Genomic DNA, 72,089 nt, shown 5'->3' on the forward strand with positions numbered 1-72,089 from the left:
TCCCAATGCAGTCTCCTCTACATTGGAGAGACCAAACGTAAACTGGGCGACCGCTTTGCAGAACACCTGCGGTCTGTCCACAAGAATGACCCAAACCTCCCTGTCGCTTGCCATTTTAACACTCCACCCTGCTCTCTTGCCCACATGTCTGTCCTTGGCTTGCTGCATTGTTCCAGTGAAGCCCGACACAAACTGGAGGAACAGCACTCATCTTCCGACCAGGCACTTTACAGTCTTCCGGACTGAATATTGAATTCAACAACTTTAGGTCTTGAGCTCTCTGCTCCATCCCCACCCTCTTTCTGTTTCTTCCCCCTTCCTTTTGTTTTTTCCAATAATTTATATAGATTTTTCTTTTCCCACCTATTTCCATTATTTTTAAATCTTTTATGCCCTCCCATCCCCACTCGATCTATATCTTGAGTGCCCTACCATCCATTCTTAATTAGCACATACGTTTAGATAATATCACCAACTTCAACACCTCTGTGTTCTTTTGTCTGTGACATCTTTTGATTATCTGCTCCTATCACTACTTGCATGTCCCTACACCCACACCCCCCCTCCACTTCTCTCCCCCCACCCAACCCCCCACCCTCCACCTTAAACCAGCTTATATTTCACCCCTTTCCTTGGATTCACCTAGTTCTGTTGAAGGGTCATGAGGACTCGAAACGTCAACTCTTTTCTTGTCCACCGATGCTGCCAGATCTGCTGAGTTTTTCCAGGTAATTCTGTTTTTGTTTTGGATTTCCAGCATCCGCAGTTTTTTGTAAATTTCTTACCCAACGTAAATATCACGTCTTGCAAAATATGTTCTTGTAAATATAACATGTATAGCCAAGTTAAAGGGGGAGGAATGTAGTAATTATGGTTTTATCTAGTGTGCAATTAACCATCAGGAATAATACTTGTTAAGGAAGATGACATGATTTGTAGGAACCAATAGGAGAATAGCGTGGGCTATCCCAGCAGCAGTGCAGAGATAAAATTGGAGCTCAAAGCACACGTATAGTTGCTGCTGTGCATTGTAAATAAACTTAATGTTTCCACCCAAGAAGTGTCTGCATATCAACTCTATCATTAATAGCATAACTCAGCCACAACAATCTGTCATTGCTGATATGGAATTATCTGCAGAGCTATTCAATGGCAGAAAACATAAGATAACTTCGCCAAGTAAGTCACACCATCCAAATGACTAAGTAAGACAACAACTCACTGATGCACAGGAGGTCAACACTTCAACAAGCACACCAAATCTCTGCCTGAATTATTGAAAGGACAAACTGTATATGTACAGGATCCAATCATGGAAACCTGGACCCTAGCAAAAGTTGATGGTGAAGCTGAGACTTCAAGTTCATACTTCATTGAGATTGAAATGAGAAGTAACAGAATCCATATTCAACCTACACCAGAGCTGGAAAATCAGAAAAAGTCAACGGCAACATCATTAATAAGCGAGACATCAACAGCATCACCAACATGCAATACAACATCAATAACAAGTGACACAGCATCAACGATAACACACAAAGCTCCCACAACACCAGGTACAGTGTACCAACTCATCTCTGAGAGAGTTGAATGCCAAATCCACGCGATGGAGGCACAATATCCTAGCATCTAAGTGATACTGTTAATAATGTTTTTGAGAAAAGAAAACAATCTATAAATGACTATCGATGTGTTTGGTTTAATTCTAAACCTAAGATGGTTAATCTTCTTTAGTGTAGACATAATATAAAATGTTAATGATTGGAACAGTCATGTTGATATATAGAGGCATTTGTTGTAAAAGAAAGAGGGATGTTTCAATGTTATGTTAGGAATTATATTGTTATGCACATGTATATCCAGAATGCTACATCACTGTTACATTGCAGACAGGTGCTGAGCAACAATGTACACATGGTGTGATCTGTAAAATACATTTGAAGAAAACTCCAGAATTTTATTTCTAAAAATGTGATTATTTCTAACTTCTGGCAATCACATGACATAACAGGATGTTAGTTTCATATCTCATCCAGAAAACATTACTTCTGACACTGCAGCAGTCCCTTAGTACTGTACTGAAATGTAGCCTGGATTATGTGCTCAAATCATTGGCTTGAGGCTTCTGACTCAGAGGAGAGGATGTTATCAATGAATCAAGGTTGACACATAACAGTGAATATAGAAGTGGAGCTACAACAACATACATCCAACCATCTACAGTTGTCCTGGAGTGTCCACTATTTAAAAATTAATCTTCTAGACACTGCTGTAAGCAGCCCAAGAGAAAAATCATAGGGGCATTAAAAGAATGGCCTAGATCTTCAAGTCAGTGTCAATCCTGCATGCATTGACGCTGCCTGTGAAGATTTCTGCAATTTATCCTTTTTTGCGATTTTTCAACTAGGACTTCTGATCCCAGGTCAGAGTCACAGAGCCTGCTGGGGATGGAGGTTCTAGGAGCACTACTGTAAGTCTGGGAGAGAGATCCTGGTATCTAGGAGCATTGGACATGTTATGGTCTGGATGGATTGAGGAATTTTTGAGACCTGGGAACATCCGGAACACAATTCAAGGCAGATGAGTGATGAGAGGGGGTCTTTGAATCTGTGCAGGTGGATTTCTGGGGTCTGACAGGACTAAGAAGCATGAGGTTCATAGCTTTGGCAGAAGGCTTGTTGGGACCTGGTAGAAGCAAGCGTTGATCCTCACAGCCCAGTGGAAAGGTCAGGAAATAAGTGTAGTGGGATCCAAACTGCTAATGATCCCTTTCCAACCATCAGACTCTAACTTCCTCCATGTTCCTGGCCTTCAGCCTCCTTCCCCAAACTGTCTATAACCATTTATTCATATTTTGGTGGTCCCTCCACTTTTTTGTCCACTGTCAGCCAACTTGTCCCATCTTTACATCACTGATGTAAAGGATTTAAGTGCTTATTTTCTGCTTCTTAAAATGAATGGCAGGAAAATTTTGATTTAGGAATGGATAATTTCCTGACACATACTCCTGCCAGACAGCAGAATATTAGTGCATTAGTTTTATCAATTTGAACAGTATTTACAAATCATGCATTTCTGTAAGCAGATACAAATTATCTCATAAAATGTTCAGCAGTTTATTTATTCAGTTTCCACATTATTTAAAAATCCTCTGAAAAATTTCAAACAATATGTTTTTTAACTGAACTTCCAACAGTAATCTAGTCTCCATAACAATCTACATAAATTTTTGATATACTCTGAATAAGGATGAAAATATAAGTTCCAAGAGGAACTTCAAATGGGTTGGGAGATCAAAATCAGTTGGGATCAACAACTTCATTGATAATTCTTCCCTCAGAGAGTTTTCCTAATGGAACCTCTCCTGAGGTTATCCCTTGTACTTTGTTATCTTTTCACAGTAAAAACCATTAGAAAAGTTAAGCCTTGTTCAATCAGGAGTAACTTCTCTTAATGGCGCACCTGGTCATAATTACTGCTGAACAATTTCTGTCTGGTCCTGAAAATCTAATTTTACAAGCATGGAGGCTCATTTTCTCAGAAGAAAATTTAGGGCAGAATTTTCACCTCAGTGGGCAGGCACGTGCCCAACCCGCTCTGGCATGAAATGACACACAATGACATTGGGCGAGCATTCTGACGTCAACACACAGTCGTGCGATAGTTCGGTCAGCGGGCGCGCAAGGGAATCGGCAGCGTGCCTGCCAATAATTAGAAGGCCTGTTAAGACATTAAAGTATTAATTAACTTAAATTTTTCACTGCCTAACATACCTTATGGTTGATGGGCAGGCAAAAAGGCCAAGTGGCCTTCGCATTTTTTTGGAAACCTCATCCATGGGCAGAATGAGATTTCCAACATCAAGTAAAGATTTTTAAATTTCATTTATAACACGTCCTTACTTGTGTGACAGAGTCGCATGAGGGGACATGTTTTATAATATTTTTAAATTCTTTATTTCTAATTTTTAAAACACTTCATTTCCCTGGGGCAGCTCTGTGACTCAGGGAGATTTTCAAGTCCTCACTCATGTGCATGTGTGAAGTTCCCCACTTGTCCTCCTCCCTTGCCCGCACAGGCAGCGCTGAGCGCGGCTGCTTATGTTTCACGCTGGACGGGCGTTAATTGGCTTACCAGCGTGAAATCACGGTCCGGCCATGATTGCAGGCAGCGGTCAGCTTCCCGACTGCCCCCGCTGAGCCTTCCCGACAAGGGTAAAATTCTGCTCTTAAAATTGCTTGATTTTTAAAAAATTTTTTTTAATTTTTCAAAGTTTGTTCATAATATTTTCGTTTCTCCCTTAACCTCAAGGGTATGTCCCAATCTTTATTTTATTTTCTATGCAATGAGTAAAATGTGAAGTAAATTTCATGTTGTTTTTTACTTCGTGTTTTGCTTTCTGTGAGAATACCCCAATCTGATTGACTGCCTGCTATTTTCCCTGTTGCCTGATGCCTCAGATTTCCGTCAAATTAAAAGTGATGAAAGAGTGGATGACATTTATGTTTTAGCATTGGGTAAATGTTTGTTGGCAGTTTTTTCAAGGAGACACAGTGACACAGTATCAAGGAGACTTTGGCACTGGCCATAAAATCTGGACCATTGTCTTTTATACAAGGAGAATGAGCCAACAAACAGCAATACTTTTTACAGTAGAAATGCTTCTATGTGGCTTCTTGAAAGGAAAACAATAAAAAATCTACAATTAAAATTCTAAACTAAAGTATAATACAGCAAATGCCGGAAACATGCAATGAAAACTGAAAATGTTGGAAATACTCATTTGATCAGGCAGCATCTATTGAGAGAGAAACCACAGTCATGCTGTGACAGTGGCCAGGGCTTTCTGTCCCATTTCATGGCAAGCAGGAGTGGAAAATATGGCAAGAGGGCCAAAAATAGGTTATACGTTGCCTTGAAATCAGTTTGCGATCGTCCACTCCTCCTGTCAATGGCGGGCTGTGTCCCCCACTATGGCACACTGGGGACATCATTTGAATATATTTGCATCTCATTATAAGCCCTGCTTGATAGCATCATTCCCCCAAGCTGGATCATCAGGCCATGTCAATATGCAATTAGATCAACGTGTTTCACAACAGTATATAAGCACCTGACGACCTGCTCTTCGCTCTTCACTTCAAGGTTAGTTCACCTTGCATTGCATGGCGCTCAGAGGAATCAATGCCAGGCTTTGCAGGCAGCATCACATTGCTTTCAGGAGCAGGCACAGGCAACTCTCCACCTACCAGAGCAGCAGTAAGGCTTTTAATGGGCTGAAGGGTTAGGGCTGCACTGGGAAAGGGGGTCAAGTAGCCTCAGACAGGAGAAGGGGCTGCAGGGCTAGGCCTGTACTGGGGATGAGTGGGGCTAGTTTCACTCAGAATATGACTGGGGGGAGGGCGAGTGGGGGATATATGTTGAGCAGTGTAAGTGGTCTCATGATGGGGATGAGCGAAGTCCACACGGGACACAGGCACATCACTTCAAAGTGTGCAGGGGCTAACAAACGAACATGCAACAGAAGTGTGACAGGATCGAGGAATACAGGGGGTGGATGGAGAGGTGTGTCAGGGAGAGAAACCTGAACACGAAGCTCCACTGGGATGATGGGAGGGGTTTCCATACTCACACAGAGAAGTTCCAAGCTGGTCCAGCAGTGAGAGCTCTGCTCCACCATCTTCCAACCTGCAGCAACAGCACAGTGCAAAATTAAAATGAGGAGAAGCTCTGCTGGTGAGGGCTCTTCTGGCAGGCTGGGTGGGAGGGGGCAGGTGCATGCACTGTGGGGGCTGATTACTTTGGCGCACAACTGAACTGTGCATTTCCAAATAAGGAGAGGCACAGCTGAGACATATTGGCAACTATTTAATGACAATGCAGAGGATCAGGAAAGTAAGCAATAATGCCCATTCATGCGAGACTAATCCCGCAAAACTAATCGATCTCCTTGTTTTAGCCCCTTGTTCTCAGCGTGGAAATTCCCAAGACTAATAACAAACTCCAGAGCATTTGGGTGAATGGACAAGCTCCAGAAGCCTGTTAGAAAGTTGGCGCTTGATGATTCACTGAAGAGAAGCCTCAGGCCCTCCTCATATAATCTCAATTCCTGACTAAACATTCACCCTCATGTTTTTTCCCAAGAATGTAGGATTAGAGTGCAGTGAATGAGGATCCCAGTGCCTCGGCTGAAAGCACCATATCCAAGCAGCTGGCCAAAGCAATGTCACAGCAGTTAGTCATGTTGGTTGGAGATGGGGGCGGGTGGTGGTGGGGGCACCTTGATACACTCACTGCACTGGCCATTATTTCAGGGGCTCAAAGACACGGGAACAAAGCCCTTGAACTCACATTCACAGATGAGTCATTGACTAAGAGAGGACTCTTGGAAACTAATGCTGACACTTGTCTCTTTATTATTGATGCTGCAGAGAGGAGACCATCAGGAAGGCAGAGGCTGGATTTATCGCAGGCTGCATTATCGCTTACAGGCAGGAGGGAAGAAAGAGAAAATTGCAACGGAGGCGCCTGGATAGCCAAAGAGAGGGGCAAAACCATTAAGACCAAGGGTCAGTAGAGCTTCCTCCAGACGCAGGGGATGGGGCTCGCAGACATGCGTAGGTGGCTCACAAGACCAAGGGTGTTCAGAACTCGCATGTCTTATCTGCAAATGAGCATGAACCAGTGTCGCCAACGGCTCTGCCTGTCTAGGGATCTGGAGGCTCACATTTGCCACATTTTCCATGATTGGTGCCAAAGGGACTGGGAGGACATCCATTGCTGATGACTCTGAACGTCTATGCCAGTGGCTCCTTCCAGTGTTCCACTGGAGGCCACTTTGGGATCCCTCAAGCGTCCACACAAAAATACATACAAGAGGTCACAGATGCCCTTTTTGCCAAGGCCCGCATTTACGCCAATTTCAACAGAGATCAAGCAAGCCAGGATGCCAAAGCACTGGGCTTTGCTGAGATTTCCAGATTCCTCCAAGTGCAGGATGTCAGCAACTGCACTCATGTGGCTTTAAAAGCTCCCTGGCAACGGGCACTCCAACGCATAAAAAGGAAAGGCTACCACTTGCTCAATGCAAGCTGATCTGCTTGATCTAAGAAACTAATCATACAGGTTTGCACCAGCCACCCCAGAAGGTGTAGTAGATTGCAGATCCAGGACATCTTCGAGAGGCCAAACAAGATCCAGGGCTGGCTCCTCAGTGACAAGAGGTACTCACAAAGGACGTGCCTGATGACATCTGTGTGGCAGTCTCAAATTCCTGTAGAGAGAAGGTACAAAAAGGCTCATGGCACTAGCCGAGCATTGGTGGAGCACGTCATAGTGATCCTAAAGATGCGATTCTGATGCCTGGACAGATCTGGTGGAGCACTCCAGTATAATCCCCAGAGGGTCTCACAGATAAATGTGGCTTGCTGCATGCTGCAGAACCTTGCACTGGGGAAGGTCTTGCCAGATGATGAGATGGAGGAGCTGCACGTCTGAACTGATAAGGAGGACCTCAGGGGGGGATGAGGGGGATGAATTCGGGGAAGATGAGGCTGCAGGGGAAGAGGCCATAACACAGGCCAGATGCAGCAGGAGTGCATGAGGCCCTGATAGCCACCAGATTCCACCAGGAGGATGATGAGTTGTAGTGAGTCCCCTACTGGTCATGAGCCCTCCTTCATGGGCCAACATGAGCACCAGCATTGCAATTCCTCTCATTTCTCCCATGTATTTCAATATGAGAGTGAATAGTTACACATCAGGTTCACATTGTCCTGATCCTTTGAAGCATGATCAACTCTCGGCAGCATGTGTCCTTGCTGAGGTGAGGTGGAAACTGGAGGAGGGTGTCCCTGCATCAGACTTCAAAAGGTGCTGCCTCTTCAAGCATCTCTGCAGCATCCCAGTTGCAATGGCATCCAAAAGGAGCCAGGAGTTGTCGATCGATCCTCAGTGGTCTCGTAGCTGTATGCCTTCAATGTGTCAAGGCTCTCAAGGAGATCCATCTGAAGCAATGGAACTATGCACTCTGTGTAACATTGATTGTGAATCACATAATCTACATTTGGGCAAGACAGCCAATGATATTCCATTGCTGTGGATCCATTTATAGATGACTTAGTTGTCTGTGGTTCATTCTTCCTGTAAAGGAAATATTATCTTTTTCTAACAATACTGCGGGATACTTTAAAGCAGGCTTGTGTGGGCTGTGTTGTATGTGTATGTTTGTGTGTGTGACTAATTTAATTAAACTAAAGACAGTCAGACTGCAAGGTTTGAATCATCAAAGGGAACGTGTAAAAGACAGGCATTTTGAAATGGAGATGGATAGGCTAAGATGAGGTCTCAGCAAATACAATGTGAATGGAATTTGCATTTGCAGATAAGTTGAAAGGTTGTTTGGTTTTCAAAGTGCCATGATAGGTTGTTTTACAACTGGAATGATAAAGAAGACAAGATGCACTGTAGGAATTCACGAACATCCTTAGCACCTTCCAAACCCACGACCACTACCATCTAGAAGGACAAGGGCAGCAGTTGGATTGGAATACCACCAACTGGAAGCTCCTTTCCAAGTTACTCGCCATTCTGACTTGCAAATATATCGCCATTCCTTCACTGTCGCTGGGTCAAAATTCTGGAACTCCCTCCCTAACAGCACTGTGGGTGTACCTACACCACATGGACTGCAGCAGTTCAAGAAAAGGCAGCTCACCACCACCTACTCAAGGGCAACTAGGAATGGGTAATAAATGCTGGCCCAGCCAGCGAAGCTCACATCCCATGAATGAATAAAAAAAAATAAGTTTCTTTTTCCTGAAAGACCTGGCCAAAAGGATAACATGAAAGGTTTTTATATCCTGGGAAAAGTAACTTCCAAAGTAGGGATGAAACAATGGCATTTACAGATCAAAAGTAGGAAATATATTTAAAGAAAGATGGAAAGCTGTATGGGAGTGGTCCTGTGAGATCTTGAGAAGTGGACTGTGTGAAATAGACGTGTGAGGAAGCAGCCTCTAGCCACCCCAAAGTGCTGGCTTGGTCCAGAGGCAGGGTTTTGCTAAAAGCCTTGGAGTTCCATTTTAGAGTGAGAGGGAGAGAGAAGCTGTGAAATACCTCCCTCATAGCAACAGTGAGTGCTCGTGGTAATATTGCTGGATGTTTTTATAGATTAAGAATCTATTCGGACGGTTGCCTGAAAGGAGTGTGTAGTTGGGAGTCTAGTTAAGTAGAAATCTTTTTGGAACTGTTATAAGACTAAGTTTAACTATAATCTTGTGTGTTTAACTTTTTTCTTTTGTTAGTAAGTGTTTTAATTTAATCTTTAAAATATCCAATGGTGGTAATGGACTCTTTACTTCTGACTTCAGCATATGTACCTTTTCATAATAAATACAAGTTGCAAAATCATTGTGATAACTTATCAAGTTTCCCTTTGGGATTTGGTCAACCTGGAAATTACCACCTGTCATATCATAACATTCCAAATCACACTGACATCTGGCACTCTCAGTTAGGGATCCTGGGCTGCATTTATATGCTTGATATGGATGCAGACAATCTGAGCATGACGGTGTCAAACACCGCCAGACATTAAAATGCCTCCTCTTTAACATAGACAGTGTGACCTCATGACCAGCCTTGCCAAGTCCAAAATGCGCACACACCATGAAGCCCTCAAGGGTACACTTCATTGTGAATAAAGAGCACACTTCAGCTTCAGTACATTCTCACTCCTATCCCATTGCTCCCCTACACATCGTTTAAAGCAACAATGTGTGCTTCCAGAGCCTGCTCAAAGTTTCAGTTGCCTGCCAGAAATGACCATTTGGAATTAGCATCAGTGACCTTGTTGAGTGCTCAGGTGAGGTGACACACAATGCTGCATCCCTAGTTTGTGGCAAGAGCCTTGTCCCCACATGTCTTCAGGGTGAGAGATGCACAAGGTTGGGCGTTCGAGTGCCAGGACAATAATGTGGCTGAGAACAGCCGAGCTTCGTCATCTTGAGGTGGCCCCACTTATTGGTGAGCTTGGCAGATGTACACCCTGAAAGTCAAAAACATGGTTGACTAACAGCAGCACACATGAGTTCTGAGTATGGGCTGATTGCATGAAAACCCTGTCAAGTGACAGCACATTGAGTTAACGATATTTGACCCTTCTCCATGCATGAACACACTTCTTGCACACTACGCCTTCACCTTTCAAGAATGCAGAGGAGATAGGATAACACATCTGCCTCAATCTTACACAGACAAGAATAAACCCTACAAGGCATATGAGCGAGGTTAGTTCCACAAGCACACTTAATATTAAGGTTGAGACATCACTAATGTCAACATTGATGTGCAAAAGGAGCACACACTTATGTGTTGACATTGGTGATATGGAAGCACACTACTTTGAGAAGAGGCCCATGATAGTGACATGGGCGACAAGTGGGGGGAGGGACCATGGTGTGTCACCTGAGTGACTGCAACACAGTTCACCATAACAAGGAGGCATACACAAGGGATGTGGGATGGGTAAGATTCTATTTACATGTGTGAACATGACATACATGTTGTGATCACCCATGCCACTCTTGTGCTCCTATTATTTTATTGATTTCCTAATCCTACTGCTACGTCTGCATGCATCCCTAACATCCATAGTGGAGGTGGAGGCAGCCTGCTGACTCCTATGCCTGTTGTCTGTGATGATTTTGGTGGGTGTTCTCTGGGGGGCTGAGACCTGGAGGGCGCCGGCCTGCTTCGGCTCTCCTGCTGTGGGACAGGTGCACTCTCCTCAACCTGTGGAGTTAGAGCTAATGGGGTCACAGGAAGAGAGGATTGAGATTGTCCGGATGCTCCTGGGCCTGGATTTTCTGGTCCCGTCGTGGGAAAGACCTGCCGCGGGCGAGGCATCGCCCAAGCCAGACGTCTAATGACTTGCGGCAGGACCAGACAATCCCGGCAGCGGGCGGGTGTGGAAAATCCTGCCTGTGCAGTCATCTAAGTAGATGGCCCCAGGGTGTCCAGCTGCTGGTCTTCTTCCCTATGGGTGCCCAAGGAGAAGAGGCAGCTGGAGTGGGATCAAGGTGCTCTGCACCCCTCTCATGTTGACACTGATGGATGTCAACAAGATCTACACCAATGAAGTGCAGCTTCTGCAGCAGTGCAGGACATCCATAATAGCTGCCATCCTACCAGTGTTGACCTCGGTGCGTTGGCATAATGGTGCAATCACCTCAGACAGAAGGCAGACTCCTCCATCGTCCATTGCAATCTGAGGATTTCAGCTGACATCCCTTCCTGATATCCCCGCGCTTGTATTTGCAGCTCCAGAACTGATTTAGGACTGGGTTCATCAACTGACTCGGACTCAGCTGAATCGTGGACTCCACCATTCCTCTGAGCGCTGGCTACCTTGGACGTCCTTGCCTCCGCCTGCTGCAAATCAGATTGTGTGCTGCGCTCACCAGATCATGACCCCGAGCATGCTCTAGATCGGGACCCCACCGAAGTTTGTGTCTCTACGCTGATGGAGGTTGTGGGTGAGCGCTGTGATGGGTCTTCAAGGCTGCTGTAATCTGGCTCCTTGTCCGAGCTATCCTCAGGGCTGGAGCTGAGGGCCTGACTGGCTGACAATGCCGGGCACTTGGCGGAGGTGCCAATGAAAGAAAGTAAAGATAATTAGTGCATGGGATCTGAGTAAAAACAGGAGATTGCACTTACTGTAGGACTGATGGATGATCTGGAGCAGGATCCTCACGCGGGTGTTTGCCTCCGACCTCACCATCACTTCAGGCACAGTCCACATCCTCTCCAGCCAGCTCGATGGCTCTGTTCTTGAACTCAGTTAGGACCTTTATTTCTAGCACTTCATCCTCAGTCTGGGACCTCTCCTAGATCCTCACAATCCTCTCCTGCATAAAGACAGGTGGAGAGAGGGTGAACAAGACACATTGCCAGGGCAGATAAGAAGGATGTCTGGCATGTGTCGGTAGTGAGCAGTGCCATGGGCAGGATGAGGACACGATCTACAGAGAAGATGAAGGTGTGTGTGAGAGAATGAGTGGTGATGTCCATTGAGTTCTCAGTGAGTGAGATTCCTATGAGTATTTGATGGACTTGTGAGTGTATGAGTTTAGAGTGATGAGATGGTTCTCTTACCCTGGTCACATGGATGAGATCATTCATCCTCATTCTACACTGAGTGGCTGACCTGTTTTGTGAAGTGTTGGCACTGACTACTGCCGCTACCATCTCCCAAGCCTTTGTGGTGGGGTTGGTGGATCTCCTGCCGCCTGAATGGGTTAGAGGACATTGCGGCGGGCCTCCACAGTACAAAAGGCATATCAGTGAGGCATCACTGAACTTTGGTGCTGCAGGCCTTTCAGGGCAATGGCTTGAGTAAAGCACTCGTGTGCTGTAGTTATTGAGAACTGTGTCAGTGGCTGCAGTTTAAATATGGCGCCCAGAATGAGGAAGAGGTAAGGTCATGGTGTGGCGGCTAAATCAAAGCCCACCCACCAGCGAAATGGTGTGTTTCCCATTCCTGCATAATTAATGAGGCAGAAAGTGGATGATACGGCCTGAAAATCTGCCATCGCAGTGGGCAGGAGAAACTCCAATTTTTACACCCGGTACCACACTTAGTGTAATTCAGGGAAAATCCTACCCAGTATCTCCAGCATTTTATACTTTTACTTGAATTACTAAGCTATTGGTTTTGGTGATATCTTTTACAAAGAGCAATATTTCTTTTTTTCTTATAATATTATGTATTTGTACAATAGGTGAATGTTCATTCACAGTAAATATAGGTATATAGTCTACAGAACAGAAGTAGAAGAATGTACAACTTCAACACAACAACCCATTAAATTATTTTTTTCAAAAATCTGAGCTATGACATTTGCTCAGTTCTGATATACAATGGATGCATGGATCTTTTGTGACCAAGCTTGACTCCTTAGGGAGCATACAGAATATATGGAATAGTGCAGCACAGAAGGACACTATTCAGACAATTGTGTTTGTGCCAGTTCTTTTGAAGAACAATCCAGTTAGTTCACCCCACCACTCTTCCAATATATCTGCAATTGTTTCCGCTTCAAGTATTTATCCAGTTCTCTGTTGAAAGTTACTATTGGGGCTGTTTCTACCACCCCATTATACAGTGCTTTTGAAATCCTAGCCACTCATTGTATGAAAAAGTGATATTCCCTATCCTGACTTTGGGTCTGGCAGCACACCGCTCAGGACTGAGGAACCTCTTCAATCTCTTCTATGTTGTTGCCACCTGACTCCTTAACATTCACACTTCCCCTTCCTGATCTCATGCTTTCTTTGGAAGTGCGATTGTGTTCTGACCGAAACAATCCATAAATTTCTCCCCTCCTTTATAGGGAGAATTTTCTCTCCATTGGGGGGCTTGGGCGGGAGTGGGCATGGAGCCGATCGCCACCTGTTATTGGCTGCACACTGCCATTTTACGTGGGCAGGCCAATTAAGGCCCGCCCAGCGTGACGCACCTCAAAGAGTGCAGAAATCTCCCTGAGGCACAGAGCTGCCTCAGAGAGATTAGTTTGACTTTTTAAAATTTTAAGAAAGAAAAGAAAATTTAAGACATGTCCCCTCATGTGAGAATGTCACACGAGCTGGGACCTGTTAATAAATTTTATTAAAAGTTTTTATTAAACTTTAAAAACCTTCATGGAACCTCATCCCGCCCGCGGATGAGGTTTCATGATAAATGCGAAGGCCGCCTGAGCTCTTTGCCTGCCCATCAACCTTATGGTTGGACAGGAAACTCAGTTAATTACTTTAATTGGAATTTAAATGGCCTTAATAGGCCTTCAACAGTTTGGCGGACACACAGCCGACTCCGGTGCATGCCCGCCGAACTGAGGACCTGAATGATGCGCGGTGATGTCGGGACGCATGCCCGATGTCACCATGTGTCATTTTATGCGTTGGCAAGCGGGGTGGGCCCGAAGATTCTGGCCCACGTTTCTGTGCCTCAAGCTTGCATTATAGCTCAATGACTTTGAACCAGAGTGATTCAAAGTAGGAACATTTTGTGTGTAGTTGTGGAAATCTGAGACATTCTCGCTGACCACAAACCCCACATACTACAGCTGCAACACTGTCTGTGCTGTCATCTCTGATTTTTTTATTTATTTGTCTATTGATAGCAAGAATTAAAATTAAGTAGACGGCTTTTGTTATTAAAAAAAACAACTTACTGATGTTTCCTCACTCTATTTACTCAACCTCAGAACACTTTTTCCATGTTCACTATGCTATCACTTGGTTTTCACAGGCTCCTCCACTCCAACGACCATGATTTTACTTCTGCGGATTTACTCAAGAGTATGTTATCCCTTTTCTCCCGAGGCTCTGCTACTGCCCCACTATGCTACTGTCTAAATGTTTTGGACCTCTCTCATGGGGAACAATTTTCCCCCCATAGGTGGGGAAGTGCAGGAGCGGGCGTGGGCAGGCGCGCCTCTATTCGGCACCGCTGGTCGGGGGCGGTCTGCCATTTTATGTGGGTGGGCCAATTAAGGCCCGCCCAGCATGATATCCGCCAGGAAGCGCTATGCACTCCCTGTGTGGGCAGGAGGGGGATTCCCTCAACCGAGAGTGCGCTCTTGCGTGCATGCACATGAAAGAGCACACTGATCTCCCTGAGGCTAAGAGCTGCCTTAGGAAGATTGGCTCCAAATTTAAAAATGTTAAAGAGAGGAAAACAAAATTTCCCTGACATGTCCCCGCATGTGACACTGTCACATGAACTGGGACATGTCCATCACTTTTATTGAAACATTTATTAAATATTTAAAAACCCTCATGAAACATCATCCCACCCGTGCTTTTTTCTGAAACCCACCAGGGCTCCTGGCCTGCCTGCCAACCCTAAGGTTGGATGGGAAGTCCATTAATTACGTTAGGTACTTTTTAAACAGCTTCAATAGGCCGTTGACAAGTTGGTGGGCGCACAGCTGATTCAGCTGCACCCCCACCGACCTGAAAATGGAAATGATGTGGGGTGACATCAGGAGTTCCGCCCGACGTCATCCCGTGTCATTTTACGCGTCGGTGAGAGATCCTCGCCCTCGCTCGCCGGCTGGAAGATCCTGCCCATGATGTTTTATGTTTCCCTGATGCTTCTTCTAGTAGGTAGGGACTTTTCAGAGTTCTACACCCAAAAAGAGACAGTCAGATCCTCTTTAGCACTTGCTTTGGAGAAATTAATTTCAGTTAATCTAATATTATTCTTAACTGCAGAAAGGAAAGTGTCTCAAAGAGGTGTTTCACATTGCTGCATTTATTGCCAGGTTACCCATGTATGTATACCTAATGATTATCTGAAGTACGGATGCATCCATATTCTGCAAATAAATATGTGTCTGCTTGATTTCACTCTGTCCATTCATAAATGTGACCCTGAAGAAAAATCACATATTCCTTAAAGGCACATGTTATTTATGTGTTAGCATTTTTGACACCTAATATACCACTCTTGGCTCAGTGGTGATACATCTAAGTCAGAAAGTCATGGATTCAATCCCCATTGTAGATTTGAGCACATAATTTAGGTTGACAGTTAAATGCAGTATTGAGGAGAACAGCATTGTTCAGTGGTACTATCTTTCTGATGATATGGTAAACCAAGGCAGGCCCCATCTATTTGTTCTGATGCGCTTAAAGCCACAGTTTAGTTGGTAGCACTCTTGCCTTTGAGGCAATAGGTTGTGGATTCAAGTTCCACTCTGGGAACACAAAAATCAAAGCTGACTCTCAAGTGCAGTACTAAGAGAACCCTGCACTGTTGCAGTTGTTGTCTTTCGGATCCTGTTGACCTGTCCAGATGGTTGCAAAAGATTCCATGGCGCTATCTCAAAGAAGACCGGGGTGTTGTGATGTCTGAGCCAATATTTATCCATCAATTAAGACCACAAAAGCACATTGTCTCATTATTGTCACATTTCTGTCTGTGGGAGCTTGCTCTGTACAAATTGACTGCCATGTTTCCTATATTACAACAGTGGCTACACTTCTAAAAAGTACTTCATTGACATTAAGAGTCTTTGGGATGACCTGTGGTCATGAAAGGTACTATATAAAGGTAAGTATTTTTTATGGCACTTTTCAAAGAAGAGCACAAGAGTTCTTCTGATACCCTGGCAAAAATGCGTCTCACCACCAAAAACAGATTATATCGTAAATTATCTGATCGATGTTTGTGGCATCACACTCTACACAAATTGGCAGCTGCATTGTTTTCAAAACAATAGTGATTATTTTCATTAATGAATCTTTGGCATTTTGGGACATCTTGAGGAAGTGAAACATATTCTTTCTTATGCTGGATGAGGCAAAGGGATTGTGATCCAATAATCTATGATGGAAAGCTAGATGACATTTTCCTAAACAATGTTTTGGATCGGTCAGAGCTCTACGGGAATTGTAAAGAAGCTAAATGTCACTGCTAAGAAAATATGCTTTTAAGCATCAGCATGCCATTGACACCAGAAAAATAATAAATACTAATTTGGAGTGATAAGCCATATTATTCACATGTAGAAAAGATCCTTTTAGCTCATTTGTTAGGAACATAGGAATTGTTAAACAAAGAATGATCAAGATCCATCTAGTTCATCTTCTACTATCCTAGTAATTGCATGGTACAATGATAATGGAGTTGCTGACAAATCAATCTCTATCAATTCATCTACACCGACTCAGAGACATGAAACAAGGAAAACCCCAGTAGTGAAGAACTTGGAAGACCATAGATCCAAAGTCATCTCTTCCCCAAAGCATGCTACATTTAACAAACATCAGGTCTTAAATCATTCATATAGTATATGCCAAAACATTATTTTCTGAAAGAAATCCATCTAATTTCTATTGTTGCATCTACTTCTATAAAATATCCTTCAAATAAAAGTTAGAGGTAAAGACTTTGATGACAGGACTTATAAGATTAACTTGAAACCATCCGAGCATATATTTGATAATTCAAACAAACTTGAAGAACTATACAGTTCTAATGCATTCGACAATAGGTGAACATTATTTTGGAATCACAAGGATAGTTGTTGGATTATTGCTGTCTGGAAAAAATAATGTTAGTAGATCAGGGAGCATAGAAACATGACCGGATTTAATTTGATGGAATGGGTAAGTACAGCTTCAGAAGCTAATATAATTCACCTTAGAGCAGGCTTGTCCAACTGGTGGTCCATGGTAATGCAGCTTCTCGATGTGGCCAGCGGAGCCACTGCTCAAAAGCCTGGCATGAAAGTTCAAAATGCAGGTAAGTGAATTTCAAAGTTTTGCAAGGGGCTGCTCCTCCAATCACAGGCCATTTCTTTCCTGCATTTGCGGAGCTGAAACCCAGGGAGCCAAAATATGGTGGGGCTGGAGGATGGGGATGGTGAGGTTTTGATCGGCACCAGGGAGGGTGAAGTTTTGGTGGGCTCCAGGCTGGGCAAAGTTGTGGTGGCTCCGGGCAAGGCAATGTTGCGGTGTGCCCTGGGAGGGTGAAGTGGCGGTAGGCCCTGGGAGGGTGAAGTGGCAGTGGGCCCTGGGAGGGTGAAGTGGCAGTGGGCCCTGGGAGGGTGAAGTTGCAAGGGGCCTGGAAGGAGACAGTGCCATGGTGAGTATGTGTGAGGATGAGATTGATGATAGAGTGAGTTAGTGTATGTGGGAGTGAGAGAGTGAGTGTGTGTGGGAGAATGAGAGACAGAGAGTGTGTGTGTGTATATGTGTGGGAGCGAGAGGGTGTGTGTGGAATTGTCCCAAATTTGCACGGTGCGATGGCAGCCAGGAAAAGGATATTTAACCTGTTGGCTGCAATGGCAGCTTTTCATGCCTTATCATCCCAGTCCTACTTCATTGATCATGCATTCCCAGGAAACACAATGTGTCGCAGGCAGCACCTCCTCTCCTTCACCCACCCCACAGTCACATCAGGCCTTCAGTAAACCAGGCACACATTTAAAGGTGACCCCTCCAAAGAGCTAGCATTCTGCAAGGGATAGGGTGCTGCGAACTGATGGCTGCCATAGAGAGGAAACATGCTGCCCCCAGATTTGGTGACGCCTCCCTCGAGCACCTACTGGATGCAGTGGATGCCTGCTATGATGTCCTCCATGCCTGCTCTGGGCGAAGGCCAGCAAGCAAGGTCATCAATCCAGCATGGCAATGGCAGTGGCAGCGGCAACGGCAGTCAGCACCAATGCCCTGCTAAAGAGGACAGCACCCAGTGCCGAAAGAGGATGAATGATCTCCTCTGTTCTGCCAGGGTAAGTCACTCTTCTCATCACTCTCAACTCACACATTCACAAACACATCAAACATCCACAGGGATCTCACTCAACACCAGTTCAAGGGACATCAGCATTCACTCTCTCATATACACTTTCATTGTCCTCATCCTGTCCATGGCACCACTTACCACCCACGCATACCATGCATAATTATCATCTAACCTGGCAGGTGTTCTCCTTACATTCTCTCCATCTTTATTCATCCAGGACAAGCTGGCACATTACAAAAGAGAAAGGTCGCAGACTGGTGGAGGCATGCCTGAAATCAAGGTCCTCTCAAACTTTGAAAACAGAGCCACACAACTAGCCGGTGAAGATCTGGACCATTCCTGTGCTGACGGTGAGGTCAGCGGTGCTCAACCAAGTGAGGATCCAACAATGCAACACTCATCAGACAACCAACCATGTTGTGAGTGATACGTCCTGCTTCACAGTCCACTACCATGCACTAATTACCTCTCCTTGCTTTTGCTAGCATATCTGGGAAATAGCTGAGGGAGTCTACAACCCAAGTCCTTGACTCAAGCCCTGAAGAGACCACAGGAGAATTCGCTCAAACCCTCCCTGAAGGCCCATCACAGCACTCACCCACACCCCCCACCAACGCAGAGACACCAGCACTTTGCTGGGAACTAGCTTTAGAGTAGCCTTGGGATCACAATCTGTGAGCACATCGCACTGTCTGATCCACAGCAGGCAGCGGCAAGGACTTCCCAGGTTTCCAGCACTCGGAGGACTGCTGGAGTTTAGAAATCTGCTGAGTCTGAGGCAGATGAGGAGCCTCTGGACTCAGTCATGTCTCAGTTGCTGGAGCTGCAGAGGCAAGCTCGGGAACATCCAAAAGGGATGTTCACTGCACTCCTCAGGTTGCAAAACCTGATGGAGGAGTCCGTCCATCTTCAGTCTGAGGTGATAGCGCCGGAATGCCAACGCACCGAGGTCAACGCTGGTAGGATGGCAGCCACCATGGTGAGCTTGGTCCAGGACATTGCTCCTGTACTGTTGCGTGGGTTGAACTCCATCGCTGACACCATAGTTGGCCTCCAACAGTGCAAACGCAAGAGGGATGTGAGGCCGTGAAGGCGCACCGTCAGTGTGTTGGGAAGGTTGTACAAAGCACAGGCAAGAAGCCCTGGGCTGAGACACCTGCCTTTATCTCGTGCAGGGACAAAGGTTTCACAACTGAGTGACATGAACACTGGTCAACATAACAAGGAATCATTGGCAAGGATAAATTTTTGGGAGTTTATTTACAATAGTGAACATTCTGTACAAGTCATTAACACCCATGACCAGGCAGTGCAACTATACCTTCTTAACCCTGCCCCTTTGTCTTGGTGCTCCCCAAACATCCACAGCTAAGGTGGAGGCAACCTGCTGACTGCTACATCCGGTCTGTGATGAACTTGACCGGAGGGCCAAGACCTCTGGAGGACCGAGACCTGGAGGCCCCATGCTTACTTTCAGGGACCTGCTATGTGGTTGGTCGAGCTCACTCCAGATTTCCCTTCTCCTCAGAGTCAGCCAGGGTCCCTCAGGCACCCCTAGGTAGGAGGATCAGCAGGTGCACAGCCCAGGGCCATCCACCTTGGTGACTCTAGGAATATCCGGCTCATCGGAATCCCCTCTTCTTGTGACCCCAGCAAATCCAGCTCCACAGGCCGAGGAGGTTGCCACTGCCACACAGCAGGCCCCAGAACGTAGGCGTGTGGCCTCCAGGTCTCGGCCCTCAACGTCATCACAGACAGGATGTAGAAGTCAGCAGGCTGCCTCCACCCTCGCTGTGGATGTCCAGGGAGAACCAAGACATAACAGCAGGGTTAGGAAGGTTCAGAAGATGTTAAGCCTGGTCACGGGTGTTAATCACTTGCACAGAATATTCACCATTGTAAATAAACTCCCAAAAATGTATCCTTGCCTATGACTCCTTGTTTTGATGTGCACTGTTCGTATCACTCATATGTGAAACCCTAGTCCCTACACAACATAAAGGGTGGTGTCTCAGTCCAGGGCTTCTTCCCTGTGCTTTGTGCAACCTTCCCAACATGCGGATGGTGCGCTTTCACAGTCACTGGATACATCAGTCATAAATGCACCTTGATGGGGATTATCATTACTGCTAGAATGTCATGGGCAGGTGCCACAGATATCCATTATTCTCTCTGTGTGCTATCAGCACCTTTGAGTTGCAGCTGAACCCCCCCATCTCATCAGCATCTGTGGATCTCCAGGTTCTTCCTACCAAAATGCATCACCTCACATTTCTTTGCATTGATTGTGTGTTTGTGAGAGAAATCGTGTTTGAGTGTGTGTGAGAACTTGTTTGTGTGCGCATGTGTGTGTCTGTGAGAAAGAGTGAGCCAGTGACTGGCTTACTGCCAGTCTCAGGTTTCTCACTGTCACCACCACACAGCAACACATACATGCCACACAGTGGGTGAGGGTGAGTGAGTTAACACCCTGAGACTGGGAGTGAGCCGGACACACACACACACACATACACATTGACCCTTTCACACTCTGGTCATTTTTATGAATTACTCTTTTTTTAATACAATTTATTGTTATGATATTGCTTTACTTTTGCTCTGGAGTTTATTTTCCTAATACTGCAACTTTTCTGAAATTCAGTTTATTTTTGTGCCAACCCTTATTTTTCCGAAATTTGCTCAAAGGCCTTTGAGTGAGGAAAAAAATGCAAATGTGGCCCCCCCCCCCTGAACAAAAAGGCTGGGCAAGCCTGTCTTAGAGTCTGAAATGTACCCATTACACAGGTCACCAACCTCCAGAGCACGAAAGGCACATAGAGAAACAATATTTAATCCCCGTGTTGGCCCTTAGTATTTGATTCAGGTAATGCAATATTGTATACTCTCTAATTTACTGTTTTTTTAATTCAAATTACTGTTAACTTAAAGTGAAATTGTGTGAAAGTATCATCCATTACAATGCATTGCAAATGCAACACCTAATTCTTTCCTCTTAATTCAAATTATTAAGAATTTGAATTCAAATTCCCATTCCAAATGGTCCTGAACAGAAAAATTTGCTTCAGAACAATATCAAATGTGATGCCCGCTTGAGAGCAGTTTGTTACTAAGTGGAGACAGGGAGAAATTTGAGAGAAGTCCGATAGCAGTTTTGAGAGAAGTTTGGGAACTATCTTGGGAGTGTGACTAGCCAGATGTACAAGATTCTTACCATAGATCATCAAATATGTTGAAAAGGGTCGTGGAGAAATGAGGAAAATGGTAGGATGGAAATTTAGCATCCCTCCTGCTATCTGCTCTATCTGCTCAAAAAAACAAGGACAAAACTGTTAATGATTGTCAGCAGAATATTTCCAGCTGGAGGGAAAAAAATGATCATGTTGATTTATTCCAATGTTAAATCAATTTTACTGATTCGAGCAGCTCAGAGCAATTAAGCTTTTTAGGCTTTTGAATGGCACCTTGCCAGAAACGTTGAATGAATTTTCAAAAGAATTTGAAATAGATCAAGGGAGAAATCTTGTGGAGGCAATGGGGGTCTCAGCTGCTGGCTGGAGAGCTGGTGAGAGCACCCCACCCACCCCCCCACCTCTTTTTTGGGGAAGGCCCATCACATCTTGTGCCACTTAAGCACAAAACAGGCCAGCAGCAGTCCTTTCCTCTGGATCAAGGACTCCAAAGGCGGACATCTGACCTGACGAGAGTTGTCGGCCTATCATAGGCTGGCAGCTCTTTTGTACTCAGCTGTGCCACTGAGGAGGCAGTGGCTGCTGCTGGTACTACACACACCCGAGGCTTTGGATCAAGGAGGGACCCAGGCACAGGAGAGTGACAGTGGGAGAGGGATCGTGGGGTGGGAGTCACAGTGGAAGGGGGTGGAGTTGGTGCCAATGCTGGGTTTCTCGATCAGGCACTGAGTGACTTAGAACAAGGACCCCCCCAGCTAGGAGCTCGCAAGCAATCCTGGATGGATTTCCTTGCCATGCTCTTCACACGGCCAGCCCTCCACATGCTACTGGTTTAATACTAACAGCGGCAGGATGAGGCCTTAATTGAGCATTAATTACGCACTTAAGGATGTAAATTGGCAATGGGGCAGTAAGGCCTTCATAGGCCTTCCCATCACAGGCTTAATGAGGGTGGAAGTGGGAAGGTTCCTACCTGCCACACTCCCACCTGATTAAATATTGCCCCCCACCAAAATTGCCATGGGGAAGGCACAAGATTCCACCCCAACTTTCTGCACTGCAGACCAAGCTCTTGTAAAAGCCACAAAACAGTGAAATCCTAGTCCATACATAGGAAGGTAAGTAGCACTCCCCAAAGAAAGCGTCAAGTGGAACCTTGATTTGTTACAAGACTGAAGACTTCATTAATGATGATGGAACTGGCCTTTTACACAAGCTGCATACAAATAGAATCAAAGAAAAATGTTCTGGTGGAGAAAACATAAAAAAAAGTGAATTAGTGTTTGCTCAAGCATGGCTAGGGAATAAAGAAACATCCTCATGATTGGGAATTCAACCACCATTCCCCAAAATGTTTTGCAGTATTTTTACTCCACCTGTAAACTACAAAATCAGCAAAAAGGCATTGATGATGGCTGTTTTTTTTTTGATGAGTAGCTCTGATAATTTGGCTCAGACTGACGTTATGTGGCGCAAAAGGCTTCCTGAAAGTTGACAACTGTGGAGAGTCATGTGAAGTGCCTCCATCCAAGTGTCATAGAGCTAATATTTCTACCACTAAGAAGGACACAAATGACTTGACTGCTAGTGTTATTTATGCTACGAAATAATGGAAACAATTTGTGGCACAGAAAGTGATTGCTATGCATGATGCTAGTGTGCCATTAACATTGGGTCTTCTGCAGGCAATCCATGTGATCTATTCATCTTTGGAACAGCGAGCAGAAACCATTTGAAAACTGCAGGAAATTCATCTCATCAGTGGAGAAAGCAACTACATCTGAGCCAAGAATCCCACTCAAGCACTGATTAATGACTCGAATCCTCTTTGACAAACATGAGGCTGCCAGCATACATGAGCTTTCAATCTGTTTCTGGTGTTAACAAAGAAGCCCTGATGGTTGGATTGTTGATGCTGCTGCTGTGAGAATGAGGAAAAGGCCCAAGCAAGAGGATCCATGGAGTAGATGATAGTAAACCAGACTCAGCATGGACATCACATCCATTGCTGTGTGATTGCTGAGGAAGGGGCTGACAATTTATTATCAGGGTGTTCTGATCGAGCTTTTCTCTACATTAAATAGGACTGACAATTTTCTGTTGATGTTTTATCAGCAGAATCAATTCAATATTTTGTGATATGACTAAACTTTAAATTTTGACCATGTGCATTTCAATAATTTTTAAATATGCTTTAGTGTACTTGTAATGTTCCTCTGTTGTTTTGTTGTGTTACTTGAATCAAGTTGCTTAATTTGAATGACTGGACAATTCCAATTTTTAAAAGCCAAAAATTATTTTGGATTAACAGGAATAGACTGTACAACATCTCTGGGCCTTGTGTTCACTCTTCCAATTACCTTATATTGATCAGGATGCTGAGCAAACTTATACACAGTACTTTGAATAACTAATATTTTTCATGATATTCCAAGTGAAGAATATGTGGATATCTGAGAACATGTGTACGTTGCATATACTGGTGTTAGACCTCCCAAATCTAAAGGAATTGAAACTGGGCAGGCAAGGTTGTTTACTGCAGGAGGAGGATAACTTCCATTTCTTTCTAGATAATTAAGTTTGGGGGACCGCCTCACAATTGAAGATGAAGACTGCATCTGCAGAGGCTAAGCAATAATCAGAAGCTAGTTGTTTGTGTACCTACTCCATCTGTAGCACATTTCTGGCTGCATTCCTTTTTTCATGAGATTGATGATTGTGGGAAGAAATCGATTACATATTTGTTCCAGAATGCTTGACAGGTGGAATATTTACATGATTCCAGAAAATCCATTATGAGAGGTACACTGGGAGAAACCTGATAGGTGCCTACACAACGGTGTTACCTTGTGTTAGCATTTATTTATCTTATTCAGCTCCACAATTTTGCTACTCAGGGTAACATGTCCTATTAATATCGATAACAATGCTCCTCTTGGCACAACACAAAAAGATATTGATTAACAGACCAAAGCACATCCTGGTGTGGCTGGTGCTTTCATTATAAATAGCAATTGTTGTTAGGTGTAATCAAATGGCCAAAACAGGACTTGACTGAAGAGGAGCTTAAAGTCAAGGAATGGATGATACATTCTAAATATTTGTATGTAAGGTTGTTTAATGAATGATAAGAAAGACAAAGTCGAAAGATGCAACCCTGCAATAAAAAATTTTGAGAAGAAACAAATATGCTTCTTGCCCTATTAGGTTAACATGAACTAAATTGAAGAGAGCTAAGCAGGAAATGAATTGCTTTATTACTGAAAAAGCTAAATTATGTTTCTAACACTCCTAATGTGACTTGCTTGAGGTGCTCACATACAGGGCCACGGAGGATATTAATTCACAGAGTGGTGTTATGATGAATTGCATACCTTTCTAAAATTCAGTTTGAAATCTTTGTATGGTAATAAATCTTCTTGAAATTTCAAATGAAGACAAATAATCTTTGGAAAATCTTTTTTGTGAAAATTAAATTTTAGGGCTATCAGCCACCACATAGTGGTGAGTGAAATATATAATCACCAGTACTGGAAAAGTGCTATTTGGCAGAAGTTCCACAATTCTAAAAACTTTAGCCCTGATGCTTATACCAGAAAGCTGCTGCTTCAAAAAAAATCTTGTTATTCAAATTTTTTGAAATGTTTAAATTCAACATTCTCAGAGTTATCTTCTACAATCAATCAAACTGGTTAAGATAAGTTACTAGCATTTGTAAAGAAGAGGGTTATTCTTATCTTATAGCTGCCATCAATTTATCACTTTATTAATGTTGATTGCAAAATTTTAGCTAATACTGTTCCTTCCTAGCCAAGGCTTTGCATTCAATCTATGGTGTTGAAAAAGAGATTATTTACTTCAGATAAATGTGTGCCAAAGGGAAAGTTTCCTCTTGCTTCAAACCATAAAATCTCTACACCTCTAGTTTTTTCACATGAAGCATTAGATAGTCCTATAATTGTGAATTTATAGTGGGCACCTATCAGCAGAATTCTTTCTTTTGGTCCTTGGGATGATGAAAAGAATGTAAAATCTCGTTGCCGTAAAATTTCACCCAAAGTCTGCAACAGCTTTGGGGACTGCAGTTGTAGTGAATCTGGGCGATAGGGAGATGAAGCTGCTGACATTGGAAACTCTGCTTGTTTCCCTCTGTCATCTTGGAGCCAGACCACTTCATGCTCTTTAACAGTGATAGAAGGCTGTCTGGTAGGCCAGTCAATGCAACCAGAATTTCTACCCACGTTGGCAGGAAAACACGTCTTGAGAAGCTGGGACTTACCGTTAGGGTCTTGCTCACATCGTGGATATCCGAGCAGCAAAAGATGCTGCAGCCCGACATCCACCGAACTCTGAAGGAACACGTGCATCACATGCTGGGTGGATTTATATGGACATGGTAAAGCAGCTGGAACAGCTGCTGCTCCTCCTCTCTTGGAGTACCCGAGGGCCCCGGCCTGACTCCTTGAAGAGGAGCAGCACCTGGAGTGGTGTCAAGGTCCTCCGTTTCCCTCTCGCACTGCCACTGCTGGAACTCATGGAGTTCAGGTCTGCGTATATCTCAGCGTTCTACTGGACAAGGGTCTCCATTGTTCTGTCATCCTTCCCATGGAGACCTCCAGGTGGACACATTTGGCACCACTTCATCAGAGAGCAAGTGGACGCACACCTCCGATTCACATCATACTCTGTTGGGGGCTTCCAACAGCTCTGTGAGATATTCCCTCACCTTCTGCTAACTCCCCATGATGAGTTGGAAGGCCGAATCCAGAAGCTCAACATCTGTCTTAGACCTCACAGATGCCTCTTCCCCAGTAGTCCTCGAGTGCCAGGAGCTTGGCTAAACATGCCTCCTCCTGTTGCAGACAAGTGTCAGTGCAGTGACCACCAGGTTGTGAACTCGAGTCTGCTCTAGAGCTAGGTCCCACTGAGGTGTGTCTCTCTGTGCTGGTGGAGAGTGTGGGTAAGCGTTGTGATGGGTCTTCCAGGCTGCTTATTTCCAGCTCTTCAATGAAGGAGGTGTCCTCTTGGCTGGAGGTGAGGACCTGGATGGAGCTGAGGGATTAGTTGGCTGAGCGTGTCGATCGCTTAGCAGAGTTCTCTGTGAACCAAAGTAGAGATAATTAGTGCGTGGCAGCAGAGTCAAAAACAGGAGAAAGAGCACTCATAGTTGCGTTGAGCAAGGGGTGATGTGGTATAAGATCTTCACATGGGTGTTTGCCACCAACCTCAATGTCACCGCAGGCAGGGTCCACATCCTCACCAGTCAGCGCGATGTAATGCTCCGCAAAGTGAGCGAGGGGCCTAATGTGGGCCACTCCACCTCTGGTCTGGGACCTCTCCGTGCGGTGGCGAGTAAGCTTCTTTTGCATGAAAAAAGCTGGAGTGTGTGAGAGCAGGACACATGCCACTGCGCGGTATGTTTGTGGGGTTAGCCACATACCTCATAGGCATGATAAGGAAGCAAGCTTGATATGGCATGAGCCCGATGGAGATGTGAGGGTGAGAGAGAGAGTTAGTGGTGTCATCCCTTGAGGTGCGAGATCCCTGTGAATATGTGATGGGTTTGAGAGTGAGTTCAGAGTGATGAGAAGAGTGACTTGCCCTTGTGGAACAGATGAGACCATCCATCCCTTTCCTACAGTGGATGACTGTCCTCTTTTGCAAGGCATTGGCATTGACCACCGTTGCCACCGCCTCCCATGCTGGATTGGCCTAGATGTTTGTTTTCCTTCACCCAGAGCTGGGGAAGAGGGTGTTGCAGAAGGCCTCCACTGCATCCAGTTGGCATTTCAGGGAGGTGTCGCTAAATCTGGGGGCAATACGTTTCCTCCCTTTGGCAGCCATCAGTTCCCAGCAGCTTCCTATCCCTCGAGTGCTTGGTCTTTGCGAGGGCGGCCTTTAAATATGGTGCCCAGTTGACTGAAGGCCTGAAGTGATGGTGGGGTGGGCAAATCAGAGGCCAGCCACCAGTGACCCAGAATGTTTCCTGGGAATACATAATTGATGAGGTAGGAATGGAATGATACGGCATGAAAACCTGCCATTGCAGCCAGCGGGTAAAATGTCCTTTTTCTTGGCCGCTACCACACTTAGTGCAAATCTGGGATGATTCCACCCGGGGCTTCTTCATGAGTCCTTTGCTTTTGCACCCTCTCTCCCCTTCTTTCTCTTTGGCTGCTATGGCAGCTGTTCGTGGGTGTCAAAAGGCAGGCAATAAGGGGAAGATTGATATGAGGGAAGGTGGGGGTGGAAAGTTGAAAACTCCATGGTGACACCATCAGCAGATCACGAAGGACATAAGAATTAGGATCAGGGGTAAGCTGTTTGGCTTCTCATGGGTCATGCATCAGGATCATGGCTGATATGATTTATGGTGTTAACATTTTTCTGACTGATTCCCATAATCCTTGACTCCATTGATGATCAAAAATCTGTTTAACTCAACTTTGAATATATTCAATGCCCCATTGCCCACTGCTCGCTATGGAAGTGAATTCCAAAGACTAAGGGCGGAATTGGCCCAGATTTGCTCTTAGTAGGTGGGTAAAACAACATTTTACCCATTGGCCTCAATGGCAGCTTTTCATGCTATATTGTACAAAATCTGCTGTATTAATTATACATTCCCAAGAAACACGCTGTTTCCATTCACCCGCCACACCATCACATGGCTACTTCATCATGTCGGGCGCCATATTTAAAGTCCAGCCGCATGCACACCTCTCAGTGCTTCCAGCTTATGACTGCTGCAAAGAAGACATGGCCCTGAAAGGCAAAAATACTGCAGCCCCCAAGTTCAATGACACATCCGTTGAGCGCCTTTTGGTTGCAGTGGGGGCTTACTGTGATGTCCTCTACCCCGGCTCTGGCTGCAGGGTGGGCAGCAACCTCATTAATCCAGGCTGAGAGGCAGTGGCAGTTGTGGTCACCACCAACGCCCTGCAAAAGAGGACAGCCACCCAGTGCCGCAAGAGGATGAATTATCTCCTCCGTTCCGCCAGGGTAAGTTACTCTTCTTATCACTCTCAACTCACACACTCACAAATTCATCACACATCCGCAGGGATCTCACTCACTGCCAGATCAAGGGACATCACTATTCACTCTCTCATACACACCTTCTTTGTTCTTAACTCACCACCCACACATGCCAGGTATGTGTATCATTTTAATTTACTTATTTATCTTTTCCCCCTACTTATTTTCATTATTATTAAAAATGGAAATAAATTTTTAAAATATTCATTGTTTTATCCCCAGATTTTAGCCTTTTTGATATTTTTTCCCACCACCATCCCCTCCCCCCTCCCCATTCCCTATTCCCTCTAGTGCCACCTGTCACTTTCTAGAGTGCTTATCCTGGTCCGGCTATTGTCACATTCTGCTTTCCACTCTTAATGTCACCATTAGCACTTCCTTTAGCCAGTACCACCACCATTAATATCCCTTTGACCTTTTGTTCATGACGTCTTTCACAATCTTTCCTTTCCCTCCACCTATTGCTGGCCCTCTATCCAGCTTCATCTGTCCCACCCACCCCCCCTTAAATAGTATAAATTTCACCACATTTCTACTTCTTTTTAGCTCTGAAGAGTCATACAAACTCAAAACGTTAACTCTGTTTTTCTCTCCACAGATGCTGTCAGACCTGCTGAGTTTTTCCAGCATTTTTTGGTTTTGTTTGATACTCACCATATGGCCTGGCAGGTACCCAGCTTACACTCTCTCCATCTCTACTTATGCAGGACAGGCTGACACACAACAAGAGGGAGGGGTCACTTACTGGACCAGCAGAGAGACAAACATTGGTGGGACCTAGTTTTACAATAGCCTCGGGATCACAAGCTGGTGAACACATCATGCTTTTTGATCCACAGCAGGTGGCGGCAGGGACTTCCCAGATATCTGGCACTCAGAGGTCTGCTAGAGGCTAGAAACTTACTGAGTCCAAGTCAGATGACGAGCCTTTGGACTCGGTCATGTTGCAGTTGCTGGAGCTGCAAAGGCAAGCTCGCGAACATCAGGAAGGGATGTCTGCTGGACTCGTCAGATTGCAAGGCACAATGGAGGAATCCATCCACCTTCAGGCTGAGGTGATAGCGCCAACATGCCAACACACTGAGGTCAACACCGGTTTGATGACTGTTACCATGGAGACTTCTGCAGTGATGCATGGGCTGAACCCCATCGCTGACGGCATAGTTAGCTTCCAACAGTGTGTTTATGAGAGGGGTGCCAGGCAGCTCAACCTCATTCCAACCATCCCTTCTCCTCAAGGAGTCAGCCAGGGGCACTTGGATACCCATGGGGAGCAGGATCAGCAAATGCACAGCCCCAGGCCATTCACCCAAGTGACTCCAGGAGTGTTCAGCCCATCCAAATCCCCTATTCCTGTGACTCCAGCAGCTTCAACTCCACAGGTCAAGGGGGGTGACACTGCCACACAGCAGGACCCCAAAAGCAGGATTAGGAAGGTTAAGAAGATGTACTATCCCTCCCCCTGCAGACAACCAACAGTACAGACAGTTCTTAAACTCCTTCAGGCACCTTCCTCCAGTACAGGAGCAGTCCTTCCCCTCTGGATGTATGCAGGTCCTCTTCCTCCCAGCTCTCTCCAAACTCTCACTCCCAGGCTCTTCAGGCTTTGCTAGGCCCCACCCTGCAGCAGCACGATGTAACAGCAACAGGGTGTTTTAATTCTCAGAAAAAAAGAGAAATTCCAACTCCCAAACACCTTTCTCCTTCTTCCAGGCAGCAGTCTTCTTCTCCCAGTAGAGGATCAGAAAGATAGTTCCAGAGTAGATGTTATAGCCACAGGAAAATAGCAGCAGCCACAACCATAGCAACAGCTCCCACTCAGGTAACCACGATCTGCACCTGAGCCCAATCAGAAAGATGTGACTCCTTGGAGTTAAAACAAATAAACTAAATTAACAAATCAGGAGAAAAGTAAAAGGGAAACTGCAAAAGCGAAGGACAAAATTTAAAGGAAACTTACAAACATTAAACCAAAATGTGATTAAGACAGTCAATAAAACACCCCAGATCCCACAGTACCCACTGAGCATGGAAGGCCTTAATGGTGCCAGCAGACACTACGTGCTCCCTCTCCAGGGACACTCAGCCATGAACGAAGCCACGAAAGAGGGGCAGACAGTCGGGTCGGACGACTCCCTCGATCACCCGCGGCCTGGACCTGTTAATAGCCAACTTGCCAAGGCCAGGAGCAGGTTCATGAGGAGGTCCTCCTTCCCCCTGGCACCCCTCTGCACCGGATGCCTGTAGATCAGGAGCATGGGACTGAGTTGCAAACAAAATAACAATAAAAGGTTCTGCAAATGAAAAGGGAGTGCAGCCTAACACACCCTGTACAAACATGATCCATGGACTCCAAAAGGCCACAAAAAACATGGGTATCTTGGGAGTCTGTGAACCGACACAACCTGTGGTTGTACGGGACTGCTGCGTGCAACACCCCCCCACCCCAGGTTCCTGATGGAAAGTGGGAGGATGCCTCCATAGAGGGTCCCCCACTGGGGAGTTCTGCCACTGGACAGCAGCAAGGTACGCCAGGGTGTGTCCGGGTGGTGGGCAAGAGCATGGAAGTGAAGAGTGTGTAGCAGCAGCCCAGACAGGAAACCCCTCCGAGCCATGCTAAAGGCCACAGAGGGCATTTCCACAAGGCAAATCAGGTTGCGGGGTTCTGGCTCCTGAGGGAGGCTTTCGGGGTTTGAAGCCAGTGTGGAATTCTATCTGAACAGGGATACGCTCAGACAGAAGACCACCACGCACTTGTACCACTTTGAGTTCCATTATGACTTTGGGGCTGAGCACAGCCATCCTAAGGTCTTGGGTGGCATTGGCCATGAGCCGGGCATCCACGGACACGCGATGTGCCAACTCCTGGGGAATCATCCAGCCCACTCCTCTGCCACCCAGCACATCCTAATCCTGGTCACCCTGGCAGCCACAACCATCCTCTCCGACAGCCAGCGAAAGTGGTAGAGGTGCGGACTCCTGAGCATTGGCTCTCTGACGACAGCCGCTACTCCTGATGGCGGAGAGCTGCATCATTGGAGACTTTGATCAGTTCCTGGTAAAAAACGGGCAATGCCTGCAAGGAGCCACGAAGGCCCCTCAGGTCTACAAATAAGAGCTACACATCATAATTCAGGCCATGCACCTGGCAGGAGAAATACATTGCCTCACAAGGCCCTGCCCTGCAGCAACAGGGTATAGCAGACTGTAGGCCCTCAGAAATTGTTCTCCTTCTTTTCCTTTGCCCCTGTCCCCCAATGCACCTCAACCTTGAAGTCCAACAGGTGCCCCTCGTGAGCGCTCCGCAACGTTACTTTGCACTCACCTCCAAGTTCCCTTCATTGCGCAGCCCATCAAATGCAAGCCTTTTATATGCTGCTGCTGTAAAACATCAGTGTGAAATCAGCCGAAGTGGGCGGATGATCCAGCAGGGCTAGCCTTACAATGATATTCTGATGTTTTACACTGAGTTTCCCAACATCTAATGGCAGGGAATGAGGCCAGCCATCGACGGGCTAAGTGGACAATCACAAACTGGTTTCACAACGTCATGGAACCGATTTTTGGCCTTCTCATCATATTGTCCGCTAACGCCACTGAACATGCCTGATGGCAGCAGGCACGGAAAATCCCCGCCTATGAACCCTCTCAGAGTCGAAATTTCTCCTGAACTCCATCTTAAATGGAAGGCCCCTTCCCACGGCTCCCTGTGGAAGAGAATTCCAAAGACTAAAGACCCTTTGAGATCCCTTTTTTTAAACTATGCACCTCTAGATCTAGATTCCCCCATGAAGGGAAAGGTTCTTTCAGCCTCTACCCTGTCAAGATCCCTCAGGATCTCATATCTTAACTGGCTCATCATGCCAGATAGTAGGACATGGGTGAGCTGGGAGCTGAGAAAGGTCATAAGGCCCATTACTTTCGTCAATGTTCTCAGTAACCCCAGATGTCATGGGCTCTGTTGCTTCCGGCAGAGAACAATCACCTTTGACCTGCTTGACCTGCAGCTGCCCCTGTGGGTTCTGCCCTGCTCATTTCTATTGTGTCCCACCTTCTCCTGTAGGACAGAGAGTTGAATGTCATTGATTGGATCGAATTGTGTTTGGATGGTACTGAATTTGAATAGTTGGAGGAATGTAAAAGCAGCACAATCTGCGTGGGAAACTATCATCATTGGTAGCTATGTGAGTGTGAGGTGCAGTACCTGGATGTTAGGCGTGAGTCCTAAGTACCAGGTCGTGCTACTTGGTGAGTGATGGGGCTGTGGTGCATTGAGCCGTGTGAGAGGCTGTAGGTAGGTAGGTAGGGAGGAGTAGGTAGGCGATTCCATGTGAAGTTACATTCACTGACTATGACCACCCACGTGAGCTCATTTATATTTTATTCATTCATGGGACATGAGCATTGCTGGCAAGCCCAGCATTTATTGCTCATCCTTAAGTGTCATTACATTTCTAGTGGCACTGCTGCCAGGTCTTCAGAACCAGATGTCACTAATTGACCTCCATGACAACTGCTCCTTCACCTTCTGAGAATTTTCCATACCTTGCTGAACCATGGCATCTCTCCTGTCCACCTCCACAACTCAGGCCTTCAACATCACATAACCTGAGCGTAGAACTCTCTCTCTGTCCTAGTGTTCCATTTTCCTTGTTTAGAATTTCAGCAATTGTATTCAGAAACAGCTTCCTGTAATTTATTGTTGCTTTCCTTTAAGAGGGACAGATTGCCTTTAAGAGTAGGGTGGCTGCACTACTTGTTATTAGCACACTCTACTTGCACCCTGCTGAGTGCACAGACAGGCAGCAGCATGTCCTCACTAATACCAATGCTACAGTCAGGTAAATGAAGAGGCATCATTTGAATGCTGACTATGTCCACGTCAATGGGCATAGGCAGGTCACGATTCATGACCCCCATGCCCAAAAATGGTGCAGACCAAATTTTAGCTCTTTAGCTTCAAGGTGCCACAGCTTTGTGTGATCAAATCTAATCAGGTTGGCCAAATAAATGTGACCTTTTTTGTGAACATGAATAAGGAAAGTTGGGATAGAGCTTGAATTGTAACCCAACAGAGGTAATTTTCATTGCCACTGCTTGGGTGGTAAGCTGACGAAGCAGGTCCCCTGCCCATTATAGAATCTCCCCATTTTCATTTGCATTGAAATCAATGAGATGAAAAATGAACAAGTTCTACATTGGGTTAACAAGCTATTCTTCCAGGTTACCTTCTAAGCAGCTATGGTGAAAATTACCCACCTTGTTTAGCTTTACTGATTTCTTAGTTTTATGTAGTGATTAATGCAGTCCTAAGCCTGATGTTGTGAATGGGGCTGTGCCATATGTATGTTATGGTTGTATTTACAATGCATTCTACAATCTGATAGAAAGCCACTTTCATTATTTGGACCATTTCCTGTATAAGAACATAAGAAATAGGAGCAGGCGTAGACAAAAAGGCAACTCAAAACTGTTCCACTATTCAATGTGATCACAGCTAATCTTTAACCTCAACTCCATTGTTCCACTCTCTCCCCATGGATATTGGTCCAGACCTTCTGGTCAGCAGCAATTCTGGAGCGATCACCTTTAATAGCAAGGGTTGATGAGATCCCAATCATTTAACATCCTTCCAGCTTGGTCTTTCTGCCCCAGATGCAACAGTGCTGCTTCAGTGCAGCCATCCAGAGAGAACACTGGTAAAGAAGAGCAGTGCAGGGGTCATGCCCCCTTTTTACAACATCAGCTACAGTATTCAGGTAAATATTTAAAAATCTCAAAGGTTTCATAAGATCAAAAGAAACAGGAGCGGGGTAGGCCATTCAGCCCATCGAACCTGCTCCAACACTTAATATGATCATGGCTGATCTGATTGTGGTCTTAACCCACCTTCCTCCCTGCCCCCCATAACCCTTAACTACCTTCTTGATCAGATATATGTCTAACTTAGTCTTGAATATATTCAATAACCCAGCCTCCATTGATCTCTGTGGAAAATAATTCCAAACTTTAATGACCCTCGGAGAGAAGAAGTTCCTTCTCATCTCCATCCTAGATAGGAGGCCCCTTATTTTGAAACTATGTCCCCCAGTTCTAGATTTCCCCCCACAAGGGGAAAAATCCTCCCAGCATCTACCCTGTCAAGCTCCCTTAGAATCCTATATGTTTCAATAGGATCACCTGTCATTCTTCTAAATTCCAATGAGTACAGGCCCAACCTGCTCAGCCTTTCCTCATAAGACAACCCCTTCATTCCAGAAATCTGCCTAGTGAACTTTCTCTGAACTGCCTCCAATGCACGTATATTGCTCCTTAAGTTAGGAGACCAAAACTATATATGGTACTTAAGGTGCAGTCTCACCAATGCCCTGCATAGCTGTAGCAAGATGTCCCTACTTTTATACTCCATTCCCCTTCAAATAAGGCCAACATTGCACTTGCCTTCCTAATTACTTGCTGTACCTCCATGCTAACTTTTTGTAATTCTACAAGGACACTTGCATCTCTCCATACCACAAGTACGCTGCTCCAAAGTTTAGCGACATCGCACTGCGGGAATTCCTCCAGGTAGCATACGACCGGCAAGACACACTTTTCCACTCTGATGGGAGCGGGAGGTCCACCAATCTCACCATGCCGGCTTGGGAGCAGGTTGCCAGTGTGGTCAGCACTAATGAACCCCAGAGGAGAATCGCCATCCAGTGCAGGAGGATGATGAATGATCTCATCCACTTGGCCAGGGTGGGTCCACCTTCTCCTCACCCTTAACCCACACTCTCACAAGCCCATCAGGCATTCACTGGGTTACAGTCCACCGGGATTTCACACTCTAGCATCTCAAGGGACATCACCACTGATTCTCTCATATACACTATAACATCTTCATCTCTTGTCACATCCTGTACAGCTCACATCCTCAGCCCTTACAGAGGTCCACTCAGCACCCAAAGAAGGCAGGCATGCTTATCATCTGCTGTGGCATCTGTCATGCTCAGTCTGTCCATATGTCTTTATGTGGGAGAAGATCTCCCACAACAACAGGTAGAGATCCCAGACAAGAGGGGGAATGCCGGAGCTCAGACCACTCACTAGATTTGAAAAGCAGGCAGCAGAGCTGACCGGCAAGGACTAGAACCATGCCTGTGCCGGTGGTGAGATTGGCGTTCCCCGAATCCAGTGAGAATCCATTAACAGCTCCTCAGAAACCATGAGTGCTTTGTGATGTTGGTCACTATGCAGCCAATGACTCATTATCTCTTTTGTCTTTAACAGGCCCCAGCAGTAAGAGGAAGAGGGCCACAACCAGCCAGCCCTCAGACCACCACAGATGAGGATCCTGAGGACCCACTAGGTGTAGAGCCATCAATGCTTTCACCTGCACCCTCCACCAGTGCAGAGACACACACCTCAGCAGGACCTAGTTTTAGAGCAGGCTCGAGGTCACCATCTGGTGTGCACAACACGGTTTCAGGTCTACAGCAGGCGGAGACAGGGACATCCAATTTCACCGGCACTCAGAGGACGGGTGGAGGCCAGGCCTCTGCTGAGTCTGAGTCAGATGATGAGCCTGTGGACTCGGCCCCTACAGAAATGTTGGTGCTGCAAAGACAGACATGGAATCATCAGGCAGGGATGTCAGAGGCTGTCACCAGATTAGAACAGAGAATGGAGGTGTCCGTCCGTGTTCAGTCTGATGTCATTGCACCGACATGCCATGACATCAATCCAGGTGCCCCTACTCCTCCTCAAGGAGTCAGGCAGGGGCCCTCAGTGCATAAAAAGGGAGGAGGAACATCAACTGGACACCCTGAGGCCATCCAGCCAGGTGACTCCAAGAGTATCCAGCCGCTCTCAATCCCCTCCACCTGTTACCCCGTCAGCTCCAGCTCCACTGAGGAGGCTGAGGAGGGTGCACTTGCCCCACAGTAGGGTATCCAAAGCAGGCTGGGGCCCTCAAGGCCTCTGCCCGAGGATGCCCGCTAAGGTCATCACAGAAAATGGGGCATAGCAGTCAGTAGGCTGCCTCCTCTTCTGCTGTGGATGTTGGGGATGACCAAGACGCAGTGGTAGGGTAAGAAAAATTAATAAATACTAAGAACACAAAGGTGGCACAGGTGTTCACAACCTGTATATAATTTGTACAAATGTAAGTAGAATTTGTATTTATTACTGGCAAATTCTCATCTACTGTAGGCCTTTTCTATCTGATCCAATGCTCTGTGGTCAGTCAAGTGTAACAGTAGTCACCTGTCCTCACAGATGCCCCATACCTCAGTCGATGGTGTCTTGCACCATCTCATTACAGTGCCTGACCATTCTCTGTGCAGTATCAACATGAGTGAAGCCCCTGGCTCTAAGAACTTGGCACTTGGGCAGTGCATCTCAGAGACCTGCTTCAGAGGTTCATACATTGTTGCCTTATGACTTTAGAAGCTGCTGGCTGGTTTAACCTCCTGATGCATTGAAGACTGCTCAGTGTGGATCTTCGAGGATTGAATGGTGGCATGCATTGCAGTCATTCACAACCAGTGCATTTGTCATTCGCCTCTATGTAATGTCCATCAACCTTGAGTGTGGTTTACATGTCCACCAAAACTCGGGGCTCTCATGCACTCCTTGTGGCCTGTAGCATTATCTTATGTCCGTGTGTACATCTGAACATCACCCCAATAGTAATCCCCACTTTTCCACCTGCATGATGCAGAGCTATGGATATTGCTGACACATGTTGTGCCTTCAATTCCCATTAGACAGCTAAAACTATGTGAGATCAGAGGTGTGTGTAAAGGCCACAGATGCCAGACTTTGACATGGGAGGATGCTGTGCTGGGGCAGAAGATCTGGCTAACATCTCTTGACATGATCCCTGTGCCAGCTCTCAGATGGTCAGTTGACATGATTATGTGCCCATTACAATGGCATCAGTGTGCTTGGTTTCCATGTGGATATATGTCAGACTGATTGAATGAAAATGTGGAGACCTCAAATGGGATTAGAGTAAAGCTCCAATACATCTGATGTGTGCTCTTTGTTATTAATGATTAGAGTTTTCAATACCTAAATGGAGTGTCAGCATTTTTGGGCCCACAGATGCCAAGGCTCAGCTGCATGGGAACTTTTTAGAGTCCAAATGGAGACATGGCCATGAGAGCCTGGCTATGATCAGGCTATGGTGCTGCTAAAGCTTTCACAGTCCATTGAAAAGTGAGCTGAAGTGCAGGCTCACATCCATGACTGACAGTTACAGATGACTGTGTCCTGAAGATCGATCTCATGCTGTGGAATCAGTATGATGAAGCAGTCTGAACATTTGTCTTGCATGACCAATTGCCTGTGCAGAGATACCGCAGTGCAGGTTCAGATTAGACCTCAGGCATCAAGGCGAGAACCACTGAGCGATGATTGTCCTCCTTGAGTTGTCTTCCATGAGTGCACTGTGGATTGCAGTGCTCTGCCTGCTTCTTGAAGGCTATCGTAGGCATTGGAATGTTGGCAAAATGCTTTAAGAGGCTGCACCATGTCTGCTCACAAAATGCCCTATTGGAATTATTATCCCACAACAGAAAGGCCAAATGCTCCAGAGGCTGCCTTGCCTTCCAAGGATGAGGATATTGTGACACAAGATTCTACTATTCATTCAGACATTGATGTGCTTCATCATGATGATGAGGATCGCAATGAGGGTGTTAAGGTGGACCCAGCATGGAGGGCACTGGTGCGAGAGGCTCGTATGAGTTAGTCGTCATCATCCTCCTGGAGCCTGGTGGCTATAAACATGTCACAAGCACGCCTGCCTCATTTGACCCATGCTATGGCCTTTTCCTCTAGTGCTTCAGCTTCCTAGCCCTCATCGAGCTCAGTCCTCTTGACATCCTCCTCAACAGAGGAGACATGCAGCTCCTCCATCTCTCGTTCTGCCAAGTCATCCCTCCTTTGGAGTGTCATTGTGTGTAGAGCACAGCAAGTCACAATGATGCGGGTGATCCTCTGGGAAGGATACTGGAGAGCACCGAGATAAAAGCAAAAAACTGCGGATGCTGGAAATTCAAAACAAAAACAGAAACAGAAATACCTGGAAAAACTCAGCAGGTCTGGCAGCATCGGTGGAGGAGAGCACAGTTGACGTTTCGAGTCCTCATGACCCTTCAACAGAACTAAGTAAAAGTAAGAAAGGGGTGAAATATAAGCTGGTTTAAGGGGGTGGGGGTTGTTGGGACAAGCAGCCAGTAATAGGTGGAGATAACCAAAAGCTGTCACAGATAAAAGTACAAAGAGGTGTTGAAGGTGTTCATATTATCTAAAGGAATGTGCTAATTAAGAGTAGAAGACAGGACAGATAAGGTACAGATAGCTCTAGTGAGGGTGGGGGAAAACTAAAAGGTAGAAATAAACAATGGGTGGAAATATATTTAAAAATAATGGAAATAGGTGGGAAAAGAAAAAATCTATATAAATTATTGGAAAAAGCAAAAAGGAGGGGGAAGAAACGGGAGGGGGTGGGGCCAGAAAATCCCAACCATAGAGTCATTCAGTTCATTGAGTCTGCACCAGCTTTCCATTCAGTCCCATTCCCCCCACCCTGCCCCCCCCGGCTCCCACCCCCCTCGATTCCCGTAGCCCTATAAGTTTATTTCCTTCAAGCACCCATCCAAATTCCTTTCGAAATCATTGGTTCACCACTATGGTGGGCTGTGAGTTCCACGTCATTCCCGCTCGCTGTGTAAAAATGTTCTTCCTCACAACCTACCTGCAGTTTTAGCCCAAACCTTAAATCGGTGTTTCCTAGTCCTTGCGCCATCGACTAATGGGAACAGTGTTTCCTTGCTTACCTTATCCAAACCCGTCATAATCTTGCACAACACTATCAATTTTTCCAGGTAATTCTGTACTATCAAATCTCTGTTCAATGTCTTGCTCCAAGGAGAACAATCCCAGCTTCTCTAACCTAACCTTGTGGCTAAAATTTCCCATTGCTGGAACTATTCTGTTAAATCTCCTCTGCATCCTCTCAAGGGCCCTCATATCCTTCCTAAAATGTGGTAACCAGAACTGAAAGAAATACTCTAGTTGGGGCCTAACCAGAGCTTTATATAGGTTCAGCACAACTTCCCTGCTTTTATATTCAATACCTCCACTTATGAAGTCCAAGATTCCATATGCTTTGCTAACCACGCTTTCAATATGTCCTGCCACATTCAAAGATCTATGCACATGGATCCCTAGGTTTCTCTGTCCTTGCACTCTCTTTAGAACTATGTCGTTATGTCTATATTGCCTCAACCTCTTCCTTCTGCCAAAATGCATCATCTCACACTTCTTTGTATTAAATTCCATCTGTCACTTGCCTGTCTTTCTGCTAGCCTATCCATGTCCTGTTGCAGTCAATTGTATCATCCTCACTGTTTGCCACTGAAAGTTTGGTATCATTGACAAATTTTGAAATTTTACTCTATATTCCAATATCCTAGTAATTTATATATATACATATATAATTAGTGGCCTTAGCACTGAACCTTGGGGAACACCACTGTCTACCATCCTCCAATCTGAAAAATTACCATTTATTATGACTCGCTGTTTTCTAAGTCAATTTTTTTTCCAGCTGAACTGACTCTCCTATTTCATGAGGCTCAATTTTGTTAACCAAACTTTTATGTAGTACTTTGTCAAGCATATTCTTAAAATCCATATAGACAACATCCATTGCATTTACTTCATCAATCTTCTCTGTCACGTCATCTAAAAATTCAATTAGTCAAGCACAATTTTCCCTTTACAAATCTGTGCCGTTTATCCTTAATTACTTCAAAGCTCTTCAAGTACCTGCTGATTTTTTTCCCTGATTATTGTTGCTAAAACCTTACCCACCATTCATGTTAAACTAACTGGTTTGTAGTTACTGGGACTGTCTTTAACCCCATTCTTGAATAAGATGGTCACATTTGTCACTCTAATCCTCAGGCACCTTTGTTCAATAGAGGGAAGATTAGAGAATTAGAGCAAGCCCTCCAGTTATATCCACACCCATTTCCCTTAGCACCTGGGATGCAAGCCATCTGGACCAGGTGACTTATCTACTCTAAGCATAGCCAGCCTTTCCAGTACCTTCTGCCTCTCAGTTTCCACCCCTTTACCATCCTCTCTTCTACCGATATTTTGTCAGTTTCACCTTCCTTCGTAAATGCTGATACAAAGTGTTGGTGGGAGCCTTCCGTTTTGTAAGATGATGGTTTGCACCATGGTGGTCAGCTCTGTGTTAAGCATTGCCTGGTGTGGCCCAGAAACCCCACTCTGGCGTGGCGGTCTCTGCCATATTCATGCAGAGCAAGATAATAGGCTGAAAAGGTGCACTGATCGCTGGCCTGTTTTCTTTGGGACCTCTTCTCATCTAGCTGAGCTTCTCATTTCTGCTCGCCTCTTCCAATGCTCTTCCAAACAGTCAGCCTCCAGAGGTCACATCTGTCAGTGACTCTCTCCCAGTTGTCGGCTTCAATGATCGCCGTCTTTCTATCTCACCTGCAGATGCACTTGTAGTGGAGGTATGGACACCCATGGGGCTTTAACCCAGTGGCCAGAGCACCATATAAGGTGTACAGCCATCATCCACCTAATGACTGTGGATGGGCCAACGCAAACATTGTTGGCTTAGTAATGAGTGTATGCTGATGGAATTAGCACTCTCAAGGACCTCTGAGTTGGTAACCTTGTCCTGCCAAGAATATGTCTTCCATGTCTCACCATTGTAGAGGAGTGCACAGAGGATGCAGGCTTGGTAGAATAACATTTTGGTGTTCTCAGCCAGAGTTGTTCCACACTCTCTTACTCAGCTTGGACGTAACAACTGCAGCTTTTGTGATGCTCATGTTGATTTCAGCATGAAGTGACAGATTGCTGGTGATTGTTGGGCCAGATACGTGAAGCTATCAACAATCTCCAGCGTTGCATTGTCAATGCCGATAGATGGCGGTAAAGCAACACCCTGGACCATGTTATCTGTCTTCCTGATGCTGATGGTCAAACCAAACCTTAAATCTGTGTGTCCTAGTCCTTGTACCATTAATTAATGGGAGCAGTGTTTCCTGTCCATTTGTTGCTTCAGGTGTTCCTCAGTATGGAACGTTAGTACACAGGGATGTAGGACTTAGGAGCAGGAGTAGGCCATTCGGCCCTTTGAGCCTGCTCCACCATTCAATAAGATCATGGCTGATCTGGTTGTGGCCTCAGATCCACTTTCCTGTCTGCATCCCAGAACCCTTGACTCCCTTGTCTTACAAAAATCTATCTAACCCAGTCTTGAATAAACTTAAAGGCCCAGCCTGCACTACCTGCTGGGGAAAAGAATTCCACACTCTAATGACCTTCTGAGAGAAATATGTTTCTCCTCATCATTATCTTAAAAGGGAGATCTCTTATTCTTAAACTATGCCCCGAATTCTAGTTCCCCCCTCAAAAGCAAACATCCTCCTGGTATTCATCCTGTACAGTCCCCTCAAGATCTTATAAGTTTCAATAAGATCACCTCTTATTTTTCTAAACTCCAATGGGTATAGGCCTAGCCTGTTCAACCTTTCTTCATAAAGATAAGCCCTTCATCCCAGGAATGAGTCCAGTCTGAACTGTTTCTGAAGAAATGATATCTTTTGTCAAATAAGGAAACCAAAACTGTACACAATTATTCCAGATGTGGTCTCACCAAGGGCATGTACAGCTCCTGTAAAACTTCCTGACTTTTATATTCCATTACCCTTGCAATAAATGCCAATTTAATTTGCCTTCCTAATCAATTGCTGCACCTGCAAACTAACTTTATGTAATTAATGTACCAGAACACCCAGATCCTTTTGTACCACTGAATTCTGCAACCTATCTCCTATTTAATAAATATACTATTTAAATAATATGTTGCTTTTCTATTCTTCCTGCCAAAATGGACAAGTTCCTATTTACTGACATTATACTACCGTCTGCCAAATTTTTGCCCACTCACTTAATCTGTCTATATCCCATTGCAGAATCTCTACATCCTCTTGACAACTTATTTTCCTTCCTATCTTGGTGACATTGGCAAATTTAGCTTCCATACATTCAGTCCCTTCATCCAGGTCATTGATATAGGTTGTAAATCACTGAGGACGCAGCACTAATCCCTGTGGCACGCCACTGGTTACTGCTTGCCAATCCGAAAAGACCTATTGGTTCTATTTAGTGTGGTATTATCAGCATAGAGTGACTCCCTAATGAGGACTTGGTGCACCTTTGTGTTGGATCACAGGTGAGCAAGGCTGAATAGCTTCTGTCAGTCCAGTTATGTAAGTAGACACCCTCTGGAGATGACCTAAAAGCATATGACAGCAGCAAAGAGAAGAATATGCCAAAGAATTAATTTGGTGACAGAACACAACACTGTATGACCCCACTGAGGATCTCAAAGGATTCTGATGTTGCCCCGTCATAGCTGACCTCACCGATCATGTTGTCATGGAAAGAAGAGATCATATTGAGCAGCTTTGGCAAGCAGCCAATTTTCACCAGCAGCTTAAACAGACTGTCTCTGTGGTAAAATGCCTTGGTGAGATCGATGAAGACTATATAGTGGTCTCCTTTTTTCATGGCATTTCTCTTGCAGCTGCCGGACTGAGAAGATAACGCCAATTACAGATCTTCTAGTAGATCTTCAACACAGGGAATGTTCGGGGTATGTATGAAGAGATAGAAAGTACTCATTAAGTATTCCAGCCTTTTCCTGCATCTGTAAGCATATATAACCAATCTTTCCCCAATAGAGCCCACTTCACCTCTTGCTACCTGCTTATTAGTTACATGCAATGCAACATGGACTTGTTCTCCAATGCACTTATCTCAGCAGCACATACTATTGAGCAGTCTATATTGACAACAAGGCACATACAAGAACTGCCAAAGCAAGTGTAGCCTTTGATAGACTTTAAGCATCAGTCTGGGAATGGGGAGGAGTAAGTCTGCCTAGCAAACTGAAAGTCTATAGAGCAATGGTCCTGCCCACCCAGCTCTATACATGCAAGACTTGGACTGTGTATCAGTGTCATGCCAAGAATCTCGGTCACTTTCACTTCAGCTGCCTTTGGAGACTTCTGAAGATTAAAAGGCAGGACAAATTACCAGACACTGAGGTGCTCACCCACACTGCCATGCCAAGTACCCGTACCATATTGAGACAGTCACAACTGAGTTGGTCTGCTCATGTAGCCAGGATGCCTGACGCTCACTTACCTATGGAGAGTTTGGTTCTGGGTTGTGCTCTCATGGTGGTCAAAGGAAGCATTACAAGGATACTCTGAAAGCTTCACTTAGGAGTTTTGGTATTAACTTTGCGTTCTGGGAGAAGGTCATCCAGGATCATTGCACCTAGTGCAACCAAATAATAAAGGGAGTGGCCTCCTTCAAAAGCAAGCACATAGGAGAGGCAGAGAGAAAATGCAAGGAGAAGAAATCCTGAGCCAGCAACACCTACAGAACTCTATGGCATCCTGCCTTATTTGCAGCTGAACATTCTGGACACAGACCAGCCTGAGCAGTCACCTGCATACTGCTATGATATGGCAGGTGGTAATTGCAGGGCTGACCAAATCCCAAAGGAAAACTTGGTCAAACTATCAGAATGATTTGTATTTATTAAAAGTAAGTATGCATACTGAAGTCAGAAGTAAAGATGCCACTATCACTTTTGGAGATTTTAAATAATAAATTAAAATACTTATTATCAAAAGAAAAGGAAAGTTAAACATATAAGATTACAGTTACGCAGTAAAATTTAGGCTTACAACATTGCCCCAAAAGATTTCTACTTAGCTAGACTCACAAATAAATACTCTTTTCCAGGCCACAGTCCCAAAAGATTCTTAATCTATAAAACATCTAGTAATATTACTGCAAGGCACCCACTGTTGCCATAGAACATAAGAACATAGGAAATAGGACAAGGAGTAGGCCATCAGCCCCTCAAGCCTGCTCCACCATTCAATAAGTTCATGGCCGATCTGCCCCAGGCCTCAACTCCTCTTTCATGCCAGCTCCTCATAACCCTCAACTCCCTGATATTTCAAAAACCTCCTCTTTAAATACTTTCAGTGATCTAGCCTGCACAACTCTCTAGGGTAGAGAATTCCAAATATTCACTGCTCTCTGAGAGAAGAAATTCCTTCTCATCTCAGTTTTAAATGCGCGCCCCCTTATTCTGTAACTATGTCCTCTAGTTCGAGATTCCCCCACTGGCAGAAACATCTTCTCAACATCTACACTATTAAGCCACTTCAGAATCTTGTATGTTTCAATAAGATCACCCCTCATTCTTCTAAACTATGATGAATAAAGACCTAACCTGTTTAGCCATTTTTGATAAGTCAACCGCTTCATCCCAGGAATCAGCCTAGTGAATCTCTTTTGAACTGCTTCTAGTGCCAGTATATCCTTTCTTAAATATGGGGACCAAAACTGTATACAGTACTCCGGATGTGGCCTCATCAACACCTTGTACAGTTGTAACAAGATTTCCCTATTTTTAAACTCTAACCCCCTTGCAATACAGGCTGAAATTCCATTTGCCTTCTTAATTGCTTGCTGCACCTGCTTGCTAAATTATTGTGTTTCATGCACAAGAACACCCAGATCACTCTGTGCTGCACTTTTTGGAGCATTTCTCCATTTAAATAACAGCTTGCCTTTTGATTTTTCCTACCAAAGTGCATGACCTCACACTTTCCTACAATCAACTCCATCTGCCAAGTTTTTGCCAACTAACTCAACCTGTCTGTATCCCCTTGCAGATTCCTTATGTCCTCAGAACGTGCACTCACATCTATTTTTGTATCATCAGCAAATTTGGATACTTTACACTCTGCCTCTCCTCTAAGTCACTAATATAGATAGTAAATAATTGAGGCCCTAGGACTAATCCTTGTAGCACTCCACTAGTTATGGTCTTTCCAACCTGAAAAAGACCCATTAATCCCAACTCTCTGTCTTCTGTGTGTTAACCAATCCTCAATCCATGATAATATGTTACCTCCAATACCGTGAGCTCCTATCTTGTGCAATAATCTTTTATGTGGCATCTTATCAAATGCCCTTTGGAAATCCAAATGCACTACATCTACCAGCTGCCCTTTATCACCTCTGCTTGTTATATCCTCAAAGAGCCCTAGCAAATCTGTCAATCATGATTTCCCTTTCAAAAACCATGTTGACTCTTTTTGATTGCGTTAAGCTTCTTTAAATATCCTGCTATTTCTTCTTTAATAATGGACTCTAGCAGTTTCCCAACGACAGATGTTAGGCTGACTGGCCTATAGTTTCCTGTTTTTTGCCTCCCTCCCTTCTTGAACAGGAGCATCACATTAGCAGTTTTTCAATCTGCTGGAACCCTCCTGGAATCCAGTGAGTTCTGGAATATTTCGACCAAGGCCTCCACTACTTCTGTAGCGACTTCCTTTAAAACCCTATGATGCAGGCCATCAGGTCCTGGTGACTTGTCTACCTTGAGTCCCATTAGTTTGTCAAATACTTTGTCCCTCGTGATAGAGACTGCTACAAGATCTTTCCTCCCATTAGCTCCTGGCTTATCTCATATCTTTGAAATGTTTATAGTGTTCTCAACCATGAAGACTGATGAAAATATTGGTTTAAATTATCTTCCCCCAATTTCCCTGTTATCAATTCTCCAGTCACATCCTCCAAGGGTCCGACACTCACCTTAGCCATTCTCTTTTTATATGCCTGTAGAAGCTCTTGCTGATTGTTTTTATATTTCTTGCCAATTTACTTTCACAATCAATTTTCTCCCTCTTTTCTAGCTTTTTAGTTATCCACTGTTGGTTCCTAAAAAATTCCAAATCCTCTGGCATACCACTAGTTTTTGCTTCTTTATATGCCTTAGTTTTTGATTAGATACTGTCCTTGACCGCCTTTGTAACCACAGATGGTTCATCCTTCTCATCGAGTCCTTCTTTTTGAGAATGATAACTTTTTGCAGAGAATTATGAAATAGCTGCTTAACTGTCTGCCACTACTCATCCACTGATCTTCCCCTTAGCCTATTTTCCCAGCCCGCTTTAGGCAACTCTTTCTTTATACCTCTGTAATTTCCGTTATTTAAGTTGAGAACACTGGTTTGAGACCCGAGTTGCTCGCTGAATTTCACTGAAATTGGAATTCTACCATGTTGTGGTTGCTAGCCCCTAGAGGATCCTTAATTACGAGATCCCTTATTAATCCTACCTCATTACACATTACTAGATCTAAAATAGCTTGTTCCCAGGTAGGTTCTGCAACATATTGCTCTAAGAAACAACCCCTGATGCACTTTACAAATTCGTCTTCCATGTTGCCCCTGCCAATCTGATTTGTCCAGTCAATATGCAGATTAAAAACACCCATGACAATTGTAGCATCCTTCTTATATACCTCCATTACTTCCCAATTTATACTTTGTCCCACAGTGAGACAATTCTTCGGGAGCCTACAAAACGACTCCTACTCGTGACTTCTTCACCTTGCTATTCCTTATTTCTACCCAAACTGATTCCACATCATGATCTATTGAACCTATATCACTACTCACCACTGCACTGATCCCTCTCTTTATTAACAAAGCTACCCCACCTCCTTTCCCTTTGTGCCTATTTTTCGGGAATGTCGAATACCCTTGAACATTGAGTTCCCAGTCCTTGTCACCGTGCAACCACGTCTCTATAATAGTTATCAAGTCATATCCATTTGTTTCTATCTGTGCCATCAACTCAACTACCTTGCTACAAATGCTGTGTGCATTCAGATAAAGAGCCTTAAGCTTTGACTTTTTAACATTATTATTCATTCTTGGTTCTAATTTTTGCTGCACTCCTCTGCTTATATTTTCTGCCTCTTCCTGTCACACTTTGATCATCATTCGCCTCTTCACTACCCTGCACCTCTGCTCTCTTGTTTCTTTTTGATTTTTTAAACTTCCCTTCAATTGAACCCTTCCCCCTACTAATTAGTTTAAAGTCCGATTTACAACCTTAGTTATTGCGTTCGCCAGGACACTGGTCCCTGCATGGTTCAAATGAAGCCCATCTCAATGGAATAGCTCTCTCCTTCCCTGGTACTGCTGCCAATCCCCATGAATTGGAACCCATTTCTACTACACCAATCTTTGAGCCATGCATTTACATCTCTAATTTTATCTGCCGTACCTCAATTTGCATCTGGCTCAGGTAGTAATCCAGAGATTATTACCTTTGTGGTTCTGCTTTTTAATTTAGTCCCAAGCTGCTCGTAGTCCCTCAGCAGAACCTCTTACCTAGTTCTAACTATGTCATTGGTACCTACGTGGACCAAGACAACTGGATCCTTCCCCTCCCACTCCACGTTCCTTTCCAGCCCAGAAGAGATGTCCTTAACCTTGGCACCAGGTAAGCAACACAGACTTTGGAACTCTCTGTCTTTGCTGCAGAGAACAGTATCTATTCCCCTAACTATGCTCTCCCTAATACTACTACATTTCTCTTTTCTCCCCCCACTTGAATGGTGCTCTGTACCACAATACTGTCATCAGTTTGCTCATCCTCCCTGTAGTCTGTGCCCTCATCCACATCGGGAGCAAGAACCTATTGGACAAGGGCACTGACTGAGGCTCATCCAAAGCTAAATTCTGGATCCCCATGCCTGCCTCACTCACAGTAAACTTAATACATTTGCTTTATTCAGTAATGATCTTTGTCAGTTGTAAAACTTCCTTTTCTTTCTCTTTAAAATTAAACAGCTAAAAATTCAACTTCTCATTTATCTTCTAATGCAAATTTCTACTCATGTTGTATTTACATGTATCCCATCTTAGCTTGTCCATCTCCAGTTCAAAAGGCCTGCTTTTACACCTAACCCTTTGATGGTTTAAGCCTTGCAGTCTGACTGTCTTCAGTTTAATTAAATTAGTCACACACACACACACACACACAAACACACACACACACACACAACATACACACATCTCTCACAAGTCTGCTTCACAGTATCCCAGAGTAATATGGAAAATTTGATATTTTATTTTCAGTACCCAATGGAACCCTACCAAACACCACAGATGATGAACCTGGTCACCTTTGCCTCTAAGGATGAACAAGAAGAGAGAAGACATGCCAGTAGAAGATTTTTGGGTTCTCTTTAATGTTAACTGTCATTCGATTCTCATATTCTCTCATTGCCACTCTTAATTTCCTCTTTCCTTCCCTTCTCAACTTATTTTATGTGACCTAGTTCTCATTTGAATAATTCACCTGGCATATATCATACCCTTTTTTAATCATTTACTGATTTAATTATTTATATCCTGGGTTTATCCTAGCAAGACAAAATCATGAATGCAACAGTTCTGTCAAAGAGTTCCCAAGTCTGTTAACATACATGAAACAGAAAGGGCATGTCTGCAGGATGGAAGACAATTGCAGAGGCAAGGACTTTCTGCATATTGATGTAGCCAGAGCCAGATGGTCAATAGAACATCTGAAGCTACGCTTCAAGGACGCTTATGAATATGGCATGAAGCCACTGAATAACAATTATCATGGAAGTCACTAGCTGAAGTCAGAGGAGAAAGGTGACACCTCTTGTGCTGTGCAACAGGCGCCAACGCCAAAAACAACAACCCATAACAACACCTGGAAGCTTCATGTGCGGCACTTGTGGCAGGGCCTGCCTCTCAAGGATTGGTCTCTTCAACCATCAACAAAGGTGTGCCATATGAAGACAACCTATCTGAAATGGATTGTTTGCTGCATGTCCATCACCTTTTGTAGATGGGAGGATGCCAACGATTTAATTAATTACAATTGTTCTTCAATCAATTATCTTAATTTAATAGATAAATTAATCCAGTTTATTAGTTTAATGAAGTAATAGTTACTTACAAATTCTTAGCTCTGCATTTCACACACTTCTCTAGCTTAAATGGCAAAAAAAAGCAATACTCATCACCCAATCCCCTATCTGCTAGCTATGACATCATTCCTTGATTTTTTTTTTGTTGATTTTTGAAACTCTGGTTCCCAACTAACCACTCCTTTCACTCTCCCACAGATCTGCTCTTAACCATGGCATTATCCAAGGTCACCCCTCTCTCACCTGCAGATCCATTCTCAGACCAGTTTTAATCCTGGATCATTCCTCTCACTCTCCCACAGGCCCACTCTCAGTCCTCATTTTATCTTGGGTCACTCCTCTCACTCTTCCACAGATCCGCTCTCAGGTCTCCTTTTATCCTGGATCATTCCTCTCACTCTCCTGTTTTTGGGGTGTAAATTGGACATATCAAAGGATTTCAATTTAGCAGTTGGTTGCCATCACTGTATCTGCACAGGCGTTGGTCCCACAGAATAAATTTTTGCAACTGTTGCATGTTACCTTTGAAAGACCTGGAGGCTCAACCTGAGAAATTATTGATTTTGGTGCTCCATTTTGTGCATTTCCTTGCATTTGAAGCTTACTGTTAACCCCCCATTTATTATTTTATACACCTCTATCAGGTTGCCTCAATAGTTGATGTTATTCTAAATAGATCCAGCTTCTTAAACCTATCTGAGTAACTAAGGTTCTTTAAGCTTGTTATTAATGTCACTCCTCATACTAGCCTGTGAATGCTAATCACCTTAATGTAGATGGTTTCCCTAGTAACTCCATAGTTACAAAGGGCCAGGGTAACAAGGCAATCACAATGATGTGTGGGCAAACATAGAAAGCAGAAGAAAATAACCAAGCATTGTGACTTACATAAGCTGACCAAATGTCTCATCACATCAACACACTGTAATAAAATCCAAATTATGAGAATCTTAGTATAATTTGTTTAAATATGTAAAGCTCATCATTTTAAACTACTTTTTCCACCCAAGTCCAGGCAGCTCATTCAATTCAGTGACAGAAATGTTCAATAAATGTTCAATAAAGCCAGTTAATGCATTGACAGCACAGCACAGTCTCTTCATCTCAGAAAAGCAGCTGCAATTAGTTTTGAAGGAGCTAATACCCTCATGTAAATTTTAAAAGCTCAATTTGAGCTGTTAATTTACTACATATAACTCCTTTGGGAACTAAAACTAAACAAAAACACCTATAAACAAAAACACCTAAGCCATTAACTTATCCTCAAACTATTTTCACTGAAGTTTTTGCAGAACCAGCAGTGAGAAAAATGTAGTTGTTATTTAAGTGAGAAAAGTATATTGGTTCGGACATTCTTCAATTCTCCTGCCTACTGATTTGACACATTGACCACCTCCAATCCCAATGAAAAGAGTTGATTTTTCAGTGAAACACTAGCATTCTGTAACATGGGTCTGAATTTTAAGTTCAGAATGTATGGGCAGTGGGAAATTTGGAAGTCAGTACAGTGTCTGTTGGCAGAATCTCTCTTACCTCATTATAATTTAAGCTCCTGGTTTTTCTACCAATCAGAGGGAGCGGTGTGATGTGGACAGCGTGACTCCTGTATTTTCAGGGATACTCCAAACATGCAAGTTGAAGCCGTTTGGAATTGGGAAGAGTAAAGAGAAACAAATGGTAGAATGAAGCCCAGACGGACAAAGGCTGCACATTGTTTTAGTGACTCCTCCCTGGATGTGCTGCTAGGTGGGTGGGGAGTCAGAAAGAGACTATTGGGAGGTAGGAACCTGAAGCTGACACCAAGAAAGCATGGAAAGAAAGAGGAAGAAAGGTCATACAGACTTGAAATGTTAACTCTGTTCCTCTCTCCACAGATGCTGCTAGACCTCCTGAGTTTTTCCAGCATTTTCTGTTTTTGTCCAAGAAAGCATAGTTAGTTGCCACACACCAGAGGTCGATTTTCCTGTTGCAGGTAGGAACCAGGAGGCAGATTTGATTCTGGGTCACAAATCCACCTCTGTCTTCCGCCAGGAGTGGCAGTGGAAATGGAAGCGGGACACACCAGGGAAGCAAGCCACCTTCAGACCCAAATCATCTTTGCATGGCCTTTAAAGTGGTCAGGGCAAATGGTGAGCTGGGATCCTGGAGACGATGGGGAAAGGCTGGGTCCTAAAGTTTTATTAGCATTCAGTTTTTTGTAGAAACTTTCACTTTTTTTGCATTAATTAAAACTGCTGCAGTGCTGTCACCATTGTTCTTGCAGGTTGCAGCTGGTCAGTTACACAGAGCTCCTAATGATTCCTACGAAAATCTTGGGAGATCAGAAGGCGAGCTTTGAATGAGTTCCCCAATGCCCTCAAGCCAACCAACGAACAAGGCGAGTGACTTCACGTTCAATGTTTGGCCCCACTCTTCACTTTCCTCAGGAAAGTCAGCAGAGTCAGAAATGGAGGCAGCAAACTGGAATGGAGGCAGCAGACTGGAATGGAGGCAGCAGGCTGGAATGGAGGCAGCAGGCTGGAATGGAGACAGCAGATTGGAATGGAAGCAGCAGACTGGAATGGAGGCAGCAGACTGGAATGGAGGCAGCAGACTGGAATGGAGGCAGCAGGCTGGAATGGAGACAGCAGACTGGAATGGAGGCAGCAGGCTGGAATGGAGGCAGCAGATTGGAATGGAGGCAGCAGGCTGGAATGGAGGCAGCAGATTGGAATGGAGACAGCAGATTGGAATGGAGGCAGCAGACTGGAATGGAGGCAGCAGACTGGAATGGAGACAGCAGACTGGAATGGAGGCAGCAGACTGGAATGGAGGCAGCAGGCTGGAATGGAGACAGCAGACTGGAATGGAGGCAGCAGGCTGGAATGGAGGCAGCAGATTGGAATGGAGGCAGCAGGCTGGAATGGAGGCAGCAGATTGGAATGGAGGCAGCAGGCTGGAATGGAGACAGCAGATTGGAATGGAGGCAGCAGACTGGAATGGAGACAGCAGATTGGAATGGAGGCAGCATACTGGAATGGAGACAGCAGATTGGAATGGAGGCAGCAGATTGGAATGGGGGCAGCAAATTGGAATGGAGACAGCAGACTGGAATGGAGGCAGCAGATTGGAATGGAGGCAGCAGATTGGAATGGAAACAGCAGATTGGAATGGAAGCAGCAGACTGGAATGGAGGCAGCAGACTGGAATGGAGGCAGCAGGCTGGAATGGAGGCAGCAGACTGGAATGGAGGCAGCAGACTGGAATGGAGACAGCAGACTGGAATGGAAGCAGCAGATTGGAATGGAGGCAGCAGGCTGGAATGGAGGCAGCAGGCTGGAATGGAGGCAGCAGACTGGAATGGAGGCAGCAGATTGGAATGGAGGCAGCAAACTGGAATGGAGGCAGCAGACTGGAATGGAGGCAGCAGGCTGGAATGGAGACAGCAGATTGGAATGGAAGCAGCAGGCTGGAATGGAGGCAGCAGACTGGAATGCAGGCAGCAGACTGGAATGGAGGCAGCAGACTGGAATGGAGGCAGCAGACTGGAATGGAGGCAGCAGACTGGAATGGAGACAGCAGACTGGAATGGAGGCAGCAGACTGGAATGGAGACAGCAGACTGGAATGGAGGCAGCAGGCTGGAATGGAGGCAGCAGGCTGGAATGGAGGCAGCAGACTGGAATGGAGGCAGCAGACTGGAATGGAGGCAGCAGATTGGAATGGAGGCAGCAGATTGGAATGGAGGCAGCAGGCTGGAATGGAAGCAGCAGGCTGGAATGGAGGCAGCAGACTGGAATGGAGGCAGCAGGCTGGAATGGAGGCAGCAGATTGGAATGGAGGCAGCAGACTGGAATGGAAGCAGCAGACTGGAATGGAGGCAGCAGACTGGAATGGAGACAGCAGACTGGAATGGAGGCAGCAGACTGGAATGGAGGCAGCAGACTGGAATGGAGACAGCAGACTGGAATGGAGGCAGCAGACTGGAATGGAGGCAGCAGATTGGAATGGAGGCAGCAGACTGGAATGGAGGCAGCAGATTGGAATGGAAGCAGCAGGCTGGAATGGAGGCAGCAGATTGGAATGGAAGCAGCAGGCTGGAATGGAGACAGCAGACTGGAATGGAGGCAGCAGACTGGAATGGAAGCAGCAGATTGGAATGGAGGCAGCATACTGGAATGGAAGCAGCAGACTGGAATGGAGACAGCAGACTGGAATGGAGGCAGCAGACTGGAATGGAGGCAGCAGACTGGAATGGAGACAGCAGACTGGAATGGAAGCAGCAGACTGGAATGGAGGCAGCAGACTGGAATGGAGGCAGCAGACTGGAATGGAAGCAGCAGACTGGAATGGAGGCCGCCAGCACAATTTTTTTTGCCGCCCCACATGCCTTCCATACTGATTTGGGTTGGAAAAACCCAGTCGCTGGATCCACTGCAGCAAGCACTTTAATGACCTAAGCAGGTCAGGAAAGATGAATACAGTGGCACATGGACTTACATCTTCCTCTGCACATCGCCCCACCTTCTTGTTGAGCCTGCTCCATCACATTGCTCCTCTGACATGGGACATGGTAATCATTGACTAGGCCAGCATTTATTGCCAATCCATAACTGCCCTGGAGAGGTGGTGGTGAGCCAGATTCTTGACCCGTTGCAGTCCGTGCAGTGTAGGTACACCCACAGTGCTGTTAGGAAGGGAGTTCCAGGATTTTTCCCCAGCAATGGAATCATAGAATCACAGAATTGTTATGGCCTAGAAGGAGGCCATTCAGCCCATCATGTCTGCATTGGCTCTCTGAGCATTTTAACTTAGTGCCAATCTCCTGCCTTTTCCCCATAACCCTGCACATTGCTTCCATTTAGATAATAATCCAATGCTCTCTTGAATGCCTCAATTGAACCTGCCTCTACCACACTTCCAGACAGTGTATTCCAAACCCTAACTACTCGCTGTGTCAAACACTTTAAAACTGTGTCCTCTGGTTCTCAATCCATTTATGAGCGGGGACAGTTTCTCCCTATCTACTCTGTCCAGCCCCCTCATGATTTTGAAAACTTCCATCAAGTCTCCCCTCAGCCTTCTCCTCTCCAGGGAAAGCAGTCTCAACTTCTCCAATCTTTCCTCATAACTGAAGTCTCTCATCCCTGGAACCATTCTCATAAACCTCTTCTACACTCTCTCCAATACATTCACATCCTTCCTATAGTGTGGCACCCAGAACTGTACACAATACTCCAGCTGAGGCCTTACCAGTGTCTTATATAAGTTCATCATAATCTCCCTGCTCTTGTGCTCTATGCCCCTATTAATGAAGCCTAGAATACCTTGTGCTTTAGAAACAGATCTCCCTTCCTGTCCTGCCATCTTTAATGACTTATGTACAAATACACCAAGGTCTTCTGCTCCTGCACACCCTTTAGAATAATATCCTTTATTTTCTTTGTACCAAAGTGTATCACCTCACACTTCTCCGGATTGAACTTCATCTGCCACCTATCTGCCCACTCCACCAATGTGTCAATGTCCTTTTGAAGTTCTACACTGTCCTCACAGTTTACAATTCTCCCAAGTTTTGTGTCATCCACAAACTTTGAATTTGTCCCCTGCACACCAAGATCCAGATCATTTATATATATCAGGAAGAGCAAGGGTCCCAAAACTGACCCCTGGGGAACTGCACTACAAACCTTCTTTCAGCCCAAAAAATACCCAATAAATATTACTGTCTCTTTCCTATCCCTTAGCCAATTTTGTATCCATGTTGCGACTGCCCCTTTTATTCCATGACCTATAACTTTCCTCACAAGTCTGCTGTGTGGCACTGTATTGAATGCCTTTTGGAAATCCATATACACCACATCAACAGCCTTGCCCTCATCAACCATCTCTGTTACATCTTCAAAAAACCCCAGGAAGTTAGATACGATTTTCCTTTAATCCATGCTGACTCTTCCGAATCAATCCACATTTTTCCATGTGACTATTAATTCTATCCTGAGTAATTGTTTCTAGAAGTTTCCCCACCACTGAAGTAAAACTGACTGGTCTGTAATTGCAGAGCAAATCTTTACAACAATTTTTGAAAAAGACCGTAATGTTTGCAATTCTCCAGTCATTGGTGAAGGAACAGTGATATAGTTCCACATCAGCAAGGTCCATGGCTTGGAGAGGACTTGCAGAAGTACACATGGGCTGTAACTTCCAAGCTCCAGGGCAGTGTGTCTGGAGAAAACACCAGAGATGCATGGAGAGCCCACACCCCTGGAAGTTCCCAGTTAAGGATTGTAGGGCAATTGCTTGGGAAGTGCAAACCTCTCAAGGGCAATTGCCTTGCACTGGGAAGCATCTGAAAATTGAGATTTAAATTGCAAAATTTGGACTGGGTTACATCAATGGTTACCCAGAAAAAGTTAGAAGATTTAAAACCACTTCTAGCTTCTGGGTAACCAATGTACAGACTCAGACCGAACCACTATTTAACTCCCCGCACATACGTGAACCCCCAGGGGACCCCCTGTACCCCTGTTACGGGACTCCCCCACCCCACCACAGGACGCCCCCAAGCCCCCTCCACAAGACTCCGTCCAGCAACAGGACGCTTCCCCCCACCATGGGACTGCCCCTAACCCCTGACCAGCTCCCCCACGACCCTGCACCCAGGGCTGGCCTGACCCAAACCCCCAGCCCGAATTTGACCCCACCAACTGCCCGGCCATCCTCCCTGCCAACTGGGCGACCCACCCCCACCTCTTCAGCACCCTTCATCCCCTAACTGGCCAATCTCATCTCCCCCACTCACAAGTGGCTGATGTGCCCACACCCCACCCCCTGACTGGCTGATCACCCACTGCTCCCCTCTGACTGGCCGACCCCTCACTCTCCCCCAACTGGCTAACTCCCACCAGTCCCCCTCTCTCCTGACTGGCTGACCCCTCCCACGCTGCCACCACCGACTGGGCGAATCCCCCTACCTCCCAACTGGCTGACCACCCTGCCCTAACTCAAATTCTAACCATTACCTGATAAATCTATCTTCTCCCAGCTTGAAAGTGGCTGGAACTTTAAATTACCTGATTTACGCCAGCCGGTGGCATAATAAAGGGGGTGTGGTCTCCTTCCACCTAATTCAGCAGCACTCAACTGAAAGTCTCAGGAGCGCACTGCCATGTACAGCTCTCGCCCGGCCTGAGTCGGAAGATTGGGTGAGACAGGATCGAAAAAATCTCAAGATATGGAAGTAAGAGCGGGCTCTGACTGCCACTCTGTGGAAGTTCAGTCTCAAGAAATAGGAACAGGAGTGGACCATATAACCATTAGGCCTGCTCCTCAATTCAATACGATCGTGGATGATATTGAGCTTCAACTCCACTTTACTGCCCGCTCTCCATTTCCCTTGATTCCATGAGAGACAAAGGCCAGAATATTGCCGACAGCATGCGGGGATGGGCCCGAGACGCCGACGCACTAAGTAACATGCAATGACATCGAGTGAGTGTCCCAATGTCATCGTGTGTCATTTAGATATTTTGTTCGGTGGGCACACACTGGAGGCAGCTGCACACCTGCCAAACTGTCAACGGCCTATTAAGGCCATTAAAAAATCAATTAAAGTTGTTTGCAATGCTGCCCATCCAACCTTAAGGTTGGTGAGCAGGCGAAAAGCCTAAACGGCCTTTGGGTTTTTTAGGGAACCTCATCCACAAGCAGGATGAGGTTTCCTAAAGCTTTTAGTAATTAAATGAAAAAATTTATCTAAATATAAAAACATGTCCCAGCTCATGTGACACTGTCACATGAAAGGACATGTTTAAATAATTTTGTACTTTATTTTTAACAAATTTTTTTAATCAACTTAATCTCTGTGAGGCAGCTCCGTTCCTCAGGGAGATTGCTGCGCCATTCACGTGCATGCGCGAAAGAGCACAGGCCCCCGAGTCTCCCTCCCCCCCCCCACCCCGTACAGGTAGCGCTGAGCGCTACCAGCTGTGCTTCACACTGGGAGGGCCTTAAATGGCCCACCCACGTAAAATGGCAGCACACAGCTGATCATGGGCGATGATCAGCTCCACACCTGCCCCCGCCCACTCTCGCCCAGCCCGCCCGATATAGGTAAGTTTCTGGCCCAAAAGTCAGCTGACATGCAAGTAAAACCTGAAAGAAATCCTAAACTATGTAAATCGAACTTTATTCTCTTGGTTTCTTTAAAAATTAACTTTACTGAACCAAAGGATGGCTACTACAAGTCACCTGATGTCTGGAATTGTAAGGTGACCACTATGGCATTATATGCTTGGCACTGGAAACATGCCCTGACATGTTACTCATGGAATCTAACACCTGGGACTGTCAAGATCCATTTCAAAAAGGAACAATTGAAAGGAAATGGATGTCAATGCATCTTTAGAAGCTTACCCCCCTAGCAGAGCCTGAGACAATAACAACCCGGAACAGGGTCATTAATATGGATTACAATTCTTCCAGAGGTTTAAAAATTAATTTGTGGGTTGTGTGCTTTGCTGGCTAGGCCAGCATTTATTGCCCATCCCTGGTTGTCCTTGAGAAGGTGGCGGTGAGCTGCCTTCTTGAACCATTGCAGTCTATGTGGTGTGGGTGCACCCACAGTGCTGTGAGGAAGGGAGTTCCAGGATTTTGACTCAGCGACAGTGAAGGAACGGCAATATAATTCCAAATCAGGATTGTAAGTGACTTGGAGGGAACTTTCAAATGATGTTGTTCCCATCTATCTGCTGCCTTGTCCTTCTAGATGGTAGTGGTTGTGGGTTTGGAAGGTGCAGTCTAAGGATCCTTGGTGAATTCCTGCAGTGCATCTTGTAGATGGTACACACTGCTGCTACTGTCCTGGATGGTGCCAAGTTTCTTGAGCGTTATTGGAGCTGCACTCATCCAGAGAAATGGACAGTATTCCATCACACTCCTGACTTGTGCCTTGTAGATGGTGGACAGGCTTTGGGAGTCAGGAGCTGAGTTACTCATCACAGGATTCCTAGCCTTTAAACTGCTCTTGTAGCCACAGTTTTTATATGGCTAGTCCGGTTCAGTTTCTGGTCGATGGTAACCCCAGGATATTGATAGTTGAGGATATGGTGATGATAATGTCATTGAACGTCAGATTCTCTTTTGTTGGGGATGGTCATTGCCTGGCACTTGCATGGCTCAAATATTACTTTCCGCTTGTCAGCCCGAGATGGGTGGAACTTAAGAAGGTTCTCTGGTCGAAGGATGTAAATGCATTGCAAGCAGTTCAGAGAAGGTTTACTAGACCAATACCTGGAATGGATGGGTTGCCTTATGAGGAAAGGTTAGCCAGGCCATGCTTGAATCCACTGGAGTTTAGAAGAGTAAGAGGTAACTTGATTGATACATAAAAGATCCTGAAGGGTCTTGACAGGGTGGATGTGGAAAGGATATTTCCTCTTGTAGGAGAATCTAGAACTAGGGGTCACTGTTTAAAAATAAGGGGTCACCCATTTAAGACAGAGGGGAGAAATTTTTTCTCTCAGAGGGTCATGAGACTTTGGGAACTCTCTTCTTCAAAAGACGGTGGAAGCAGAGTCAATGAATATTTTTAACACAGAGGTAGATAGATTCTTGATAAGCAAATGGGTGAAAGGCTATGGGGTAGGTAGAAACGTAAAGTTGAGGTTACAATCAGATAAGCCATGTTCTTATTAAATGGAAAAGCAGGCTCGAGGGGCCAAGTGGCCTACACCTGCTCCTAATTTGTGTATTAATTTCAATGGACCTGTGTGTTTGCTGGGAGAGGGAGTTAGTTACAGCTTGGACCTCATGTTTTTTGCAGCTCACAGGGGATCGTTTGATGCAGTTAGGGCTCAGGAGATGTCCTGGGGAGCTTGGAAGGTGACAGAAGGTCACTGGTTCAGTGTTGGAAAGGGTTAGGGTTCAGAAGAAGCCCTGGGAGTCATTTATAGCTTAGTGCATCTGGGAGACTGGAATTCGGAGAAACCAAGGCATGGTGCCAGCTTAGTGAAGCTAGCGGTTTGTGATAGAGCTGGAATTGTGTCAGTAATTAGAGACAGGAGTGCAGCTTTGGGAATCCTGTGGGATACAGTCTCAGGAGGAGAGACTGAATCATTGGGAGGTGAACACTCATTGAGGCAGTCAGGGTTGGACCAGTTTTTGAGGCAATTTGGAGGTTCGATCTTTGAAAGTAAAGATTTGAAATCTCTCATAAGGGGACAGGGTTTTAATGAGATATTGGGACTCACAGTGATCACTGACATCAGGGTTGGTTGCTGGGAAATCCATGTTATCTGCCTTGGTTGCATCTGTCACTTAATTGTACTGTGGTGTGATCAACCATTGTTTGTCTGGTAATTCATGTTTACCTCATGTTAATTCTGAATGTTAGAGCATAAGATAGATACTGTAGATTGCTTTACCTTTCTGTTTTTGTATAGTAAAGTTATTTGTTTGTTTAAAACTGTGGAAGCTTGTGGCTTTATTCTCCTAGTGGTAACTGGGATTTCAAACTTTGTCTACTTTAATCAAACAGTTACTGACCCCTATTCAGATTACACCAGGATGATCTGAGCTCTTTGCCTTGTTACTCCTGCAGGTCCAAGTCTCGCTGCTCTGCATTGTTGTGCAGATTACAGCACACACCACCATTCTGGAGACCCTGGCTGGTGTGCACTGAAGAGTGTCTCCAGATCTGTCTAGGCACCTGAAGCACATTTTCAGCGCAGCAATGGCCTGACCAATCAGACACCTGATGATGACATGGCATTCATTGTAGCTCTGTTGCACATAAATGGTCATGTTTCTCACAGGTATCATGAGCAAAGTTTTGCACCCTTCAGTGCTATACCAACCAGGCTCTCCAGGATGGTTCTGTAATCTGCACAACATTGCAGAGCAGCGCTGATTGGACCTGCAGGAGGAACAAGACGAAGAGCTCAGATCATCCTGTTACAATCTGGTTAGGGACCAGTAACTGTTTGCAGTGGGTATCCATTCTCACTTAGCACCCAACCTTTAGGTCTATTTGTAGATCCAGGGACATCAGGTAGCCTGGACTGCTGCAGGTCAAAACCATCATGGCATCTGCCTGGAAATCTCACACGCATCTGCTCAAAGATTGTTTTATGGTTGCACACCAGCTGCATTTTGATAAAGCAGAATCCCCTGTGTTTGATGAAAACTCCTGTTTGTTCTATGGATTGCCATGTATTGCTATGGATGTGTAAGAGGGCCTGAGAGCCCCATCAGAGTCTCACTTAGGTTCAGAGCCGTACTCTGGGTGTAACAGGAATGAGTGACAATGCCAAGTAATATGTTAAAGCAACAATTTTATTGAATAACAATGATAATAATATGACAATTGATAATATAAAAAGAGAAGTAAAAAAAGACAACTCTATTGAAAAGAGAAAGCACTATATCAGAAGAAAAGAAGAAAGACAGATTTTTTTAAAAGCACAAACAATAACCCCAAATTGGCCTGTTTCATGCAAGCTACCCAAAATGGATAACTCCAACTTAGTCTGTTCCATGACAGGATACTAAATTGGTAAAGATTCCCCTTGGTACATACATTACCAAGTCTTCTGAGTAATCTTACATGAGTGGACTCTTTGGCCAGTCACTCCAATGTCCCTTCCTGCTGCAGTCTTCAGTGGTTGACAAATCAACCCTGGCAGCAGCCCTGGTTGCTGGAAGCAGTGTCTCTTTAGCCAAATTTCTGGCTCCAGTCCAGCTTTTCAAGGCTTAGTTCATTTTCTCAAAACAATGGCTGGGAATTTCCATGCCCACTGGCGTCATATTCGGTGAGCAGACAATATGGCGAGAAGGCCAAAAATCTGTTTCACGATGGCGTGAAACCAGTTTGCAATCGTCCATTCAGCCTTTCGATGGCGGGCCACATTCCCCACCATCGGACGTCGAGAACCTTTTGTAATACATCAGCATATCATTATAAGGCCAGTCCACTGGATTCATCCCTCCCCCTGCTGGATTGTCCACCCATGTCAGAGGGAAAACATGCTGACGTGTTTCATAATAGCATATATAAGGCATGGACTGGGCGGGCTGCACTTCGCTCGGGTCTTTGTGGTTTGTTTGCCTACCTTGCTTCAGTCAGCACTCTCAGTCATCAGCGCTAGGCTTCACAGACGTCAACACATCATGGAGGCTCACGGGCAGGTCTCTACTTACCAGATCAGCCACATATGGGTGGCTTTTCAATGGTTGCAGGACTAAGGCTTACTTGGAGAAGGGAGAGAAGTGGCCTCAGGCTAGGGAAGAGGCTGCAGGACAAGGGCTTTTCTGGGGAAGGACTGTATCCCAGAATATGGGTGGGGGCACAAGTTGATCTGTGCAAGTGACCTCAAGATGGTGAGGGCTGAGGAGGCAGTCTCCAGAGGAGATGAGGCCAGATGGACATGTGAGGGTGTGTATGAGAATGGGTGGTGATGTCCCTTGAGCTGGCAGTCGGTGAGATGCCAGTGAATGTGTGATGAGCTTGAGTGTCTGAATTTAGAGTGATGAGATGGTTGCCATACCCTGATTACATGGATGAGATCATTCATCCACTATCTGCATTGGATGGCCAACTTTTTCGGTCACTGCTGCCACCGCCTACCATGCCAGAATGGTAATGTTGTTGCCCCTCCTGCAGCCAGCGCGGGAATAGAGGACATCATGGCGGGCCTCCACAGCATCCAAAAGGAGCTCAGGGGCTGCAGTCTTCTTGCCTTTCGGGGCCATGTTTTCTTTGCTGCAGTCCTGTGCTGGAAGCACTGAGCGCAACTGTACTTTAAAAGTGGTACCTGGCGTGATGAAGCAGCAAGGTGATAGTATGGCAGGTGAATCAGAGCCCGCCCGCCATCGAAACAGGACGTATCCCTGGAATGCATAATTAATGCGGCAGATTTGGGATGATACGGTGTGAAAATCCGCCATTGCAGCCGATGGAAAAAACATCGTTTTCCCCGCCCACTACTATACTTAGTGCAAATCTGGGCAGATTCCACCAATGACCGCAGGAAGACATGAATCCTTATCAATTCTCTTCACAGGCACTGCAAGGCTTTGCAGACTTGACAATCCAAGTTGTTTATGCATCTTTTGATCGTGACTTCCCATATGCCATCAATCAGGTTGTAGTCTATCAATCAAACTCAATCTCTTGTTGCACCCCATGAAAGACCACTCTTGTCTTGGCATGTAGTTCAAAGGTCATTGGGATCAAAATGGTATGAACAGTTCTTTTCTTTTAAAACAATGGGGAAAAATAACATTTTTTTTAGCGGTGATACATCTATAATGTTCAGTCAAAACAATACCTGTGTGATATGACATGCAAGAAAAAAGATTCTTTAGAAAAAGTCAAAGTCTACATAATAATATTACTGATTATATAATTGATCACTAATCAAAGCACAATGACATTTTAGTTTAATTAAATGTCAACAAAGTAAGATTTTGAATATTGAATAACTTTAAATATTCAATATAGACTTAAAAGCAAGGGCAAAGCAAAAATAAAATGCAAAAATATAAAACTGCAAAAATTAGTGGCTGCAGGCCTCAGGCCTACAGATGGCATCTGTACTTGTGGACGGACAGATAGATCCACAAAGGCAAGCACCCATTCATTCTGGTTGGCATCCTCTGTGACAAAGTTGGCTTAACTGCCAGACCTGGTTGACTGGGAGATCCTGGATACGTTTCCTGCAGTTCCTGAAATGATCTGGAGGCAAAGAGGTTGAGGGTGATAATGGCTTTGACAACCACTGGTAATGTGTCACCAGGTCCACTTTTCAGCAGGTCTTCTTCGAGGACAGTGCAGATATTTGCCATCCCTTGACCTGACATTCTGAGGCTCCTGAGGTACTGCAGTTCAGTGAGCCTCTGCCTGTAGACCTCCTGTTGTGGATGGTTCTTTCTGTGAACTGCACCTCTCTGCTAGCCCTTCTCTCTGCTGGTTCCTTACTCTCTTGGTCCTCTCTCTCCTGGTTCCCTCTCTGGTTTGCAGCTACAGGTCTTTGAGCAACAGGTTGCTGCATGTGCTGTTGCATCTTGGTCCTTGTCTGAGGCCCAGCCTAAGACAGCATGAGCAACACCCATTCTGATGTGGTAGGACGAAGCTCCGAAGTGTAGAGAATAACCTCTCAACAAAAGTATTGTGAACAAATTCTTTCCCACTAGCAGGTAAGAAAGCAGCTGTGAGTACTGAGTATTTATTGCCATCTTTGCCTGAGATTGATTGAGTGCCCTCAGTTACCGTCGTTCACTTTAGTTTCTCTGTTAAGTTTCAGGAAACTGGGAAAATCTGTGAACCCAATGTAAACCTCAAAACAATATGTCATAATTATTCGAATTAGCAAATAGCAAATGGATTATGCATATGAAGCAATTGGCAGATAGTATACAGTGTACGGTAGAATACTGGTTATGTTAATGGACCAATAACCTAGAACTGAGCTGTAATCCAGAAGCCTGGGCTAACATGAACACATGGGTTCAAATCACATTGGGGCAGCTGGGGGATTTAAATTCAATAAATTAAATAAATCTGGAATTAAAAAGCTAGTATAAGTAAGAATGACCATGAAACCATCAAATTGCCGTAAAAACCCATTTGGTTCATTAGTGTCCTTTATGGAAGGAAATCTGCCTCCTTATCCATTCCAGGCTACATGTGATTCCAGATCTGTAACAATATAGATGACTTTTAACTGCTATCTGAAATAGCTTAGCAAATCATTCAGTTGCATTCAGAAGGTAGTCGTGTGACAATTAACGATGGGCAATAAATGCTAGCCTTACCAGCAGTGGTAATTATATTCTGATAAACGTAGGACTGTAGCTTTAAGAATAATCCTGTCTTGTAAGATCACATGATCTATGTAAACCAATCAGTTTGTAGCACGGGGAAGCTCCAGGAGAGAGTTAGATACACACATGTAGCTGCTGCTGCTGTCTTGTAAATAAAGTTGTGTGTCCACCAAGAAAAGTTACCTGGAAAATAAACTCTATAACACTAATGTACCCCATACACCAGAAAAAGTGAATTAAAAAAATTGATAACCTGCCCTGCCAAAGCTGTTCTGCACTTGGGAATGTGAAAGTCAGCACGTTGTGTGCATTGTTATTCTTGGCAGTTTGAACCCTCACCCCATAGCAACACCACCGCCCCCCCCAACAATATCCAACATTATAATTCTTCCAATGGATTAAAAAAACTGTCATCTTACAAAGCAAATAGTTGCCACATATGAATTACGAAATTGCAAATAGACACCATTGATGGACAGGAGAAGACCAGCTGGCCTTAAACCTGCCTCACACCATGATATCTGGAGCATCATGAATAAACATTTTGTCTCTCCCTCCATCTCACTTTTCTTTAGGAAAAGAACCATCTAACATGAAATTTATTCCTACTGTTACATAATTGAATCTCATGTCCCCTGGTCTTAACCAATCTTCTAACCTAAATCCAATCATTAAAGCAAGATTTAGTATTAGATCTTTGATTGTTTCATCTCACTCAAGGATAATGTGTTTTCTACTGTAAAATCATGATTTTGTTATCACTGTTAATTATTAATTTATCCATCAATTAATACAATTGCTTAATATTTTCAACTAAAGCAAGATTTTGTTCTACTATTTTCGAAAACTGGGAATCTTGCAGAAGCATACCATGAGTCAAATCAATCATTAAGTCAATTGCCAAGGGAAAAATGAAATCAATCCCCAAGGCAGAGAATCCTCTGTTGGCAGAAGCTCAGTGAAGCAGCAGTTCCCTTTAGCAACCTAACGGGCAAGAATTTGGCTCAGCTGCAATACCCACTGCACATAGTGGCAGTGCAACACAGGTACGTTACGATAAAGCATGTAATTTAGTGCACTAACCCCTTAATGAGCAATTATGTAATTATGCTGGCAAGAACTGCCACAAAATTACTAAGCACTGTAATGCACAACACAGAGCACCATCACAGCAATTTCAACCAGTTGGGAAACAGACGGTGGGTGAGCACTCTGCTTTCATTGCAAGCCATTGTTGTGCATTTGCCACTGACATGAAGCTTTATACCAACTGTAGTTTATAGGCTGTAATTCTGACAGTGGCAGCATGAAAGGTTCTGAGAATGGATTTAACTGAGGGTATTCATTTTGCTGTATTAACCTCCAATTCTTGGCAGCAAACAAAATTAATTTTTAGCACCACATTACTTCAGATTATCTCCTGGCTTGCACCCGTATCAACACAAATGGCAATGATAAAATTCACTGATGTAATTCAGGTTGCTCTATAATAGTTGCCATTGTGCCAAACTTAATAAGCAACAACAGCTTGCACTGATATAACATCTTTAATGTAATACAATGCCCAAGGTGCTTCACAGGAGTGTTATCAAATAAAATTTGACAGTGTGCCACATAAGGATATATTAGGACATATGGCCAAAAGCTTGGTCAAAGGGGTAGGTTTTAAGGAGAGTTTTAAATGCAGAGACAGCTGTAGAGAGGCAGGAGTTTAAATTGGATGCTCTCCAAAAATGGGCATAAGAATCATGATGTGCAATTACCCAGAGCCCCTTCAATGTCATGCAGGCAACACTCCAACTTTGTGCTGCCTGCACATTACAATGATTTCTGCAAGCAGCCAGTGCTAACTGTTCATTAGCAGAGAGCTCAATATGGTTACTTCTTAATGTTAGCCTCCATTGCTTAAAGCTAGTCAGCACTCTTGAAGGAAAGATGCTGGAGGTGCTGAGATTATTGGCAATACTGTTCTATGCAACAATTAACAATGGCTGACTAAGGAAGAGAGGGTGCACCAAGGTTTTCAGAGGCTGCGCTGCAGGTCTTGGTGGGGAAGGTGAAAAGAAGGAGAATTGCCCTGTATCAGCATTGGTTCAGGAGGCCTTCCAGATACACAATGAGAAGGCAATGGAAACTGCCACTGAGGCCAGGAGTTTAATACTAAAAGGGCTTGGATGCACTGCTGCAAGAAATTTAATGGCCTCACATGAATGGTATACCTTATAATACTATACTGTTCAAAGGTCAGGAAGTGTCTTGAGGTTGTGATGATGGTGGCAGTGGTGCAGTTATTGAGAAATGTGTTTATAAGATGGATTTTACCTTGACCACTGGGGTCAATTTATTAAATTTCTTGTAGCACCACAGCCATGACCTTAGGTTGTGCTAATAAGAAGCACCTATTTGAATGTTTGGCTTTAACATGCAATTTTCAGGTTAAATGATGATTATCATGACATAAAAGTGTCTGCAGGCAGTGAAACTGACAACTAAAGGTTAACACTCAAACGCTGGTTAGCTGCAATTTTCCCAGAGCAGTCTTGATAGACTGCACTCATCCATTTCCACTGAAAATATGGAGAGCAGGGGCTTTGAGTGAAAGGACTGGATGTCTGGTTGAGAAGGTATAGAGGAATTGAGGGATGTCCTCTTTTGGCAGGGAAGGGAGGGAGAGGGGTAGTTGATGCATCACTTGTGGGGTGAGGTTGTCTGCAAGATCACAGAGCCAGGAACCCTGACCTAAGGTCATGGCTGTGGTGCTACAAGAAATTTAATAAATTGATACCAGTGGTCAAGGCAAAATCCATCTTATAAACACATTTCTCAATACCTGCACCACTGCCACCATCATCACAACCTCAAGACACTTTATCCACCATCTAACCACACAATGACATTCACACCCCTCACACTGTTCCATTTATGATGAGCCTTGACCTGGAAGCAGTGCAATAAGGAAAATTTGTAATTCCTTTAAAATATCTGTGGTATCTGTAATTGTTTTTAAGAGGGTTTGAAAGGGATTATTAAGAGTTTGCATTAATAATAAAGGTAGATCAATTGTACCTTTCTTGGATAATAAGAAATATTGATCCAAGTGACCTGGCAACCCTTGACCTGGAAGCAGTGCCAACAGCAAGGAAATTAAGAAAGAGACTGTACAGCTGGTAGGCATAAAGGAGAGCTGCAGACACAAAGATGTGCTGCAGGAGGACAGTGTTCAAACACCTGGTATGTTTAGGAGTAAGCGGAGCCCTCTACAAAAAGGTCAGTTTTCTGTTTAGCATGGAAACATAGAAAATAGGAGCAGGAGTAAGCCATTCAACCCTTCGAACCTGCTTCATTATTAATTATGATCATGACTGATCATCCAACTCAATAGCCTGCTCCCGCTTTCTCCCCATACCCTTTGATCCCTTTCGCCCCAAGAGCTATATCTAACTCCTTCTTGAAAACATACAATGTTTTGGCCTCAACTACTTTCTGTGGTAGCGAATTCCACAGGCTCACCACTCTCTGAGTAAAGAAATTTTTAAGGCCTTATTTACTCCTGCACCTCATCAATTTTATTTACTAAGTTTCATTAATTTTCATACATGCACTGTAAGCCTAATTTAGACCTTATTGTATTACTTCTTATTCTGATTCCACCTAATACCTTACTATTTGCTGAAAAAAGAGACATGATCCCACCAAAGCCCTGTACAGCTGCAGTAAAAAATTCCCTACTTTTATATTCCACTAGCAAATCGCTCCATGAGATATGGTCCTGGCTCTGTTTAGGTGTCTAGTCTGCAGGACCCACCTTCCCAAAACCGGTCCCAATACCAATCTAAAGCCCTCCCTCCTGCACCATCTCTCCAGCCACGCATTCATCTGCTCTGTCCTCCTATTTTTACACTCACTGGTGTATGGTGTAAAGATAATCTGCAAATTACTACCTTTGAGGCCCTGCTTGCTAGTCTCTTTCCTAATTTCTTAAAATCTACTTGCAGAACCTCATCCCTCTATCTATCTTGTTGGTACTGATATGAACCACAACCTCAGGCTATTTACCTTCCCCCACCACAGAATGCTCTGCTTAGTCAGATCTTTGATCTGGCAGCCGGGAGGAAAATATATCATCCTAGGTTCATGTCTTCAGCCATAGAAATACTTGTCTGTTCCCCTAACTATCAAATCCCCTATCACTATTGTTTTTCCAACCTTCCTCCTGTACATCTGAATATTGATTGGAGAGTGAGATGCACTCAATGGATTCCTGCATTATCTGCTTGGTCCTGTTTGGCTGTCTGGCGGTCATTCATTCTCTCTCTTACTGCAGACTCTTAAGCTGCTAGGTGACCACATCCAGAAATGTGCTATCCACAAAACTCAGCCTCGCAGATGCAGTGACTGCAGCTGCTGGTCAAGCTTCAAAACCTAGAGCTCAGATAGTTCTACTTGATGACACATGGTTGTCCAAGACACACAAAATATCCTGGAGTTCCCACAGGAAGCAGAATGTGCATCGAATGGAACTGAGGTGCCCTGCTATACCTCTATTATTGGGCTACTAACCACATTTATCAGAAATAAAAGTAAAACAACATAAGTCCTCAGCTTCTCCATATAAAATACACAATGAAAAGATGTGTGGTCAGGGCTGCAGAGGAAACGAGTGTTTAAAACTGTATTGTTGGATTCCTCATTGTAGTAATTTAAGCACAGTCCCCATCACGTAAAGCAACCATACTGGTGTTCACATGATTTGCTGCCATAAACAGCAAATGCACAAAAAGCATGCAAGTAGTTCACAAATCTTTCTGTCTAATTATTGAACAGAAAGGTACTTATTATACCTAAATATTCTTTGCTTCTCCAGCTAAAAATTTAAAGAGCACATCGTTAAGCAGCTGGTTCAGAGATGACAACAGGCTGACCACAGAGCACTATCTAATATCCAGCAACATACCATCCAGGACAAAGCAGTCCACTTGATTGGCACCCCTTCCACAAACAGTCACTCCCTCCACCACCAACGAACAGCAGCAGCAGTGTGTACCATCCACAAGATGCAATGTAAAACTCATCAAGGCTCCTTAGGCAGCAACTTCCAAATCCACGACCACTACCATCTAGAAGGACAAGGGCAGCAGACACATGGGAACACCACCACCTGGAAGTTCCACTCCAAGCCATTCACCATCCTGACTTGGAAATATATCACTGGTCCTCCACTGTCACTGGATCAAACTCCTGGAACTCTTTCCCTAACAGCACTGTGGGTGTACCTACGCCACATGGACTGCAGTGGTTCAAGGAGGCAGCTCACCAACACCTTCTCGAGGGCAATTAGGGATGGACAATAAATACTGGCCCAGCCAGCGATGCCCACGTCCCGTAAATGAATATTGTTAGGAAATAGAGCCAGATTAAGTAAGTTGTATTTGTGGGTGTTAGGAATGAATTTTAGTTTTAAAGCTTAAGTTTGATTTGTATTTCTGTATTTGTGTGTTAAGAGAAGGGTAAAGTTGAGTTTTGGTTTCACTTTAAAAGGTGCCTGCATTTCTAATCAGTTTTACGACTGTGACAGCTAAATTAAACAAACAAGAGTAGAGAAACTGGGCTGTTGCATAGCAACAGGGGTCCAGAGAGGCAGGTCCCTCCCACAGACAGACACATAAAAACTAAAGAAACCGAAGGTTTGAGTTCAGATTGAAGCCAGGACTCCAGAGAGACAGAACACTGGGAGGGGGAACTGCAGAGTGAGAGTAGATTTCTCAAAAGAACCAAAAGGTTCCAAGGCCAAAGGAGTGAGACAGAAACAGGGCAAAGTCCCGAGCAGACTTTCTAGCCAAAGGACAGACCGGAACCTGGAAAAGGTCCTGTTAATGAAGTTAACAGTGAGGGGCAAAGAGAGAGGCTCCAAGCTTTGGATTTAAAGAGGCAAAAGCTGCAAAGAGCAGATTTAAAGCTAGATCAGCTTGCCAGAGGCAAAAGGTCCAAAGAGATAACTAAAGGTCTGTAACTCTTTGCTATGGATATGTGAAGCCATGGTGTACTGTTGACAGCTGAATTGGTGAGAGAGAGTGCGTGGAAGAAAGCTTGAATGCATGTGGTGACCCAGGATAGAGGAACATCGGAAGGAGAGTTTGAAACCTTGTAGGTGAACCCTTTGTGGAAGGCATGTGAGAGAAAACATTGGTTTTGAAGATGTTTCCAAGGCAAAGTCTTGGAGAATGGAGATTGGAAACCTTTGTGTGAAAGACTGAGTTCAATGAGACCGGTTGGCTCATGATGTGACAAGCATCTAGGGAAGCTGAGGAGAGATCCATAGCATTTGGTTGAGGTGGCATCTGTCACTTGGTTTCAGAGTGTGCTGTATCTGGCCACAGGGTTGCCTATTGGTTTACATGGCATGTGCACTTACTGTGAACATTGAAGTATAAGGTAGCTTTTGTAACTTGTGTTATCCTTACAAATCTGTATATATCTGTAAAGGTATAGTTGTGGGAGAAGGAGTATTGTAATATAGTTCATCTTTTCTTGTTAAATAAATATTTTATTCTTTTGTTAAAAGTTCACCAGCTGACTCCTGTTCAGTAGCTACTCTCCATGCATCTAAACAAACAAATAAAAGTTAGGATCCAGCAAGCTGGGTTCCACTCTGAGATCAGGCTTGTCCAGGGATAACCTCAGCTGGGACAATAATGATATAAAAAAAATACCTATAGGAGACCTCTTTACACTGCATTGACAACTAAAAAGATCTAGTGCTCAAAAATCTCAGAATGATAATCAAACCAGGGTGATGTTCTTGCAGGAGGGACACAATGTAACCTTACATCCTGATTGTTGGCATATAAAGACATGCGGTCCTGTCACTCAGTTACTATTTCACCATATTTCTCATACAAACAAAAGTGAAACTGAGGCACTCAGGTTCTCAGGTGAATAATTAACAGCACCTCATTTCACTTTGACAAAATGCTAGAAGCTCACTGACTGGCCATAATACCTGATGGACATAATGGGCTGGATTTTATGTAGCTTTTCACAGCAAGAACCACGGCAGCCAGACCCATTTATCCTGGGGGTCACTCTCCTGGCAGCAAAACATCCCTTGATGAAGTCAGAGGGCAGAAGGGCCCAGCCACCAGTGGCAGGATGTGAATTAGCCTCAAGAACAAACCAATTGACACTCATTATGTGTAAGGACTGTGTTTGTGACTGTAATCATGTACAAATCTGTTGTTATGTGGAAACCATTAATGTGTCACATTCTCAAGATATGACATAGAATACAACATCCATTTTGGTGTTTTTGAATGAGACTTGTATTTCAAAATTCCCAAGAATTTTCTGTGGTTTGTCATTGTTATAAGTGAAAATTTTTGTATTCCTTAGTTTGCAAAGAATAGGACAGCCCTGAAGTTTGCTAAATGTCTTGCAGATGCTCCTGTATCTATGAGAGCATTTACTTCCCAGCAGCCAATGGTCACTGTCACATGTGGCTGATTGCTGTGTCCAAAAGAGAGCACAAAAGTATATTCGGTGTCATCCACCTCTACATTTGCATTCTTTGACTTTTTGTTGTGGTGCATGTACATGGCACCCTTCTGGTGGTATTGGTCTTTGTCGTTGAGCTCAGTGAGTGACAATCACGAGCAAAGTGCTTGCGTTTTCTACATGCTTTATATTGTTTGTCAGTAGCTGGACATTCTGCTGGTGTTGGTAAGTACCACCAGAGTGGAAACATTCTTTAGACAAGTCACAACTCTGTGAAACTGCTCTTTTTGCTTTGCAGGTGGCTTTTAAGCATGTGAGCGATGAACAGTGTTCACAGGAGTAGAACTTGGAGTGCAGTGGTTA

This window comes from Carcharodon carcharias, chromosome 11 (genome assembly GCF_017639515.1).
Source record: "Carcharodon carcharias isolate sCarCar2 chromosome 11, sCarCar2.pri, whole genome shotgun sequence".
Lineage (NCBI taxonomy): Eukaryota > Metazoa > Chordata > Chondrichthyes > Lamniformes > Lamnidae > Carcharodon > Carcharodon carcharias.